General features: G+C 33.7%; 6 protein-coding genes and 1 long non-coding RNA gene across 20 annotated transcripts; 2 read left to right on the forward strand and 5 right to left on the reverse strand.

Moving 5' to 3' along the window:
• Window positions 1–579: 579 nt before the first annotated feature.
• Window positions 580–6,487, forward strand: LOC106421459 (putative FBD-associated F-box protein At1g61330). 2 transcript variants are annotated; one of them, XM_013862303.3, is made up of 6 exons: window positions 580–1,783; window positions 2,144–2,308; window positions 2,392–4,264; window positions 4,577–5,140; window positions 5,318–5,386; window positions 5,760–6,487. In XM_013862303.3, exons 1-3 carry the CDS (start codon window positions 878–880, stop codon window positions 2,677–2,679), a joined length of 1,359 nt encoding a protein of 452 aa, XP_013717757.2. In that variant the 5' UTR covers window positions 580–877; the 3' UTR covers window positions 2,680–4,264; window positions 4,577–5,140; window positions 5,318–5,386; window positions 5,760–6,487. The 2 variants fall into 2 exon arrangements, with proteins under 2 accessions (XP_013717757.2, XP_048601775.1); XM_048745818.1 differs by having other exon boundaries at window positions 5,767–6,487.
• Window positions 6,488–12,030: 5,543 nt separating this feature from the next.
• LOC106411082 lies at window positions 12,031–13,065 on the reverse strand. Its single transcript, XM_048743872.1, has 2 exons — window positions 12,863–13,065; window positions 12,031–12,751 (listed from the first exon to the last, which is right to left on the reverse strand). Exons 1-2 carry the CDS (start codon window positions 13,063–13,065, stop codon window positions 12,031–12,033), a joined length of 924 nt encoding a protein of 307 aa, XP_048599829.1.
• Window positions 13,066–21,389: 8,324 nt separating this feature from the next.
• On the forward strand, window positions 21,390–23,256 carry LOC106421443 (F-box protein At1g61340). Its single transcript, XM_013862288.3, has 4 exons — window positions 21,390–21,548; window positions 21,636–21,934; window positions 22,628–22,702; window positions 22,777–23,256. Exons 2-4 carry the CDS (start codon window positions 21,671–21,673, stop codon window positions 22,978–22,980), a joined length of 543 nt encoding a protein of 180 aa, XP_013717742.1. The 5' UTR covers window positions 21,390–21,548; window positions 21,636–21,670; the 3' UTR covers window positions 22,981–23,256.
• Window positions 23,257–24,177: 921 nt separating this feature from the next.
• On the reverse strand, window positions 24,178–24,588 carry LOC125579953. The gene has a single exon (XM_048743873.1). The coding sequence runs from the start codon at window positions 24,586–24,588 to the stop codon at window positions 24,178–24,180; it is 411 nt and encodes a 136-aa protein (XP_048599830.1).
• A 5,121-nt stretch (window positions 24,589–29,709) lies between these two features.
• On the reverse strand, window positions 29,710–33,297 carry LOC125580755. Its single transcript, XR_007318496.1, has 2 exons — window positions 33,163–33,297; window positions 29,710–31,291 (listed from the first exon to the last, which is right to left on the reverse strand). It is a non-coding gene; the product is annotated as an uncharacterized LOC125580755 (long non-coding RNA).
• Window positions 33,298–55,900: 22,603 nt separating this feature from the next.
• On the reverse strand, window positions 55,901–59,548 carry LOC106395594 (G-type lectin S-receptor-like serine/threonine-protein kinase SD1-29). Of its 3 annotated transcripts, none has more exons than XM_048745819.1 (8): window positions 59,362–59,548; window positions 57,703–58,893; window positions 57,488–57,598; window positions 57,268–57,404; window positions 56,987–57,197; window positions 56,658–56,895; window positions 56,419–56,569; window positions 55,901–56,341 (listed from the first exon to the last, which is right to left on the reverse strand). In XM_048745819.1, the coding sequence occupies exons 2-8, from the start codon at window positions 58,511–58,513 to the stop codon at window positions 56,030–56,032; spliced, it is 1,971 nt and encodes a 656-aa protein (XP_048601776.1). In that variant the 5' UTR covers window positions 58,514–58,893; window positions 59,362–59,548; the 3' UTR covers window positions 55,901–56,029. The 3 variants fall into 3 exon arrangements, with proteins under 3 accessions (XP_048601776.1, XP_048601777.1, XP_013691459.2); XM_048745820.1 differs by lacking the exon at window positions 59,362–59,548 and adding an exon at window positions 59,099–59,117; XM_013836005.3 differs by lacking the exon at window positions 59,362–59,548 and having other exon boundaries at window positions 57,703–59,031.
• A 4,483-nt stretch (window positions 59,549–64,031) lies between these two features.
• On the reverse strand, window positions 64,032–68,092 carry LOC106376766 (G-type lectin S-receptor-like serine/threonine-protein kinase At1g61490). Of its 11 annotated transcripts, none has more exons than XM_048745830.1 (10): window positions 67,763–68,091; window positions 67,626–67,664; window positions 67,430–67,504; window positions 65,881–67,080; window positions 65,692–65,802; window positions 65,422–65,588; window positions 65,132–65,342; window positions 64,805–65,042; window positions 64,570–64,720; window positions 64,032–64,480 (listed from the first exon to the last, which is right to left on the reverse strand). In XM_048745830.1, exons 4-10 carry the CDS (start codon window positions 66,542–66,544, stop codon window positions 64,187–64,189), a joined length of 1,836 nt encoding a protein of 611 aa, XP_048601787.1. In that variant the 5' UTR covers window positions 66,545–67,080; window positions 67,430–67,504; window positions 67,626–67,664; window positions 67,763–68,091; the 3' UTR covers window positions 64,032–64,186. The 11 variants fall into 11 exon arrangements, with proteins under 11 accessions (XP_048601787.1, XP_048601782.1, XP_048601786.1 ...); XM_048745825.1 differs by having other exon boundaries at window positions 67,264–67,504; XM_048745829.1 differs by having other exon boundaries at window positions 67,430–67,509.
• Window positions 68,093–71,541: the final 3,449 nt, after the last annotated feature.

Consider the following 71,541-nt stretch of genomic DNA (forward strand, 5'->3'; position numbering starts at 1 on the left):
ATACATATTAAAAAAAAGATAAAACACATATATAACGATAGAGTATAAATTCTAATGTGTTTAGAACATATCATACATGTAAGGAGTAGTTGTTTTATCTATAATATATGATAGAGTAAGAGACAGAACATAAACGAACGTTATCTATATTTTTCAACAATGAAGTAAAAAGCCTACAATATATGTTGTACTTTATAATAATAAAGAGGCTTGGTTAGAACTGAGGTATACATATTCTATATTTAGATATATCATAGAGAATATTTTAAAATATGAATTATAATATTTTTAAGACGTAGAAGCTAGATCAATTAGAACGTTTATTTAATCTTTGTAAAAAAGTTATAATATGCAATCTAGCAAATCTAGATCAAAATATCCAAATTGTTTTTGAATTCAATTTTTGTATTCCAAAACTTGTAAAATATTATAATGATCATATTGATTTCCATATTTTTTTTATTTATATATAGTTATAATAATGTTTTGGTATTATGAGGATAATTATTTTAAAACTGACTAGTTAATACAAAAGTATAAAGAGACAAAAACATTCTCATTATGGCCTATTTTGTGGATTTCTCATTTATAAAAAGGTTAAAAAGCAGACTAAGAACTTGTTCTTCACTAAAAAAACTTAAATTCTCAATAATGGTAACTTTATATTTTATACAAAAAGACAAACAGAAAAGAGACTACAATTCAGTGTATCCTAATTTGTGAATATATATTGCCTAAGTGATTCATTGACTATATTACTTCCATTTACAAAAGCAAAACACAAAAACATATCCAAAGCTTCCTTTTACCATGAAATCATATATAAAGATCATTACTACTGAAGAAATAATTTATCATTCCAAGAAAAATATTAAAAATGTCAGAGTCCCCAAATAAGAAGATCAAACGTACTGTCGAGCTGCCTGACAATCTCACTCTAGAGCTGCCTGAACATCTGGTGGAGTACATCATATCAACGTATTTCCCCATCCAATATGTTCTACAAAACCGTGTAGTGTCCAAAACATTCAGGGAAGCAGCGATTCGATCCCGAGACCTTGTTTTCGGCAGGATATACTCCAGGAGACGTAGTCAATCAGCGGTTGTACGTATCATTGAAGAGATTTTTAATCAACACAAAGGATCAGAAATCAACCGATTTGTTCTGATTCTCAATCATCTTGGCGTAGAGGATAAGGTACTCTCGTGGGTAAAAACATGCCTAAGTAAAAACATTCAAGAGCTGACGTCAGACTTCTCCAAATCCAAGAAAGTTATGAATCTGTCTGTTGATTTCTCGGCCATCAAGACTCTAACTGTCTTGAAGCTAAGGTGGTGTAAATTCGAAATACCGAATAATACCCCAAAGGGTTTAAGACTCTTGAGGACCCTTGCGCTCATGAAGTCCAAGGTAACACCAGAGATGATAGATGCAATCTTCAGCAACTGCTTTCACCTCGAGACTCTTGAACTAACCAGATGCATAACGCATGGGGTATTGAGCATCAATGCTCACAATCATAAGAAGTTCAAGGAACTGGTCCTGTATTGTATGCCGAATCGCTTGCAAATCATTGTAGATGCACCTACTCTTGAATGCTACAAGTATGAAGGATTTGTTAGGATTCTTGACTTTTCAAGAGTGGACGCACTTAAGGAGGCGAAACTCCATTATATCCAGAATTACAATTGGCGTTATTACGATTCGTCTAACATGGTGCTTGCTAACATGGTGGCCTATACAGGAGTTCATGTCCTCTCAACGACAAATATCTTTCTTGAGGTAAACTTTTTTCGAATTTACTTTTCTTATATTTATAAAAGTGTTTCCTGTTTTTATTGCAATATCTGAGGAAAACTTATATAAGATATTCATTTTTCCACAAAATGAAATATAGGATAACTTTACGGATAAAGACACTCTTGAATGAATTTTTAGAGTTCCTTTTGCAATTTTGCACAAACTCTTTAGGTGATCAGCTGATCATGATAGAGGATGTTCATCTTAGATAGACTATGCAACATTCACATGCGTTTGTTTCCTCTGTTTATATAACTCACTTCCTTTTGTTTATAACTTTGGGTGTCTTGGTTTATGTACATGAATTTTTATGTTTCCTATGACATGTATATATATATAAAGGCATTCAAGGAAAGATACATAGAGGGAGAAATGAGAAGCCCGATTTTCAAATTTTTGAACTTGAAAGAATTCTGTATTCTTTTTAAAGCTCCAAACTTGTGTACTCTTTATCACATTTCTGAATTCCTCAAAAGATCCCCTAAGGTCGAAAAGGTTTTGATTGACGTACGTATCTCTCTATCTATCTCAAAATCAATAATTCTCTAACTCTTATTAAGTTCATTAAAATTCTCGTTTGGTAAGCGCAGATTAAGAAGTTCACATTTGAACCTGGTATGCTTTGGATAATTCATCAAAAGTCATATATGGAGAGCAGCAACTACAAGTTTAACTCTATCAAGGAAGTCACGATTGATGGCTACAAAAACCATTGGCATGAGCTTGATATAGTGGAGTTCTTTTGCGGGCACGCAAAATCGCTAAAGAGGTTGAAGTTGATCATGCCAAAAAACGTTAAGAAAAGAGCTCGCGGACTCGATTATGCTAGGTTGGATTACATAAGAAGCAGATTTCCATGTGTTAAAGTGGAAGTTTAAATTCAGGATATGACCAAGCATGGCAAACTATAATAGCTCTTTTGATATGTTTTTAAAAAAAAAAAATTAATGTTATTCTCTGAGATTTGAACTCTTTTGTTTTTAGTTTTGGTATTGTTTAAGTTATAAACTATGTCATGATCAGCGTAACCTCGCAGATTTATTTTCTAGCTAATGGAATAAAACATATAAATAAATAAATAATATGATGTGTGGTGTTATATAATTTTGTTCTATAATATTTATTTTATCTAAATTAATTAACATTATTATAATTTATGCAATTTAATAGTGAATCAGTTATTTTATAAATCTGTCGAAATATTAGGAAAGTAAAACTAATGAATTTGTTAGGTTATAAACATACAAAATAAGATGTATCAAATTTAAAAACATACAAAACAATAATTAAGTTCAAATGAATGTTTCTGTTTAAATAGTATAAGATTTATTGGGATCATTGATATCAAAGTGGTTTTGGTCTAATTTGCTCATAAAATTTGAAAAACAATAGTAGATGCTAAATTTTATTATAATCAATAATTATTGTTAATTGTGAAATTAGCATAAATTATTGTTAGTAATTTGTTTAGCATCCATTAAGTAAGAAATCAACCTTGATCAGTATTACTTCATTCATGCTTCAGTTGGTCACAATCTATCTATACTATTATTTAGGAAGTGATTTAGCTTACTTGTCATGTTCTCCATGATTTTACGATGTTTTACTTATTTGTCATGTTTTCAACAATTTTAGTTAATAATTTTCTTATTTGTCATATTTTAATTAATTTAATTGAATCATTTGTTTAAATAATCGATCTATATTACTATTTAAAACTTAAAAATCATCATCTATATAAGTATTTGATATTATTTTATTTATTGTAAACTAAATGCATAATGTTTGACTTTGCCATTATATAATATTTGACGTTAAGTTTATATGGGAAATCTTCTTTAAACTATTACAAAAGTTTAACCATGCAAGGGACATAATGAAACCCTTAATTTTGTCTTGGTGGATGTTAGCGTCAGTAGATACATGTATATACATATTTCTGTTCATTGGTGGACATAATGAAACCTTTGATTTTGCAATACGTATTGATGTTCATTGACTATTTTGAAACCCTTGATTTTGCAATACGAATTGACATGTTCATTGACTCTTGAGGTTTAATAGTTATTTATACTATCTTTATATATAAAATAGACTTTGTTTCTCTTTCAGGGGGTCCACCTCAGCTGCCAGCGTATAAATTTGAACTCCCTGGAGTCAACACCTGTCTTCATTAATCAAAACGCTGCGCACCTTTTGTTTCCGTACGGTTTTTTTTTTTGTGTCGGTAGAGTTGGGCTTCGATCCGATCCTTGCTTCTAACCCTAATACATCTGGAATCGAGAAACGAAGAAGGTCGTCTCTCCTCTTCCTGCGACGGCTTGCCATCTGCGATTCTTCTCACCATTTTGAACGGCCTGCGTAAAGGCTTCGTGATTAATCACATTGATTCGCTCGCCCACTACGTCGTCATCAATGCTTTGTTTTGATCTGATAAACGGTGATTTCTGTATAAATATATGTGTAAGTAGTCCTCTCCTTGATCTCATCTTCTCTAAGTAACGCTTATATCTCATACATTTTGCTCTTTATACACGTCAGAACGAGGATTTTGTGTCTCTGAGTCAATAATCTCTTTCGATTTTCTGTGTTTGATCCTTGAAAATTTTCTACGCTTCTCAGATCTTCAGCTTTCTTTGTTATGGTCACTTATTCATCGAAGATGTACATTTCCTTAAGCTTAATTTTCCACTGTGTGTAGATTTATAAGATAATATAAACAAGTTATTGTGTTATTATTTATCTGTAATGCCTTCTGAATTGTTGTTTACACAGATTGCATCACTACAAAAGAGCTGGGAACAGTTATGCGTTCTCTAGGACAAAACCCAACAGAGGCTGAGCTCCAGGACATCCTAAGAGATGCAACCGATTCTCTTATACAGAGGCTGATGCGGGGCTGATTCTCCTCCTTCTCCTTTACCGCAAAGTCCATCTCTTTCAATCGCCGTGTCACTATCTCCCATGTTTTCTCCGCCTCGATCGACAACGGCGGCTCTGACAACAACAACAATAACAACAGAGGAAGCGGTGGTGGTGGCGGCTACGACGGAGGTAAGAACAACGGAGATGGTGGAGAGGATAGGGATAGGAACATGAGCGAGGCGATGATGTTATTGGCTGAGTTGGGGACAGAGTTGGAGAGTCTTCCAAATGATCTAGCAGCTGCCATTGAGTCTGGTCGGATTACTTGATAGTTTATCACCCGGTTCCTTGAGCTTCAGAAATCAGTTGTGATGAGGTGGCTGGCAGTTCGCTGGGTTTAGGGAAAGGCTTTTGGCTGATGATCTCTTCTTGGCTAAACTCGCCATGGAATGTGGTGTTGGTTTCTTCACTCAGGTGTCTGCCTTTTCTTTCTTATCCACTTCATTAGAAAGTTTGGAACATTTTGGCGATTTCTTAGCGTTTCTAGAGAAGTTCATTGAGAAAGTATTTGAATGGTTCATGCCAATGTAATCAGTTAGAATTGTTGTCTTATTTTAGCTAATATGTATTGTTTTTTTTTTGTGTTTACAGACTGCTGCTGAGTATGAACGGCGTAGAGAAAAATTCTTCAATGAACTTGAAGTTGTCTTTGCCGATGTGGTAATCATTCTTCTCTGCCTCTTTTTTTACTGGTGTTGCTTCAGCTGGTCCATGTCTGATCGCAGGAATGATCTAAATCTTACTATATATTAGGAATTGTGCTATTGTTAGAAGGCAGAGAAGGTTGAAAAAAATTGATCTTTTATATGACCCATTCAGATAGACGAGGTTGGGTAGTTTGTGGTTGTGACTTGTGTGTGATGGGGTCTTCAATTTTTCACCGTTACTTTTTTGCATGAATAGTCTATGGCCAAGTAGTTGGTTGTTCTTTAAATTATTGAAGTTTTGCTTCGAACATGAGGTCACTGAATTTTTTGTTATTTTCTCTTATTGTAATAGATAATTGTAGTTATAACGTCTATTTTTTTTAAAGGATGCAGTCCACGCTGATGAGGTAAAAAGTATGGAGAACAGAACACGACCAGGATGTCCTGAGGATATGATCAACGGGTATTTGTGTCATTCACACTATTCTGAGCTCTAGAACATGATCAACAAGGTTGACGCTGATGGAAACGGAACCATCGACTTTCCCGAGTTCCTGATCCTTATGGCTAAGAAGATGAAGGACACTGACTCAGAGGAAGAGCTAAAAGAAGCATTCAGGGTTTTCGAGAAAGACCAGAACGGTTTCATCTCCGCTGCTGAGCTACGCCATGTGATGACCAATCTCAGTGAGAAGCTGACTGATGAGGAAGTCGAAGAGATGGTCCGTGAGGCTGATGTTGATGGAGATGGTCAGAAAAACTATGAAGAGTTTGTCAAGATTATGATGGCTAAGTGATGGATGATGATGATGACCTTTTTCTGATGCCTCTTAAGACATTTGCATGATTTGTTTAGATATTGGCTAAATAGACAGAGATTTGAGGAAGGTAGCGTAAGCAAGTGTTTTTCTACCGTCCGTTCCATTATTCTATTCATGTACGATTACTTCCAAGCCACTTATGAAAACACGTCCAATCAAGATATTAGTTTTCATACGACAAGGTGGCCATGGAATTTTTTTGTTTTATTTTTGGGTACAAAGTGCTTTTGACAATTGACAAAAGAAAAAAATAAGATTCGTATAAATTGGAGTTTTATACTCTGGCCATGGAATTTTTTTTGTTTTATTTTTGGGTACAAAGTGCTTTTGACAATTGACAAAAGAAAAAAAAATAAGATTCGTATAAATTGGAGTTTTATACTCTATATTGGCACTGTGGCATCTGAGGATGAGATAGAAAATGAAAAAAATTAACTTCATCTCATGAAAAGTTTTCATTAGGATTAAGGGTTGGTCCACACTTCTTGAAATTTTTTATGTATTTAATTTAACATTTGTTTTTGTTTAAAATGATTTAGTTATGTATTTAGTGTGAACCTTTATTTTCGTTTTATTTTCTTTTCTTTTGGTTAAAATTATTTGATGTTAAAATATTCTACTTCACTCTCATTGTGATAAATAAATTTCATTATTCGATGGTTTAGATTATTTCAATGGAGATTTGTCACATTTATCTTTTATTATATATATTTAGTAATTTTCGTTTCTTTCCTTAATGTCGAATGCTTCTAATGTTATAATCATTTAAGTCCATTAAGATTTTAATTTAATAAATATTTTAGTGTTAAAAAATTATTTTTAAATGCTTATTTATTTTAAATGTCATAATACATAATTTAATCAATACGCATTTTAGAAAAGAATATTTTAAACACTTTAAAATAATAAAAATGAAAACAATATAAATCAAACACTAAGAGATTAAAACAACAACAACACTAAGAATTCAGTTTTAATATTTATACAATTTAAATTTTATGTAAATAACACAAACATATTTAAACCCAACTTAACAAAATTAAAATTATTACATATATAATCATGTTTTCTTCTCTCCTATGAGGATACGTCATCGCCATGTCAATAAGTCGAGTGCTCTGGTCGTGACACGTATCCCGTCATGCCAAAACTTTACGTTTCATTAACTAAATTCTGCAAGAAATGTGGGTTTCATATTGTGTTATTTGGGCTTTGTATTATCCTCAAGGAGCTCAGCCCATTTTCGTGAAACACTAAGACGCTTGATCCACATCATTTTAGAATTTAGGGTTCATTACAATCTTGATATCAGCAATTAGAGAGACTGATATACAAAGCTCAGCATGACGATTCCATTCGTTGGGGTTTTGCTCACGTCCTTTCAACTTCTTTCCATCCATCGAAACTAGACAGTTTTCAAATCCATTGCATTAAACATGTTCTTAACAACTATTTTCGAAATAACATCCCGTCTGCAGGGCGGGCCTACCCTAATTTTATTATAAAGTTTTAAAATATTGATTGTTTTCTAATATTACACGGCGAGAAGATAGATCAGACATTAAAAAAGAATATTGCTGATGGCATTAAAAAGGAATTTGCTGATGTTTTAATATATCCAGTGAATTGAATGAAAGTGATTGGATGACCATCAAAAAATTTCATATTGACATGTAGGACAAAGTTATAGGGTAACGGTTCATGATTTTAAAATAATGTGGAAATCCAATACTGTTGTGAATGAAGAGGGGAACTTGTGTGTATTATTAGGTCGACCAACTGGTCTTTATATACATATGGTAATGACGGTCTAAGTACTGGATCGACATGAGATCGTAATTATCCTTAACTAGATAATGACTAGCAATACGTAAGATAAACACCAACTATAATGTAGATAAACACAAGAGTAGATAGGCGCCAGTATGATCCTGCAGATGGGCTTGACCCGTCTTGCTACACGGGCTGATAAATGGGTCGATCACTAAATGGTTTATAACACTCCCCCTTGATCGACACATCCGGTCAAGGTTCATTCATGCTTTGGATGTTGCCTCATTAAAACCTCTCTTGACAAACCCAAAACCCAATGTGGTAAAAGGGAAAACAAGACAAGAAAAAGAGTACAACACATGAACTCCCCCTGATGAATGCATCACCGAAGATCCTTCAGTCGACGCATGCCTATCTTCCATATGAGCTTCTTGAACGTTGAGGTTGGTAGTGACTTGGTGAAGAGGTCGGCTGAATTCTCACTCGAACGGACTTGCAATACTTGGACCTCTCCTGCCTTCTGAAGCTCGTGTGTAAAGAAGAACTTAGGAAGAATATGTTTCGTCCTATCTCCTTTAATGTATCCATCCTTAAGATGTGCGATGCATGCTGTGTTATCCTCGTATAGGATGGTCGGTGGATCCTTTCCTTTGATCATACCACAAGTGGTACGAATATGCTGTGTCATGGATCTCATCCATACACTCTCACGGCTGGCTTCATGCATGGCTAATATTTCTGCGTGGTTAGAGGATGTGGCTGCCATGGTCTGCTTCATGGACCACCAGGATATAGCTGTCCCACTGTGTGTAAAAACATAACCAGTCTGAGATCTAGCATAATGTGGATCAGAGAGATAACCTGCATCAGCAAAACCAACTAAATCTTCCTTAGATTTGTTAGTAAACATAAGACCCAAGTCTTTCGTTCCTTGTAGGTAACGAAGTATATGTTTAATCCCGTTCCAGTGCCTTTGGGTCGGACAGGAGCTGAACCTAGAAAGTAAGTTCACAGCAAAGCTGATGTCTGGTCGTGTGTGGCCAGCTAAATACATCAGAGCTCCTATGGCACTGAGATAAGGCACTTCGGGACCAAGGACTTCCTCATTTTTCTTCTTCGGACCAAATGGGTCAGTGTCCGGACCAAGACTTCTCACGACCATGGGGCTAGTCAATGGGTGAGACTGGTCCATATTAAATCTTTTGAGTACTTTTTCTGTATATGCCTTTTGATGCACAAGAATTCCATCTTTCATATACTCAAGTTGCAATCCCAAACAAAACTTTGTTTTTCCAAGATCTTTCATCTCGAATTCTTTCTTGAGATATTCAACAGTTTGGGAAATTTCTCCAGCGGTTTCTAGGATATTTAAACCATCTACATATACTGCAATGATTACAAAACCCTTATTGAACTTCTTTATGAATATGCATGGGCAGATCTGGTCGTTTTTGTATCCTTCTTTCAGGAGATATTCGGACAGTCTATTGTACCACATTCGACCTGATTGCTTTAATCCATAAAGAGACTTGTTCAATCTGATACAATGTTGTTCTCGAGAACTCTCTTTGTTTTTCAATTCAATACCATCTGGAATTTTCATGTATATCTCATTATCCAGTGGACCATATAAGTAGGCAGTTACAACATCCATTAACCGCATATCAAGACCTTCTCTTACAGCCAGACTTATTAGAAATCTTAAGGTCGTAGCATCCACCACAGGGGAATAAGTTTCCTCATAATCTATTCCTGGTCTTTGTGAGAATCCTTGTGCAACAAGTCGTGCTTTATATCTCACAACTTCTCCTTTCTCATTTCTTTTTCTCACAAAAACCCATTTGTATCCCACTGGTTTTATGTTGTGAGGTGTCCGGATGATCTGTCCAAACACTCCTCTCTTTTTCAGTGATTCTAACTCCACATTAATGGCTTCTTTCCATTTCAACCAATCTGGTCGTTGCATACATTCTAGTATAGATGTGGGTTCTAGATCCTTATTATCCATCAATTCGACTGCTACATTATAAGCAAATATATCACTCATGTCGACATGTTTTCTGTTCCATTTCCTTCCAGACATGACATAATTTATTGAGATCTCATTATTGTCAGGAACTTCATTACCTTGATTCTTAGCGTCCCAAGTATCTTTTGGTGGTACATGAGTTTTCTTTTCCATGTCTAGAGTTTCCACTTTGTCGGATTTCTTTGCACTCTTTCTTTTCCGAACTTCTTTGTCTTTGGAACCTACTGGTCTACCACATTTCAATTGTGGTTTAGACGTAGTAGCAGCCTGATTATGTCCATCACGGACATCAAGTCTTATTGGTGCATTTGCAGCTGGTATGTATGACTTGGTTACTCTATTTGGGTCAGCAAAGGAATCTGGCAATCTGTTAGCTAGCTCTTGAAGATGTATAATCTTCCGGACTTCTAGATCACAATCTCTAGTCCGAGGATCCTGCCATGTTAAGGATTTTTTATTCCATTTTATATCCTGTACCAGCATACCATAATCTCCCCCTAATGCTGGATACTGGGATTCATCAAAATGACAATCCGCGAACCTGGCCTTAAACAAATCACCTGTTGTTGGCTTTAGGTACTTAATAATAGAAGGGGAATCATATCCAACATATACTCCCATCCTCCTCTGAGGTCCCATCTTTTTTCTCTGTGGTGGTGCTATAGGCACTTGGATGGCACATCCAAAAACGTTTAGATGGGATATATCTGGCTCATGACCCGTTAGTAGTTGGGATGGCGAGTATTTGTGCTCACTAGGTGGCCTGATGCGAATTAGCTCAGCTGCATGTAGTACTGCATGTCCCCAAGCTGATACTGGGAGTTTGGTATTCATTAAGAGTGGCCGGGCAATCAGCTGGATCCGTTTTATAAAGGATTCAGCCAGGCCATTCTGAGTATGGACATGTGCTACAGAATGCTCCACACTTACCCCCATGGACATACAATAGTCATTAAAAGCTTGGGAAGTGAATTCACTTGCATTGTCTAGACGTATAGTCTTTAATGGAAAATATGGAAAATGTGCTCTCAGTCTTATTATCTGAGCCAGCAATCTTGCAAGTGCTAGATTACGAGTTGATAGGAGACAAACATGTGACCATCTTGTGGATGCATCAATCAGGACCATAAAATATCTAAATGTCCCACAGGGTGGGTGTATTGGTCCACAAATATCAACTTGTATTCTTTCTAGGAAATTTGTCACTTCCTTATTCACTTTGGTACGTGATGGCTTAGTAATTAGTTTCCCTTGTGAGCATGCTTCACATGTGATATTCTTAGGGATAACTCTTTTTGTTTTCAAACTGTGACCATTTGAATTTGATATGAGTTTTCGCATCATGTTCGAACCGGGGTGTCCCAGCCGATTGTGCCAAAGAGTGAACTCTTCTTTGAATTCTTTATTCAAGACGGCATTAGCCTCAACAAGACTGGTCTGGGCATAATAAAGACCAGTCCCACACGCAGGTATAGTCTCAAAGACTTTCTTATTGCCTTGGGTGATTTTATAAATCTGTAGGAATTCTTTACTTCCTTCACCCATTGTTTCGATGTGGAAACCATTCAGTCTTATGTCTTTAAAGCTCAATAGACTTCTGTTTGAGCTAGGTGAGTACAAAGCATCTTCAATCTCAAGATGTGTACCTTTTGGCAATAAGATATTGGCGTGGCCATAGCCTTCAATTAAGCTAGCCGTGCCAGCTATAGTGGTGATGTTAGCTACCTTATGTGTGAGATGTATGAAAAATCGTTTGTCTCTCAAAATGGTGTGGCTGGTGCCACTGTCCACCACGATTGTATCCATTCCACTTTTCATTCTTCAAAAACAATAATCATAAAGTTAATGAACAATAATAAAATTTTCAGAGATGGTATCTTTAATGATCTAATTCTTAGGCATATGAGAAATGAAAATTTTTTTATTCATTCATAAGGATAAAGTTAAATCCAAAGCCAAACACTGATAAACAATCTTAAAGAACACCAAATCCAGGGGAAAACAATAAAAAAAACGATATGGAATTTTAATTCCTTATTTCAGTATGTCTGAAGTTTCAAACTCCATGTGATCAACTTTGTCTGACTCGTGCTGGTGATCCTGGACGTCTTCCAAGTCATCATCATCATCACCATCATATCCCGGGTCTCGAACCATGTTAGCTTCCGGGTTTCTTTTTAAGCTCTCCATGTAAAGCTCACACAAATGCTTAGGAGTTCGGCAATTCTTTGCCCAATGATTACCCATACCACATCTGTGGCATCGATCAGCTTTGATCTGTGGTTTAAAAGACACACTACGGCCTCGGCCACGACCACGGCTAAAGCCGGGTGTGGTACCGCGACCACGTCCTCGCCCGTGTGCTTTAAAAGAACCACGACCTCGTCCTTGACTTCTTCCACGGTTTGGACCGGGATGGTCATTGTGTTGGACAAGGTTACTCTCTTTCTTTGGCTCTATAGCCAGCTTAGAGATGTCGGGTAATGGAGCTGTACCAGGAGGTCTCATCTCACTGTTTTTCAATAACAGTTCGTTGTTAGCTTCAGCCAACAAGAGACATTCTATCAACTCAGTATATGTGGCGAAATTCCTCTCTCTGTACTGCTGTTGCAATACCATGTTGGTTTGAGGAAACGTGGAGAGAGTTTTATTAAGCATCTCTTCCTCGGTTACTTTTTCACCACATAACCTTAACAAGGACACAATTCTGAACAGGACTGAGTTGTACTCGTCTACTGATTTGTAGTCCAAGAACCTTATGTGTTTTCAATCATATTGAGCCTTTGGAAGCAACACCGTTTTCTGGTGGTCATATCTTCGCTGTAAAGCGATCCAAAGGTCATATGGATTTCCCATGGTCATTTACTGAGTTTTCAAGTTCTCTTGGAGATGGTGGCGTATCATGTAGATAGCTCTATACTTTTCTTTGTCACTGGAATTGTTGTCTTTGGTGATTGTGTCACCAAGATCTTTTGATCGCAGCATGATCTTTGCATCAAGCGCCCATTCCAGGTAGTTGTCACCATTGCTTTTCAAAGCACTGAAATCAAGATTCGCAATCTTTGACATCTGAAAAATATTTGTAGTTTATCCCCATTAGTAAGAAAATAATCGGATCATTCACATACTCTTTCAGTCGGATACAAGCAATGCAAGTAAATAACAATATTTTTTTTTCAATGATCCAAACGATTTCATGTATATGCAGGAAGGTAAAGTTAAACCTATACATCTAGGATAAAGTTAAATCTATTGCATGAAATCTGATCAGTTTTATCAATTTTCGACATGAAAGTAAACTAATCAGTATGAATGATCTATCCTAATCAGATGATTTCATGTGATATGCAGGAAGGTAAAGTTAAACCTATACAAAATCGAGATAAAGTTAAATCCATGCATGAAATCAGATTAGTATACATTTTCAAAGAAAATGCAATCATTTCTTATTTTCATTTGTTTTCGATATTTATCAGATTAAATATAATGATTTGATAATGCTAGTATATCAGTAATAATCCGAAATTTATTTATTTTATAAATACTAGCAATTCCTATTCCTAGTAGGATTAGGAAAAAAAATAAATCGATATTTTTCTGATAAATGCTGAAAATCCTATTTTTTTTAAAGATAAAGATATAAGGTTTTTAAAAAAATAGGAAAATCGAATTAAAATATATAATATATTGTTTTCAGTCGGATTTATAAAAAAAATCAGATTTATCTTTAAAATTGCAGATTTATCTATAAGAAAAATCAGATTTATCTTAAAAATATTTAAAAAAATTCTTTCAAATTTGAGACAGGTTCTAGTTGATTTCAACATATCAGAGAAAGACTTTAAACATTTAAGAACAAGTTTCTAATCCAAGCAAACAATCAGATTAAGTTGATGCAGCAGTCGGATATGTAAAAACAAAATTGGTGTAATTGTCAACCTAAAAGGTTCTAGCAATTAACTCACATCAGGAAGATTAAAAAAAAAAATCAAACAAGCTTCAACAGGGTGAAAGAAGACGAGATTTAAGCTTTGAAAATAGATTAGGGTTTTAGATTTTATTCTGCAAAGACATACGGTTAGATGTAGCTGTATGTATGCGGCTGAGGGTTTAAATCCTTTTTGGTTTTGTTTTGAGTTTTCTGAAGATACCTGAACCTTTTGTGATGAGTTGAACGGTCTGTGAGGAGAGAGAGCTGCTGCTGGTTGCTGACAGAGAGAAAAGGAGGCGACTGGAAGAGCTTTAGGAGTCGCCGGAAAATAGCAAGAGATCGTTTGGTTTCTGATTTATGGGTGGTGGATTTTTGGAAGGGTTTAGAGACAAGGTCGTGCTGATAACGTGTTGTGAGTGAAGAGGGGAACTTGTGTGTATTATTAGGTCGACCAACTGGTCTTTATATACATATGGTAATGACGGTCTAAGTAGTGGATCGACATGAGATCGTACTTATCCTTAACTAGATAATGACTAGCAATACGTAAGATAAATACCAACTATAATGTAGATAAACACAAGAGTAGATAGGCGCCAGTATGATCCTGCGGATGGGCTTGGCCCGTCTTGCTACACGGGCTGATAAATGGGTCGATCACTAAATGGTTTGTAACTTAAAACCAATACTTCTTTAAAACATATTTAGTGAATCATGATTCTACTTAAGTTGCTTGAAAGCATATTTCTCATTCGCTAGATATGAGGATATACACATTGGATTAGGTTTAGTTATATTTTATGCTCAATTATTAATTTTAATAAATTGTTTTAGTAATTTAGCTGATAATTTATCATCATCTTCAAAATAATTAAAAAAATTGTAACAATAATATCATAGTTAAATTTATATTATATTTACTTTAATAATATTAAAATATTATATATATGTTTACATTATATTTAGTTTAGTAATGTTAAATATGTTCTAATTTTAGTATATATATATTATATAAGATAGAATGAATCATCTCTCTTTTAAGATAAATTTATTAGGACAATAAAAAACACTCATTTTGATATTTTTTGACAAAAGTTGGCAAAGATTCGAAAATATTTATTTATTTTTTACGAAGTGATTTTTTTGCTCTCACGTTGAAAGTTAAAGCGTTTAAAATCTTCATTATCCTTAATAAATAATAATATTAGATTAATTTATTAATATATAACTACCATAAATTTAAAAAATTCTATATTATGTTATCCAAAAATACTTTACATCATAATATTTTAAAAATAAATATAAATCCATGTATATAGTATTATATATATATATGAATGTTTGCAAATTTATTTTACGTAATAAAATATACTTTATTAAAATAAAATAAAACTTTATCCTATATAAAAACTTGATAATATATCTGTTTACAAATAGTTTTAATATTATTAAGCCCGCAAGTGCGGGCAAATCACCTAGTTAGAAGAATAAAAAATAACAGGAAACATAATGTTCCTTAAAAATTTACGCCATTAGGAGAAAAATAATATTAATATCCAAACTTGTTTTTTCTTCTTGTTCCTCCAAAAAATTTATCGAAAATCAGTATAGGCAATTTTGTTTCAAAAAAATATATTTACCAAACAGGAAGAAAAACACACGTCTCGTACTATTATACCTTCCAATCTTCTACACCCATTTTTGTCCAAATAGTATTTAGATTAATGATAATCTTATTTTACCCTTATTTATAAACCAAATTAATAATGATTAATATTAAAAAGCAAAATAATAATGAAAAATAAAAACAGAATAAAGGTCAAAGCTAGCGGGTGATCGAACAAGTTTCTATCAACAGCAGAAAAGATAGTCATGCTCCAAATCTCTCCCATCCCGTCATATGTGATGACATGCTTCAAGCTCCTGGTCTTGCTATGCAAAAGAATTCAATCGGCAATCACTAGATCTTGATGGGATGGAAGAAACAAAAAGATGGCTTGGATCTCATGGACGACGACAATGACAAAACCGAAGGTGCATGGAGGACTTGGATTTCAAGATTTTCAAAGTCTCAACGATGCTTACCTAGCTAAGTTTAGCTTGAGACTTATCAACAATCTGTCATGTCTGCTCAGCAAGGTCTTCAAAAGAAAATACACCCATGATTCATTGTCCTCGAAGCAACCCACAAGTCCGTGGAACCTCATGGATGGACAGGCCTGCTAATCGGACGTGACCTCATTCTCAGCAAAACCGGATGGGCTGTGGGGAACGGAGAAACAATCAGGTTATGGTATGATCCACGGCTAAGCTGCAATGAGCAGATTCGACGTATGGGTCCGGCTCAAGCAAATCAACAATCATTGACAGTTGTAATTCAACTCAAACTGGACTGATCAGACTAGGACAGAGAGGCGATCCAGTGTTTTCTCCCTCATGAAGAGGAGAGGATTTTGATATTAAAACCGAGAAGATCTGGGGTTCCGGGTATAACCTAGTTTGGTTGGGTACCGAGTCAAGGGAGTACAACACAAAATCTGGGTATCGAACAACTTTGGCCAACACAGAACCAACCGAGAATAGAAGACCTAGTGGACTCTTCTAATTGGAATGACGACATTTGGGAACTGCATACAGCCCTGGAAATTAAGCTTTTCCTATGGAAAGTGTTAAGTGGAGCCCTCCCGGTGGGAGATTGCAGCAAGAAACATCACCTCATTTACTACCTGCAAAAGTTGCAATAACACTGAATCTATCAATCATCTATTCCTCTATTTCGATCTAGCACAAAAGGTATGGAAGCTTGCTCCCTTTGCTATTGATGTTGATGCTAGAATATTTCTAGATTTATCTACTTGTTGGAGTATGCTCTGTGATATAGTATGTCTCGCCTTCGGATATTGTCACAGGCCAGGTGGCTCCGCGGATCCTATGGTGATGCAATCCTGATCGAACCGGTGGAAGCATACTCGTGGATGCAACCTCGTGGATGTGATTCTGTTGTTGAACCCGAGTGGATGAAAACCCGTGGATGCGATTCTGTCGATGAACCCGAGTGGATGAAAACCCGTGGATGCGATTATGTGGATGAACCCAATGTTCAGAAAGAAGACCCATTTGCAATCTCTGATGGGCCTATTACGAAATCTAAGTCCAATAAGCTAATTGAGAAGATTGTTGGCCTTATTCAGAATCTGGAAAATGAAGAAGAGCTTCTTGACCAAGCCACTACCTCCTCAACCACCTTTATTTACTCATTTGTCTCCTACAACAACTAGTTTAGTTATGTCTTTGTCTGAGTTTATGTTTTCTATTCTTCTCATGCAACACTTCTACTTATTTTCTTGTCTTTCCTTGTTTTCTATTTAGAGTTTGTGAAACTCATTCTGAATTTTCAATCATCATTTTGATAAAAACTATTTCTTCTCTTATTTGATGATTCATTGTTCTTATGAACAACCTGATTGTGGAGGTGTGTAATCCCAAAGCAAATCAGCAACCTCTCCTGTTGGCCGGTGTGTCATATCCAGAACAAGAGAGTGGTGAATCTGAGGCCATTTCGTAACCTTAGTGTAACCTGTCGATCCTTTTATCTATCCAGAAACTGCCATTCATATCTATCCATCCCAAAATAAACCATTTATCATATGTCCTTGTTCGATCCAACCAAAATCAGACTGGAGTATCCTAGGGATTCATCATATGGTCCTTATGGTTAGCAAGAAACAACCTCGTCTTCAAAAACATGTCTTCAAAAACAGAGAAGCTACCTCCAGTGGCGGATGTAGAACTATTATTAATCAGAGGCACAAAATTCTAATCAACTCATTTAAAATAAAAAAAAGTTTCATTACAAAAAAATTCCTTACAAATTTATCTTAGGAAATTTCATAATCCATTTATTTTTTTCCTATTTCCAGAATCACTAGATAAATTCTTTAAATCATCTCTAGGGTCTTTCTTTTTTTTTTGGAGAAGACAAATCATCTTCGGAGTTTGCATACGTAAATGCAAATTTTTTTCTAGGTTTGAAATATTTTTCCACTAAAAATTTTTATGAAAAAAAATTAGTACATTACTATAATAAATCACACAAATCAAAATTTCATTTAGTTTTACGGTAAAATTTTTACCTTTTAGTTTCTCTCTTGAATTTGTTAGCCACAATCTTTTTGTCTGCGGAGTTTAGATTTTTGTGATTAGGGAGAAGACAATGAAAAACGTGGGTGTAGTGTAATTAGGTAAATTTCAACTTCCATTATTATTTCCTTTGGCTTTTGTTTGGGCTTTTTAAAACTGAACTTATATTTATTTTGGGCTATAATAGATTTATGTCATATAATAATGTGTTACGGATTGTTTAAGTTGAAAATATAAAGCTTTGTTTCTCGACCAATTACATAATTATATTTAATTAATACACATATAAATTTTCTTTTAAAGTAGTAGGGGGCACGTGCCCCCGTAGTCACCTATGTACATCCGCCCCTACCTCTGCGGGATGAATCTATTGTAATGACTCCTATGAATAATGGAGTCTAAAGTTATGTTTTAATGAAAGTTTGTGTTAAAAAAAAAAAATAAGCAGAAAATATAGAAAACACCTGATACCTACCTTTTCTCCAATAGTTTTCTCTATGTAGCGGTCATCTCTTCTCTCTCATTCCTTGTTTTCGGTAAGTAAATTCTCATCGAAGTTTCCTCATCCTTGTCTCTTTCTTTGTCTATCCTCATTGCATATCTAAAACAATAGTCATTTTTTTCGATTTTGAGGCCAACACAAAAAGATCAAGAATTGTATGTGTAGAATCAGCATTAGGTTTTTCAAAAATCTAGGTTAATTTGTATCATTTTCTTTCTCCCCACTATCACATGTTAAAAGAGTGCTGAATAATTTGTAGGTCTCATTGTCGAAAACCTTAAGTATTGAAACTGAATTAGCTTCTGGCTCTTCTTGATCATGTGACTGGAGGTTGAGATTAACTGAATGATAGACGGCGGAAGCGGAGTGGGAGGAATGCTGAAGAACTGCCGAAGAATGTTGGAATACAAATATCTGAACTCAATGTCTTCATCCATTAAAGGTGCCGAGTTTGTAAAGAGAAATCCAACTGGTTGAAAGAGTAAGAAACAAATATATGGTGGTAGAAGATGAAGTTGAGTTGGCAAAAAGAGAAAAAAAAAATCAGAATTTGGGATATAAAGAATGCATGTTCCGATCTGGGATGGAAGAAAAAAACAAAAAAACACATAAAGCAAAGAAAGAAGAAATGTGGATAGAGTTTTATAGAAGACTATATAAAACTTTATTGAAAACCAAAATGTCTCGAAATTGAAAGTGTGTTAGATTAATATCACTGAGTCTGAAAACGTGTTACCAAAATAATATTTTTTTCTTTTTAGCATAAATAATAAATTATATATTTCATTTCCTTTAAAATACTTTGACCAAAATATAATTTTTATATAAACAAAAATCAGGAAAATGTGTAATTATCTATGTTTCAATTTTGAATTTCATTGTAATAGAAGAGGAAAAATATCATATGAAAGCAATACAAAGTTTTTATTACAAAATAGTTCATAAGGATCAAAATGACCTAAATATATTTTACTAAAATGATAAAAACACTTATATTTCCACGGTTAACTAATCTAAATTAAAGATTTAGATTTGATGGTGGAGTTTGAGAAATATGGTTTAAGATTTAAAATTTAAGATTTCAAATTATATTTACCTAAAATTTTTTTTGGTCTTGCTCTTTTAGTCAAAATAACATCTCTTAGATATTTTTCGAAGATTTTCCCATAAAAAAATATTTCAATTAATTAAAGAGATAGACTTAAAAGTAGTTGATTTTTTAGTAAGATTCTTAACTAATGTATGTTTCCAATAAATTAGGGGGGGGGGGGAAAGAGAGAGTATGATAGAATGATGTTAATACAGTAGAACCTCGATAAATTAATAATTTTTATAAATTAATAAATTTTGCCAGTCCCAATTTGGACCGGTTCAAAATTTGAAACAAATCCATAAAATAATAAGATAATAATATTTTAGAAAATTATATGTAAATATATGGTCCCATTAAAATTACAAATTAATAATTTATATTAATATATATTTTATATAAGTAAGAAACTATTATTATATTATTTGTTTTATATTCACAATGGAATTATCTTTATATTTTCTTAACACTTAATATATTTTTGATGAGATTTAGTAATATTATATCTTAAACTACATTTAAGTTCTATGAAATATATATTATATACACCAAATAATATAATAAAATTAATATAAATGCAAATTTTTTTATAAAAATAGCAATTATTGTCTATGCACTAAAATCAAATATTTTTCTTCTCTTAGAATAAATATATCTTAAAATAGTAAATCTAAGTAAATAAAATTTTGTAAATTAATATCTCTATAAATTAATAAAATTTTAAAGTCCCAACGTTATTATTTTATAGAGGTTCTACTGTATATGCATATCTTTGGATATTGATTATCAATAAGTGGCACAAAAATCATACTTATTTTTGTTATAGGAGTATTTTATATTATTTATTAATAGTTAATGTCTTATTCAGGAAAAAAACATTGCCCAATCTGTTTTAGCAAATCCTTAAACTGTTCATTAGTTATATGCCACTTAAACTTCCAATAGTAAAAACAAACTTTTCCTTGGATCGAAGAGATGCAACAAAAGATAGTTAACATGTTAGTGAAATTCTCAATTAATGGCATGCATATTTGTTACTCAAGAAGATGATTGTTAAATAAAAAAGGAAGAGATACATAATAATGATGTATGCATATATTTTTTTCTCTTTTATCTTTGTGAACTTCATAATGTTATAAATGACATAATAAAATCAGGTTCCATATAATACTTTTTTTAGAACTTAAGTTCCAATAAATTGCACAAAAAATTCAATAATAAACATTATTTGGATGAAAGAGAGGAGTAATCAACAAAAAAAATTGTTGACAAAAAAAAGATCAACAAAAAAAATTGAAGGAAAAAAACTTAATCCTATGAATCATTTGGTCGGTGATAACTGATAAATGTTTAGATTAGGCATTAAAGAAAGGGGACTGTGTCAGAGACGCTAAAGATTTCCTCTGGTGCTGGTGGAATCCTAAGAACCAAGCCGTGTGAGACCAAACCGACAAACGAACAGCTTGTCGCCACCTCAGCACGTTGATTCCTATTCTGACTCAGGGTACACCACGTGTTTTCCCAACGGCTAGTTTTTGGGCCGTCTTTTGCTTACCAGAAGAAAGGAGGAGGGAGAACGAAGGGTAAATAAATTTAAAATTAAAAATGAAAGATATTTTGGCCAAGGAAGTTTCGGGCGTTTTCTCGTTCTAGAAAATAAATTAATTTGACTTAAAAAGTAAAAAACAAAAAAAAAAAGATAATATCTTTACCATATAAGTAGAGACAGGTGAGGTAATCTCTTGTCACAACTCACAACTCGAAAAAGAAAAATCACTCATTTTTCTCAGCTCTTTCTTCATCAAACATACTTGGAGACATTTAGAGTATATACTTATTAACAGATCTTTGAATTTTCGGTTTTCTCTGAATAATCTCTCTGTCTATAGGTTCGCTTCTTTTCTTTAAATACCCTGTTTTTGGAGTCTCTTAAATTAAAAAAATATCTGAGTTTTTTCAATTGTTTTCTGGTGCAGATACTGTGAAGTAAGAATCGATTTAGCAAAAAAAAATGGCATTGGGGAAGAAGAGAATAGTTACCCAGAAGTCGAACTTGAAGCAACGTCGTGGTGTGGAAGAAGGAGGATTAGGAATAGAGTTAGAGTTGGTTCAGTACAAGAGAGGTTTCGGGAGGAAGAGGGTTCTCATTTCAGAGACTAGAGATTCGGTTTTCACTTCACCTGTTGGAACAATCTCATCGAAGAAGCTCTGTGATAAAACTTTGGGTACAGGTGGTCAAAGCCGAGAGCTTGAAGATCTTCCTCTAGATATTCTGGTTAGTTTCATCTCTAAATCTCTCTTTTAGTCTTTCGCTGATTTCTGGGTTGGTTTAATTAGTTTAACTGAGCTTAAATATTAACCCTTTTTGTTGTTCTGAGATTCAAAATCGTATTGAAAATGAGAAAGTTTTGTTAATTTGATCACATTTTATTTCATGGGTTTTATTAGTTAGTTGAGATTTCGTCTAGATTTACTGAGTATTTATTTGATTGAGCTGAAAGTTAAAACCTTTTTATTGTTTTAAGATTCAAAATCGTAGTTCACCAAAAAAAAAAAGGATCCAAAATCGTATTGGCCATGATTCTGTTTAATCTCATCAATTTGTTTTGGGTGATTTTTTGTTTCTGTTAGTTTGTTGAGATTTCATGTTATTTCACCTCATTTAATTTGATTGAGCTAAAAATCAAACTATTGTTTGTGGATGAAGTGTTTAATTTCATTAATAACTGGTTGTTATCCCTTTATGATATGTGGGTTCTATTAATTTTTTTGGTTAGTTGGTTGGGATTTATGTTAAATGAAAGTTATAGATTAAGCTGAAAGTCAAAAGCTATCTCGTTCTCTGAGGGTTAAATTTATACTTTCCATATTCGGAAAACTTTTATTACTATGTATATTTGGTTTGAAAACAAACTTTGACCATTTCATGGTATAAGACTTACCGACAGATTTTTGGATACTATTACAGGTGAAGATTATCTGTGGGGTCGAGCATGAAGACTTGAAACAACTGTTTCATGTGTCAAAGACTATAAGAGAAGCAGTAAGTAAAATTGGGACCATTAGTAGAATCCATGATATTCCATTCTGTTGATCTGACTGGTTTTGTTATTACAGACATTAATAGCGAAGCAGTCACATTTCGCGTATAGTACACCTCGGAAAACTTTGGTTTTCCAACTTGGCAGATACGGTTTAGACAAACCGTTTGATTTTGGCGAGGACAAGATCGAAGCTCCAGCAGCCCCATTGCAGAAAAGGTATAGGCGGATAAACCGCAACGAGGACAACTCTGGAGTCTCAGTGGCTCTATTCAACTGAATCAAACAACTTGGTTAGAGGCTATCGACTTTGTTTCTTCATGATCCTTGATTGAAGAAAAAGGAGTTTTAAGTTATGTTCTTATGTTTTGGTTTGGATAAGTCTCTGTAAATTCTTGTTAGATAAAAAGAGCGATAGAGTCTTGGAAAGGCAAGCTTGTTTAGAAGGTGGTAGATAATGGGATTAAAACTTTTGTGTGTTATGTAATGTAAATATAGTTTATTTGGATTTATTTATTAAATGAACTAATAAGATATGAAATATTTTATTTCATCATTGTTTTGTGTTCTTTAATTTCATTTTATAAGTGATTATCCGTTTTTGTTCATCTCGATTTTCTTTTGGAATCGATGACTGTAATTTGAGTGACATATAATTACCATTGGCTTATATATAACCACTGACTGTAATTTGAGTGACATTTAATAACCATTGGCTTATATATGACCTGATCTAAGCTATCGTCTTTCATCAAACATGGCTTCAACTAAACGATGGTATCGAAAAATGAAAAGTTAATTAACGAGGAATGTTCACAAGGAATGAAAATGCTTATTTGTTTTGAAACGATAGAGACTCTGAAACTTGTCGGAACTCGGGTATTTACATAACTACCAATGTTCGTATAATTTATGAGATATTTGTGTCAAGGATTACATCTGTGGTCACTTGTTTGCTGACAAAAAAAAGTAGCCACTTCTTATTTTTGTTATGTAAATGGGCTGCGGTCTTTCTGAGCCTTAAAAGGTGTCCAGTTTCAATTTTTCATCAAGCTTCATCTCTTGTTATCGATCCTTTATTTTCCATCGTGAGGAAACGTATCAGTTTATCCATTTCTTCAGATTCTTTTTCTGAAATATTTACACTCACATTTTCCTTTTGAATTTACAACATAAAAATACACTTTTAACATGTAACATCTTTCTCAAGAAAAAAAGAATAAAAACTCCTTAAATGAACTATCATCAGGCCAGGGGCGGTCCTAAGAGAAGCTGGATGAAACGACCGCCTAGAGCCCCTATTTTTTAAAAAAAAAAAATCAGCAAAAAAATCATTAATAAATTACTCCCAATTTCTTAATTTATATTTTTTTTTTGATGAATTGTTAAATTTATTGATCATTAGGAAAAAGAATGTTTATGTATAGCAATAACTAAAGGATTCTATCATAACTCAAACTATGAAACCTAGTTATTCCTATGGCTGTCTTGCACTAAACCAACACTGCATTAGTCCTTTGAGTTTCTGCTTCTCATAGTACTTTGTAGACATGATCCTTTGTCTTATAGTCTTTTCAATGAACTTCGCCAACTGAGCAACAGGCTTTGCAGGCTGTCCATGTCGTCTCTCATTCCGTTCTTTCCATAGATAATAGATAGAGACCTGAAATGCTAGCCGCAAGAGTATGGACTGCAAACTCCCCACAGACCTTGCCATGATTTGCGCTACAATCTCATTCCAGTCCGGCGATGGAGGAGGCCGCAAGAGTGTGCCAATCACTTGTAGCCAAAGCGTGTACGAGTAAGGACAAGCAAAGAACAAGTGATTTCTAGTTTCATCAGGCTCCCCACAGAACACACAGCATTGAACCTGCCCCCAAGCTCGCATTTTGCTACCTGTTGAAAGTCTATCTTTAACTGCCAATCAAGCGATAAATGCATACCTTGGAACTCCTTGCGCAAACCAAATAAGCTTACTCCAGACTACCACCGGCCTTTTGCATCTAATCTGTTCTCATGTCGCTGCAGCAGAGAATTCCCTTCCATACTCATCGTCCTTCCTTTTCCAAAGTACCTCATCTTGTACATTTGTTTCCAGCACAACTCCTAACTCTTGGACATTGACGATCATGTTTTGAACAGTCGTATCTCGAGTACGTCTGAACCTCCACTCATTCTCCACAAGGACATCCGCAATACAAGCGCTAGTAGCTATGCCGAGTTTCAGCCTCCCACGGTCCCCCACGATCTCGATCAGTCGGCCAATTGGGTGCCAAATATCTGTCCAAAATTTCACCAACTTCCCATCATGCATATCCATCTTGAGAAACCTTTGCGCGACAGGTCGGAGTTGGAGAAGCTTTTTCCATACCCAGGATCCTGTGGAGCCTTCCTTAACGTCCCAAAAGGAGACTCCCCGCAGTAATGTTTGCTTCACCTACTTACCCCACAACGACTCTGAATCTGTGAAGAGACGCCATATCAATTTGAGTGCGAAAACCAGCGACACTTCTTTAATTTTCCGTACGCCTAAGCCTCCTTCCTTCTTGAGGCAGCAGACCTCTTCCCACGCAACCTTCGCTCTAGTGGTGATATTAGGGGAACCACTCCAGAGGAAAGCTGAGCACATACTATCAATTTCATCAATACAAGCTTGTGGTAGACAAAAAGCTGAGCACCAGAAGTTGGTAATGCTAGCAATGACCGACTTAATCAACTGGAGACGACCAGCGAAGGAGAGAGATTTACTAGTCCAACTTAGTAACCTGTTCCGAATCTTCACTAGCAGGGGATCGTAGTCATTGCGCGTCATTGTCTTTGTAGTGAGGGGCAGACCAAGGTACTTTATTGGGAGAGCTGAGACGGTAAGACCAGCTTCCCCTGCAGCCACTTCCAGCTCCTGTTCACCTCTACCCGCTGCAAATACAGTTGATTTTGCCACATTGATTCGCAGCCCATACATACGTGCAAACTCTTGAAACACTGCGAGAGTACCATTGAGTGAAGCCGGTGAGCCATCAGTGAACACAACAATATCATCAGCGAAGCTCAAGTGCGTGAGGTTAACTGCACAACACATAGGATGATAACCTATACTGTGGTTCTCCACAGCTCTGTTTAGCAGTTTAGATAACACATTACTAACAATCACATAAAGATACGGAGATAGCGAACAACCTTGCCTTATGCCCCGTGAGCTCGGAAAGAACCCCTCCAGCTCGCCGTTTATGGAGACTGAAAAAGTAGCAGTATCTATGCAACGCATGATCCAGGTAATGAAGAGGTCTGGGATGTGCATTGCCCTGAGCGTAGATTCAACGAATGACCACTTCACCGTATCAAAAGCTTTTGAGATATCGAGCTTTACTACAGATCTTGACGAGACAGCAGGCTTATGGTAATCTTTCACCAGCTCAGTGGCTAATAACACATTCTCAAGGAGGAGACGACCCTGTACAAATGCACATTGGTTCAGTTCAATAGCTTGGGGAAGAACAGCTTTGAGTCTGTGAGCCATAATCCTCGAAATTATCTTGTAGACTACATTGCAGCAAGCGATCGGTCAAAAATCGATCAACTTCTCAGCACCCGTGGTTTTAGGGACCAGAGACAACAAGGTAGCATTGATAGTGCGAGGAAGCAACCCGTATAAGAAAAAGGATTGCACAGCAGTGATTAAATCTTTCCCCACTACTGTCCATGCCGCTTTATAGAACTCCATTGGGAAACCATCTGGCCCAGAGGCCTTGTTTGCAGGCATAGAGAAGAGAGCTGCTTTGACTTCTTCACCCTGCACCGGAGCAACCAAGGATGCAGCATCATTCCAAGTGCAACGATAGTCCAAAATCTCCTCAAGTTCAGCTTGTGACACTTCCTTTTCTACTATATCTTGGCCTTGGAGAAAATTCTCATAATAAGACACCGCTTCCTCCTTAATGTCTACCGACTCCGTGATAATTCTACCATCTGACGTGATCAATCTCCGTATCGCGTTCCTGGAGTATCTGCTCTTACAGGACTTATGGTAGAAATTTGTATTCCTGTCCCCAAGGTCCAACCATTGCACCCTAGACTTCTGATAAAACAGCTGTTCTTCAATTTCTGATATGTGATGCCAATGTTCCCAGGCGTCGGAGGCTGCCTCAAAAGTCTCATAGTTAGGACTTTGCATCGCAGTGTTCTGTTTGGCACAGAGATCATCGAAGGCTGACTTCACCCTAGATGGGAGGTCTCCAAAAGCTTCTCTATTCAGTTTCCTCAGATCATGCTTCAGCGCCTTTAATTTATCATGAAACCTTCTTAAAGCCGAACGCGAGTGGAAAAGCGGGGCTGTCGAGTTCCAGACGCGTTGAACTATCTCCAAAAATTGAGGATGTTGAGTTACATGAATAAAGAACTTAAACGGTTTAGGTTTCACCAGCCCCCTATCATGTAACTGAGTGACCATTCTCACATGATCTGAGACTCCGCCTGCTTCAAAAACAACATTAGATTGCTCAAAAGTAGACACCCAACAGCTATTTCCCATAACTCTATCCAATTTCTTGCTGATAGGATTGCTGTCTTGACTATTGGTCCAAGTAAATTGCGGTCCTGAATGTGCAAGATCAACTAAATCACAGTCTGCGACCATATTTTGAAACTCTCTAATGGCTGCTGATTCACCTGCCATATCCGAGAACCTAGAGTGCTCCATTGCTGAAAGCGTGACATTGGTCCAATTTCTTAATTTATTATAATTAGGCCTCCGATTTTTTATCTCTTTACAAATAAGTTTTTTTCGCCTAGGGCCCCCGGAGTATAAGGACCACCCATGCATTAGGCCCAGCTCAAGTCATAGTTGGGCCATGTACTGATTTTAATTTTTTTTCATTTATTTTAAAGTTTGGCAACATAGATAGTAGTTAAAAAAAATAGTGATGTTTGGAAACATGGATGTAAGTTAGGAAAAAAAGTAATTGGCTTATGCTATTAAAAAAATTGGAAGTCCATTATATTATATTAAAAAGTAATAAGTTTATGTTATTTGATATATATATATTCAAATCAAAATAATAATTTAAAATTAATTTATATCAAAAATTCATTCAAAAATATACATATATTCAAAATTTGATTTTTACTAACATATTTTCTAATAACCATTATAAAAATGTTTTCAATATATATAAGAAAAATACAATACAAAGCCAAATTTCAAACACCAACTTAAATTATGGTTTTTATATTTCACATTGAAATTTAAAAATATAATATATGTGATTATTTATATGATTGTACGTATAAAATATTATTAATCATAAGAAAACTTCTTTGATGGTACGTATAAAATACGATTAATTATATGTTAACTTATGTTTTTGTAACCTATGATGACACATATATGATATATAATAGTGATTAGGGGTGAGAGTTCAAGTTCGTTTTCGGGTCTGTTTGGGATTTCGTATTTGGTTCAGATCTTTGAGGATTCGGTTCGGATTTGGATAACCAATTTAAATTAGTTTGGTTTAAATATTTGGATATAGAATTAATAATTATTTAAGTATTTTTGAAGTTTAGAGTATATTTTAACTATTTTAGATATTTACGTTTGATTATTTGTATATATTTTCAAGTATTTAAACAAACGTAAAAGTATCATATATTTTCTGGATATTTTTATATATATTAAATCTAAAAATAATTAATATATATAAGTACATAAATCTATTTTGGATACCCAAAATACTTCGGTTCGGACCAGAGGTTTCAGTTCTTCAAATACCAAAATTCTGAATAATTTGGATATTTAATCAAATTCGGTTCGGATTGGGTACTACTTATTCGGATTGGGATCGGTTTGATTCTTTGAATTTGAGTTTTTTGCCCAACCCTAAATAGTGACATAAAAATAAATAGCATCATATTTTTTAAAAAATACATCCGCGCGGGCGCGCATATCAAAATCTAGTTCATATTAAATCGGTAAACTATGATCATAATTATTTGTATCTTCACAGTCAGTGCAAATGCACTCTCAGCACTGGATCAAAGCCGACTCTCAGCACTGGATCAAAGCCGACACTGACTATTTTATATATTTATTTTAACTCAACAAAATTATCAACATATTATTCTCTTTTTTTCTTACGCACATATTCTATATTTTTCATTTCCACTTTTGTTTATATTATTTTTTTATTTTTTTCAAGTCATTCAATCTAATGAACTTTTATGTTCAGTATTTGCTCTAAATTTTCTACAACAAAAATAACTATGAATTCCTAACTTATCACTATAATCAACTTTCTAATTTCATATTCCCTTCAGTCTCCTTTCGTCTATCTCTTACTGACTTGTGACCTTGCAATTTCACATTACTTTAAGTCTCCTTTCCTCAATTATTGTAATCGACTTTCAGTTTTCTTTCGTATTTTATATTTTTAACGCCATCAGTGAAGTGAGAGACTTATGCTATTAGTCTAAAAGCACCCCTAATTATCGACTATGTTTTTGGATTCTAGTTGAGTATGCTTTGGATTAGGCTGTTGTTAAGAGTGTGCTTTGGATTAGGGTGTTTTAGATAGTCATTTATCCATGCCACATACATCCACGATCCTTCATCAAATGTTTGGCATTTCGTTGACGACTTCCAAACAAATATGCCTCGAACATCTACAAAAACATCGAACCCACATAGTCCTCTTATTATCTGCTTCATTATCTATGTTTTTAGTATATTATCTCCAAATTCTTCTTGTGAATGTATAACTTTCAAATGAAAGAGAGCTCAATTCTTTTATAATATCATGTGCTTTTCTTTACTAACATTCTTGCTTTGTACAATGTTATCCTCTTCTTTTTTTCACATATGATGGTTTTAACCAAATTGCATATGCCCATGCAAATGTAACTATGAAAATACACACATATTTGGATCAATATTCATGCGTCCACGCCCCTTCATCCACGCACCTCAATCAACACACTTGCATCTACGAACTTTTGTCCAGGCTGTTTGTGGATGAAAATGTCCTTGTGGTAGAAGAATGCTTAGTTAGGAATTAGTTAGATGTTTGACTATATTGTTTTAGTTAAGTTTCGGGAATTAATATGTTAGGTGTATAAGAAGGTAGGATTTTAGTGGATGTTGGATTTGTAAAGAGAAAGAAGATCTAATGGTGTGAATTAAGTGTACAATTTTCTCATTTGAGGTTCACTTCATTAGATATTGGTTAGTGGAGAAAGTTTTGTTAGTCCCTTTACATATTATATTATATTTTTATTTTAATACAATAAATTATAAACAATGTTTGCCTCAAATTATTCATTATTTTTTTTCTATAATTTGATATCTATTTTTATATATTTTACTTAGAATTATTTTTTTTTCTGTGAAAAAGTTATGAGTGGCTATGATATTGGGTGGACATATTTTAGTTATACATATTATTTGTGGATATGGTTAAAGAAATATTTTCTGATGGAAATGTTTTCATCGACTGAAAAATTATGGATGAGAGAATTATGGTTGAGACAATGTGTACGATTTTGAATATTAGATTCGATTTAAATGATGACATGTGACACATATTTAAATAAGATCTTACAAGGGATATAAAATTATTTAAATTTTGTTTAAAGAAAAGAGCAACAAAAGTATATTAGGAGAAATAAAATTTTAAAAAACTAAGTAGGTAAGAAATGTGTGGATGGAAGAATATTATCTATAAGATTATGGACGATAAAATTGTGGATGGTAAATTTTGGATGAAAGGAGGTTTTCGTTTGCTAAAATTTGGAGACGAGAGAAGGTTGATTTGAACAATAGTGATACTGACATATTAGTCTGGAAAAATTCAGTATGTATAAGGATTTCTGACATACATGTAAACAAGGTATATGTAGACAGATACATGTAGAAATGTAGTCAAAAGGTTCATGTGGACAACGACATAGATATAGGTTAATGTATAATTTTTTAAATGTTATTTTCTTCTAAGTTGTAAATCGTGTTTAAGTGTTTAAGGTTTGTGATATGAAATTTTAACTAGAAGAAGAAAGGAAAAACAAAATCAAGCATGAAACACGAGCTCTAGATACTAGTTCATCATCAACAACATCTAGACAAGCGAGAGAGATACTACTGAAAATCAGAGAAAACATCTATTTTTGACCCTCACTTAATTAATGTGAATGATACTTAGAAGAATCACAAACTTCATGTCCCAATAACTATCTAAAGGTCCTTCCAAATATTTTCATACACAACAAGTGAAAAACAAAATAATAACAACTTAAAATATTCATCATCCATGGACATTGACACATTAATAATAACAACTTAAAATATTCATCATCCATGGATATTGACACATTAATAATAATTAAAAAAAAACTTTGTCACACTTAGATTAACTCTTCCTCCCTTAGCCACTAGGGTACAAATTAAAAATTTCAGTCAAGAAAAAATCTCTATTATAACGTTGAAACCAGAATCACCACCATCATCATCATCATCATCATCACCATCATCATTATCATCATCATCACCATCTTACATGAATATGACCACTTCATCATGCGTTCTTTTTCTATTTGGTCATAACCTGAGAATAACAAGATGCTCCTCGTCACCCATCATCATTTCTTTTCCAACAACAATTCTAATCTTGCTTTCATTGAAATAACACCCTTAGCCTTTTGGAAGGGTTGGATTTGTGGTTAGATCATACCCGTCTTCACCGTAAGAGTTGGATCAATGTTTACATCTCTCCAAATCTAAACCGTCCAATCGGGAAGGTGAAATTGAGCAATGATAGTGGTGATAAGTGAGGGATACATGGTTCACTTTAATATGAAAGAATAAGTTTGTAGTATTTAACTAAATTGTACAAGTGAAAAAATAGAAACAAGAAGAACGAAAATGAAAACTTGAAATAGCATCATAAAAAATATAGAAGAGGAGTAAAATAGTTTTCTTAGGTTATAAGGTAAATGTGTTAGATAATTTAGTTAACGGGTTTTGGTCTTTTATTCTTATCAAAGTGTGCTTCAATATAGAAATGACTTTGTAATTATATCTCAAAAAGTGTTCCAGAATGTAATTGTTTCGCTGGTTATTGACTTGTGATACCATACTACACCATGAGAATAAGCATTCAATTTTTTAATATTTGAGGGCTTTCAAGTTAATTACAATTAATGCACCCCTGTAACTTTTTTTGCCACTTATTTTTTCTTCTAATTTTTTACATACTTGATGCTTTCAAGCACATTCTTAATTAACTCGACAATCTATATAAATATTAGAAAATGTTTTTTGTATCGAACATGCTTTTATCAGATTTAAACTTCGCTTCTTTGGTGTTTCAAGAAATTTAAAAGATAACTTTAAATTTTGATTCTCTTAAAAAGAAATTGCATCATCCATAACTTTACATGGTGTAATAAAATTTATAAATGGTGTACCCAAAATAACATTTTGATATATATCGTCTGTAAGGACAAATGCAATTTCAATAAAAATATTTTCTTTTAAAATTGATCCTCCACTTTAAATGTTATACGAAGTTTAAAGTTACTTGCGTTATATAATTTTTCTCGAGTTTCAAGATGAAAACATTTTGGAATGAGCTCAAACTTAATGCAATTTAGGTCTGGACCAGTGCCGAATAATGAAATTGTATCACTTTTTTAATTTTCATAAAAAATAATGGTGACCCTAATATTATATTTTTGAGAGGTTATTTCTCTCAAAACAAAAATTAAATCATTAGGGGCCATATCTAGGAACTGAATTTTTTCTTTAAGATTTTCATTTTTGGTATCTAAGCAATCATTTTTTTGTACTTCAGAATGATAACCTTTGATAGAAGATTTAATGGAGTGAAAATACTCAGAATCTTGTTTTGTTTTTATTTGAGAACGATTTTCAGATCATTTTTACTTCTTTGATTTCAATCCTAAGATCTTGTATCGTTGTTCTCAAAATGTATTTCTTTGTTTTTTAAGAATAGTGGTAAGATCATATGAGGATTTGGAGGATGTTGGACTATGAGATTTTGGAGAACTATCAGTGTTTTTTACATCTTTTTCATTTATGGAAGAAATGATTTTTTCCAAGAAATTTTTGTTTTAGGTTAGTATCTGAAATGGAATGTAAGATTTCAAGTTGTAATTCTTGATCTTTTCTAAGGACATGAATATATTTTTATTTGACTCTGAACTAGATGATGAACTATTTAGTTCATCAACTTGACGGAACTTTTCAAAAGACATTGATGAATCAGATTCATAAGATGAAGAAGAATCATCCAGCAAAAGATTAGAAATTTTACATGAAATTTTATTCTGAGGTTGAGTTCTTGGGGTTTACGATTGAAACGATAAAATTTTAAAGTTTGGCCTTTTTTATTGAATTTGTAGCAAGTATATAACTATATACAATCTAATAAAATAAAAGTCAAGATAATATAACCTTATGTTGAGAGAAGTAATGAGGCAAATGCAACATCAGTACATCACAACCGAAAACTACGATACTTTGTTTTTTCTAACTGCCACACTACACAGCATGAGAGTATTATATTTGTTGTCTAATACTTTTTTGAACGACTGAATATTGAACCAGTAACCGATTATTTATAGATGATGAATTAATGTTTTTAAAATTAATTTATTTCACTGATAATTATCTATTGGCTAAGAAAATTGTGGAATGGTCAAATAGCTCAAAAGCTATGGTGGTAAAAACACTTGCAGAAGGCAGAAAAAAAGACAAAAAGATGCCACATTGTGCATGTCTTCTGCTTTTATTTCTAGAAACATAAAAAATGTGAATGGCTAGCACATGGCAGAAAAGCCAATATGCAGTACAACTGTCATTATAATGCCTCTACATTCACACACTAAATGACTTTTGTTTTCGTATATTGTTTTCCACTTCTGGTCTTGTTCAGTTGTTTGTCTTCTTCCATTAAATTTCTCAGTATAAAATAATTTTAGAGTAAACGCGAATGGGTAGAGAATCTTTAATGATGGCTGGATCTCACAGTTTGGTAACCAATCAGGTGAAAAAATAATAAAAAAGAAATATCATAAAAATTGTGACTTAGCAAAGTAAAACAGTAAAAATAAAAAAAATAAAATAGAAATAGGGTGATTGGTAATTTTAGTAGTAAATTAAAGAAATGACAAATAGAAATGAGAGAAAATGAAAAGTGAAAAAGGTGAAAAAATATTACTTAAACAAAACTGAGCGCAACCATGAGTTAATGTTTTTTATTGTTTGGATCATAAAAAAAGTAAACATGCAATAACGATGATTTACTTGATTGACAACTGCTAGCATAACGTGGGGTAAAATATATTCCACATTTATTTGTTGTGTTAAATATACAATACGATCTAAGCTGAAGAGAAAAATCACAAATCCAGTGTAACATTTTTTTATGTGTATTGTAAAGTAATTGATAAGACTATTTTTATTCATTTTAAGAGTAAATAGACAAAAAAATAGAGTCAACTTAATTGGATGAAAATAGAGTAACTGAGCAAATACTAGTATGCTAAAGTTGCTTTCAATCACACTTAGAGAGTGTGACTGATAAACATTAGAATAAAGGAGAGTAATTAAATGGAAGTAAGTTAGAGTAAAAGTTATATAATAAATGAAATATATAATAAATAACAAAAGTAAAAAGTTAGTTGTAGTGACATTTTCACTTCAAAAACAAAAAGAGAAAAATAAGATGGCCTACCTTCTTGTTTCAAAAAAAAGAAAAAAGATGGTCTACCTTCATTTAAATAGTAAATAGTAAAATAACAAAGAAAATATTAATTTTTTTCCACTTAATTGGTAGTTTTTTAGCTGAATGTAGAGTAAATTATAAAATAGAGTAAGCTTTTACTCTAAAAGTACAGTACAGTCACACCAGTTTTTTCTTATTATCGCTCAACATGGCGTAAATTTGTTATCCTCTTTATCCAAGTACAATCACAAGTGGACCACTTACTTTACTTTTATAATATTTTAAAATGGTAGTTTTCTCCTTATAACGAATATTATATGATTCTCTCATCTGAGAATAATACACTCATATCAATACACATATTTAAATCTCTTCATCTCCCTTTCACTTTGTTTTGATAAAGAAAATACGACAACATTAATAATATTCATGCCCGGTAGAACAAGAACTCCTCTCCTTTCGAGTAGTCAATCTCTCCCTTTCAATCTATTTCTTTCTTTGTTTCAATGTTTCTTATTGTTGCATTTTCATTGGTCACAATTATTATATATATAGAAACCATAAATTACAATGGTTAACCACAAAAGATTGCAATGGTTAATCGACTTGCAAAGGTTAAACACCATAACTTACAATGGTTAACCATCAAATATTCAATGGTTCATTTAAACCGTTGCAAATATTCATCCAGACAGTTACAATAATTCATTTAAATGGTTACAATTATTTATTTAAATCTCAACCAGAAATTTATATATATAAAGTTAAAATGAATTATTTTTTAAAAAAAAATATGGAATTGAAAAGACATAAGTGAAAAAGATGCAATTTTCCAAATAAAAAATGGTAATTAACAGAAAATATAATATATGGTTACGAAACACACAAAACATAATAAAAAATAGAAATGACATAAATTAAAAAGAAATATATATATATATATATATATATATATATATATATATTTTAATGAAAACTGTTATAAACGAAAAAGTAAAATAAACGGTTATGAACAAAATGTACAATAAATAGACATGATTAAATTATAATGAAAAGGCATATATGTTGAAATTAATTAGGATTGGTATTATTAATAGATAATTATTAATTATATATATATATATATATTATTAATTTAAATTAAATATATCATATTTTTATATTTAAAAAGATAGTATTTAGATATGCATTAATGATTGATATAAATATAATATGAACAATTTTATATAATATATACTGTATTTAATGTAATTATGCGAAAATTAAATATGTTTAAAGAGATAAGTAATACATATATTTTGATTTTAATTACTAAAAACTAAAACTGAATTATTCATAAAAAAAAATTACAGTGTTTGCTTTAAAAAAAATTATCCATTTTTTCAAAAATAAATATGCCACAATAATATGCAATATACATATAGTTGTTTGTTTATTTTTAATGAAAATTAAAATTTACAAAATGGATAATAGTTTTCAACGATTAATATATTATATATTTTAACAAATATAATTAAATTTTAATAACATTATTTTCTTTATTTACTATTACATATGAAACGCACGTTAAATTAGTGGTAGAGATCATGCTCGTGATGAATCATTAAGTCGTGATAATGGTTCGTGAAGTAGGTATGGAAAATCATCAAATCATGGAGAGAAGAAACAAGTGGTGGTGTTTCAACAAATAATGTACGTATATTTTTAAAAACTAAATTTATTTTTTAAATTAAGTAATATTTAATAATAATTTTATTTTTAAAATAATTTAGCATAGACGTCTAGAACTACGATAATTCTTCTTGAATTTATAATCTCTTAAGTAGTTGCAGAAGACTATACAATTAGATTACCATCAGGTCCTGGAAAAAAATAAAATAGAATAAATTTTATGAACTAACTGGAGAGTCAGTTAAATGGAAGTCGAAGATGAATGTTAGAGGTGATTAGTTAAGACGGTTGTGGTAGTACAACAACATACTAAGCTGGCGTACAAGAGTAGATATTGATCAGAAAACATGGAATATAAATATGTTAACATCATGGTGGGAGGACAGATGCACAGTAATTTTACAATTTTAAAATTTTGTATATTCATATAAAAATAGCTTATCATTAATAACTATATATAGTAAAAATACATAAGTATTAATTATATGACCTATTTTGTCAAATTTTCAGAAATTTACTCCATGCAATCGCAAATATATAATTGTCTTGCAAAAAAAATCCTCTTCCATTCAAAGATTTAGTTGACCAAATATATGGTGAACATGATGTGGAACAAGATAATCATTATTCACCATACATGCTCGCCGTTCATTTCCAGCACACAAAAAATGACAAGAAAACCAATGATGATTTTCATCTGGGTGGAACAGATAAATATGGTTGAACCTGATACCTTTATGTTAATCTAAGTGCATCTGATGAAGAGGCAGAAATATTGTCACGATCACCTTTTCATTCTGCAAGAGAAGTAAGTCGACATTCTCTATACACGACTAGAAGATCATCTTCAGGTGTTCATAGTACATCATCAACACAGCGTTCTCATACAAGAAGATCCAATTTTGAAGCTCAGATTGATGGAAGATTTCGACGGATGAAGGAATCTTGTGGAAAATTTCAAGATGTTGTGCGCTCGCGTCATAACACAAAACCGACATATGGTGATGCACTTGTTGTACTCTAATCTTTGCCTATCGAGCAAATGAAAGCAAACAAGTTGTTGATGAACGACAAAGGTCTTCGTGATGAGTTTGTGAGCTTTTTAATCAACGAGTGGCGAACAACACAAGTGGAAGTGGTTATGTAAGATCAGTTGGTTCTGCGTATGGTTCTCGTGGATCTTTGGGTGGTGAATCAGGTGGTGGAGGGTCCGTGGGAGCAGGTTCTAAAGGTGGAGGATCTGTTGGAGATCATAGATTTTTCTTAGGTGACATCAATGAAAATGACTGTGATGGCATAGGAAACATTGTTCGTAGTCAAGCAGCAGGAGGATTTAACTCTCAAACTTCTCATAACTTTGGTAGCTTCGAGGTGTCACTTGATATGTTTCCATGATCAAGTTCTGGAAATGCTCCTGAAATGTTTAATTTTTTTAATAAGAGTAAGGGCAATTATGGACAAAAATATTTTTGTTGGTCAATTAATAAAATTCCTCCTTTTATTGGTGAATAGATATTTTTTCTTCAGTTTCTAACTCTATTTTCTACATGAATTATTAGGAATTTCGAATTACTGAATTACAGTCAAAAAGGAGTAAAAAAACTTTAATGATGAAGAGATTGCGAGTTGATCTTATTAGAAGAAGAGGAGGACATGAACGCTTGCATTTCTCCTATGTTGCAATAGTATTCAAGATATTTTGGTAATGACCTACGAGTTCGAATCAGGAAAAAAGATGGCTTATTATACGAGATTAAATTTACGGTAATAATATTTCATGTCAGACACTTATTAAGATGAGTCCGGAGGCTTTCACACGGTTATGTGGAATACCGCATGAGCATTATCGGTTAGAATCCTCATGACGCATAAGTTTTGATGAGAGTGTTGCAATATTTCTAATATTTTGTTCACAAAATGATACTTATTGTGATATTGCACTAAGGTTTGGACATTCCCAAGAGACTATTTGGCGAAAGTTTCATGATGGTCTTAAAGCAATGGATGGAATGGTTGTAGATTATGTACGGCCACAAACTACCCGGGAACTTATAGCCATCTCCAACCATTTTCAGAGGGATGAAAACTATGAAACTTATTTTCATGGATTTGTTGGTGCTCTTGATGGAACGCAAGTACCAGTTATGGTCCCATCAGGTCGAGAAGGTCTCTGATTTATAAATAGAAACTGAATTTCTACCCTTATGTTTTGGCCATATGTGATTATAAATGCTTTTCACATATTGTTTTGTTAGAATAGAGGGATCTTCCCATGTTGAGATCCTATGATGCCCGAGTGCTGGCGACTGTAATTCGAGAAGATCCAATGTTTCATATACCTCCGGAAAATAAATGCTATATTATTAATTTTGGATATGCTAATGGGTACTGATATTTAGCTCGATATCGAAATAATTTGGAGAGAGCACAAAATATCATCTATAAGAATTCAATAATGGTTAACCACCTAAAACAAGCAAAGAAATGTATAATAGGTGTCATGCGTCCCTACGTTCTGTTATGGAAAAGGAATTTGGAAGAGAAAATGGAGGGTTCTGAATGAATTTCCTATGTATGATATTTCCACACAGAGAAGTGTAACATTTTATACGATGGACTTGCATAATTTTATTTTCAGCATAATTTTAAAGATTATGACTTTGACAACATTGATATCGAGAATAATGGTGAAGAAGTAAAACATATTGAGAATGATGAGCATGATGAAAATAATTTCAGAAGCGAAAAAGAATCATAAGCTTGAACGTATATGCAAATAGCTCGTGGTCAGATTGAAGAACAAATATGGGCAGCAAATTAACGTAGATCTCGGCGGCGGCGGCATTAAAGTATATTGTAATTTTAATATCTATTAATTTATTGTGAAAATAGCTTTCATTTATATATGTATTGTAATATGCTTAAAAATATTTTATATATTATATATTATAGTTTAATGTAATATGTATTTTGTCATAGTTTTCACCAATCGAAGCCATAGACCAGATTTGACTCTAAAAGTTGAAATCTTTCCATCCACACCAAATAACAATTTTTTTAAAAAAATATTTTCCTTATTTTGTATCCCATGCTGCATCAGCAGATAACTTTGTGTTTGAATGGAGATAAGTTTTTATACGGTTCCCTCACAAGGTAGTTATTCTTTCATTCATCATATTTATTTTGTTAATTGCAGTTCAGCAAATTATAATAATAAAAAAATGTTGAACTGCCAGTTGTTCTTGATTTGTAAAGAAATTTGAATAACCATGAGTGGAGAATGGTATACTTCTCCAAGTGGGAAACGCAGATCAAGCGGATCGAGCATAACAAAAATTGATCAAGCGGATCTAACGTTATAATATAGTATGGATTTTACCACCTTTAGACCATGGTATATGACATAAATTTATTGAGTCTATTATATGTGTTTGAAATCTGTTATGGAGTATTTTCAGGTTCATGTACGTTTTGGAGAATTTTAGTGATTTTGGAGTTTTTTTAAGTACATAACTGAACAGATACGTCAGCAGTTTAGCTATGGATGGAGAACTTACCACGGTGATATTGAGCCCATCCTTGGAATAAGATAAAACTTTGAGTTATCTTTCCAATGCCACCGGTTTGAAGTCAATTAGCATCTTATAGCAGAAGTTATGGTCGTTCTACTGAAGAGTGGTATGTCTGCCTCGCGAGAGGAATCTATCGAAGATATGAAGGAGTGTCGATCGACGAAAGGCTCCTAATTTCGATCGACACTGACGCCAGAAGACGTGCCGAGCTTATTTAATGACCGACTTGGGCCCATAAGTCACTAGGTATTACCAGAATGCACTTGGCCGACTTTAAACTCTATTTATGTGTTTCTAAGCTGTTGTTTAGGCTATGCTCTCTTTTACGCTTTCTATGATTTCTACTCTATTGCTTTAGGTTTTCTATTAGATTAGGAGAGAAGAGAGGAACTCCTTCAGAGTCCTCTTGAAACTCCTTTAGAGTTCTAGGGTTTTAATGTTCTTCTGAGATATATAATTGATAGGGCGATTAATTAGATCCTTCACTGAATTGGACTTATTGTTTGTGTTCTAGAGTAGCTAATTAGAACCCTGATCATAGGATAGTTAGGCACACACGACAGCATGGTCTACTACCTGAAATGAATTCTGCAGAGCTAGGATTTCTAGAAACATGCGACGGCTAATCTAGTGAAACTAGTGAACCAATCTATCAGTTTGATAACGCTTGCTTAAGGTAGCGTCGATCGACGCTAACTTAATAGCATCGATCGACGCTCGATCTGTGTTGCCATGCGACAGCTGAAACATTGGACCTAGTCAATAAATTAGACTCGCGTCGACAGACGGTCTGTCTTTTGCATTAGAAATCGAGTTCTAGGATCAAACCTTACATATTTGTATGAAGTTATAAGGTCAGTAGAGGGGTATCTCAGGCAGAATCAGCTGAGCAGTGGGCTGGATGGTTTGGTTTTTAAGCTAATGTCTAGTACATGGAAGTGCCTCTAAAGTTAGCACTGATCTGATGTGGCTTGCAACATTGCAAAGGTGAAGGTAATAGTTTAAAAAGTTGTGTGAATCCCTGCTGTTTCAAACCTCTTTCACAAACTATTTTATGTTTTGCTTGAGGACAAGCAAAATGGTAAGTTGGGGGGAGTTTATATACCATAGATTTTACAGCATTTTGACCATGGTATATGACATTTATTGAGTCTATTATATGTTTTTGGAGTCTGTTTTAGGGTATTTTTAGGTTCAGGTACGTTTTGGAGAATTTTAGTGATTCTGGAGCTTTTTTAGGTGCAAAACTGCACAGATGAGTCAGCAGTTTAACTATGGATGGAGACCTTTCCATTGTCCGATTGAGCCCATATTTTAACACAAGATAGAAATTTGAGTTAGATTTCCAATTCCACCGGTTTGAGGTCTATCTAACATCCTATAGTAGAATTATGCTTGTTCTACTGAAGAATAGTATGTCTGCCTCGCGAGAGGAAGCTGTCGAAGATATAAAGAAGTTTCGATCGACGACAGGCCCTTGATTTTGATAGACCCTGATGCTATAAGACGGCCGGGACTATATCATACTATATCATGACCGACTTGGGCCCAGAAGCACCACATAGTACCAGAATGCCATTGGCCGACTCTAAACTCTATTTATGTGTTTTCTAAGTTATTGGTTAGCCTATGCTCTCTTTTACGCTTTCTATGCTTTCTATTCTATTATTTTAGATTTTTTCTTAGCTTAGGATAGAAGAGAAAAACTCCTTCATATTCCTCTTGAAACTCTTTTGGTTTTAGTTTTATCATTAATTCTATGCATCTATTCTTTTTATGATTTTTTGTGATAATTATCACGTCTGAGTAAATCCACCTTCTAGGTTTAGGGTATTTTCTAGGGTTTTAATGTTCTTCTGAGATAGAGAATTTCTAGGGCAATTAATTAGATCCTTCACTGAATTGGACTTATTTTTTGTGTTTTAGAGTAGTTAATTAGAACACTGATCATAGGACAATTAGGAGCATGCGATAACATGGTCTACTACCTGAAATGAATTCTACTGAGCTAGGATTGCTAGATATATGCGACAGCTGATCTAGTGAATCTAGTGAACCAATCTATCAGTTTGATAACGTTTTCCTAAGGTAGTGTCGATCGGCGCTAATTCGATAGCATCGATCGACGCTAATTCGATAGCATCGATCGACGCTCAATCCGTGTTGACACACGACAGCTGAAACACTGGACTTAGTCAATAGATTAGACTCGCGGCGATAGCCGGTCGTCTTTTGCATTAGAAATCGAGTTCTATGATCAACCCTTAGCATCTATAGATTGAGTTATAGATTGAGTTCTTATAACCTGAATGAAACCCTTAGTCTAGCAACCCCTCCTCCTCCATCAACAAACAAACTCATCTATTTACTTTCCTGTTATTTATTGCTTTTTATATTACCTAACCTAGCTTTATCTGAAACTCATGTCTATTGTGTGAGATATCACGCTGCTCGGTAGAATTTTATTTCTTATTTGATAGAGTTGCTCTTGGGGTAATTTGAGCACATCACGCTCGAAAAATGAATCAAAAGGATCAAACGGTCCAAAAAATATATTTGAATTGTGAAAATGAATAAAAAGCAGTTCAAAGTACTGTTCAAATTTAAAATAGTTTATCTAAATTTTTTTTATTAGTTTTCAATTTTCGTAGTTAAATTAAAATTGTTATTTCAAAAAATAAATTATAAATTCAATAAATATAAATATATTTTTTTTGATTTTTATATATAATTATATATATAGTTTATAAATACATTAAATAAAATGCAGTTTTTCTTACAACGTTGTATAACAAAGCTTATACAAAATTCATTGGTATATTTAAAGATGTAAACAAAAGAGTAATATCCTTACTAATGTCTTTCATAATTAATTTAGTTATATAATTGATTTAGTTTTTTAATCATTTTCTATAATGTTACAAGATCCACGATAAAAATGTATGAACTCTTCCTCTAATAGTGAAATTCGGATCTTTCATTTTTTCATGTTTGTTCCACTAATTTTGACCACTTGTGTATGATTTATTATATTTTTTATTTTTTCTTCCAAAATTTGTCAATGGGGATAAAAGATAGATGGTCCACTTTGAGTGTATGACACATCTTTTGTTTCATCTCTCATTCATAGCTTTCATGTTTGGAGTGTTTTAAATGCATTTGATTCTTTTTTATCTTATTGTATTTAAATTTTTAAAAACTAGTACTATATAAATTTATTTATTAATACAGTTATTAGAATTTATATTAGTATTTCAAAATTTGTTTTGGAATGTATTATATTAAATATATACATTAGATTTTGTTAATACTTGATACCAAAAATATTAAATAATATCACTATAATAATAAATTTAATAAATTTATAAACATGGATTTAAATTATAATATCTTGTTAATGTTTGTTAAAATTATAAACATGGCTTCAAATTAAAATATATTGTTATTATAATTTGTTAAAATTAAAATTTTGTTAATGCTTCATACAAAATATATCTTATTATTTGACATCATACTTTAAATTAATTTTATATTATATGTTTTGAAAAAAAAAATTATATTTATGGCTTTAAATTTTTTTTAAATAACTAATTTTACATTGGTACAATGTTTTGACCGTTTTATCCACTTTCACCATTTTTTTAAACACCCTTCACTTTCACCATTCAAACATATATTTTTAACCGCTAGACCCGTTTGATCTACATTTATACCACTAGATCCGATTGATGCACTTTTTCCGTTCAATTCGCTTGATCCGCTAGACTAGCATCACTTGATCCTTATTTTCCATTTGGCCGTTGAATATTATTCATGTGAAAATATTTCCATTTAACCATTCACATCACAAACAAGCCTTTCACCTTCCATATTTTCTAGGAATGTAACCAAAAGACGAAAAGAAGAGCTAGATTTATGCGACATCCTACTTGCAATATCTATCTATTTATAATATAATTTAAGAAGTGATTTTGTTTACTCGTCAACTTCTCTATAATTTTAGAAAATTTTGCTTATTTTTCAATTAAAATTTATCATATTAATTAAACGTAATTAAATAAGCAGTATTAAGAATTAGGATGAAAATATAATTTGAACCTATTTAAATAAGTAGAAATCTATATTATTGAAAGAGAAGTACCCTTTTGAAAATGTTCTTACTTCATTAATTACACTCACTATTTTTTTTGCTTGTCTTTTTCAGTTGCATTTATGAAATATCTTAAAACGAATAAAACTGTCTAATTTATTACTTGTCTTGTCAGTTACATTAATGAAATATGATTAAATGAATTTAAACTTCCTATTTTATTGTTTGTCTTTTTCAGTTATCTTAATAAAATATCTTTAAATAAATTTGGACATAATGTCATTTAATCAACCAAAAAAACTCATGAGTTATCCTTACGTGCATAATTTTAATAATGAAGATTTTTAAAAACATGCATCATTAAAATGTTACCTAAAACATGCAGCACTAATATATAACATGCATCAATAAAACTAGAATTTGACTCACACAATTGTACGGATATTATTTTCAGTTGATTAAATTTAAAAATAAATATTTATTCAAAAAATATTTAAGGATGGCTATTTTTTAAAAAATTATATTGTATTATTTGCTCATAACTCATTTGTCATTTGATAAATTGTTAGAAAAAAAATTTTAGCATAATATAACTCAGTTATCATTTGCTAAATTTACGGTTTTTATTTATATTTTTTATTATTTAATTATAATATTTTCATTTTATATTTAAAAGATAAATGAATTTAATTTCAAACAATATTTTTGTAAATGTATTTTTAAAAAATAGTCAATTAAAATTGTTATTATCATTGAATATCATTATTTTTGACATAATTTGAGTTTTCGTTTACATCAAAACTTATCATATTTTAGGATAATTTTAATTTAAAATGTAATTTTCATATTTTTCAAACAAATTCTAAAAATATGTTTTAAATATTTTGTTATAATTGTTAAAAAAAAAATTGAGTTGCATTTCAAATAAAAAAGTAAAGATATTAAAAATATTCTAATTAAAATATGTAAAATTTAATATAGTTATAAGGAAATGATCAAAAAAAAAATTACGCATAAAATAATCATGATTTTTGTTAAAATTATCGCACACGAAAGAAAAATTTCTGTTTTTAAAATTATCTAATTAACTCTATACTCATTTTTTTATATATTTTTTATAACACATTCGTAAAAAAAATAGATAGTTTAAGATGCAAAAAAAATATTTACTTAATGAATATAATATGAACGAATATTACAAATACATCATTTAATAAAATAAATAATTAAAAACTGAAAATTCATATCCGCGCTGGCGCACGGATCAGGGTCTAGTAAGAATTATGATAGAAATCTAAATATTTTATCATATTAGTTGAACTTAATTAAATAAGAAGAAATAAGAATTAAGATATAAATCTAAATATTTTGCTCGACTCAATCTTTAAAATGATATACATCAATCAATTTGTAAGATGTTTAGTTAGTGGAAACTCTATCATATGTAAATACTATGTAGTGTTCGTAATTTAATTATTTTGCTTCAGTCATTATCAAAAAAAAAACTACATATACATAATGAATTGAAAATCACTGTATTGATCAAAACTGTAAGATATTCATAATTCTCAAAAAATATATATCAAAAGTATAACAAGTATTATATCCTTAGTACATATATAAAAATAAAATAAGTAAAAGTAAGATTAGAACATAATTCTAAGAATATATCTTCAAAACGAATATGTTTTATCTTATATTAAATATTTTGCTTGAAACAATCTTTAAAATAATATTTTATAGAATATGTGGCTTAAAGTTTTAATATGTATTATTTTATTTAAATAGCTAATTTACAGTTTATTATAATGAAATAATATTGTATTCTTCTTTATCAGAATTTGAATATGTAGCTATAAGACAAACAAAATTATGAGGAATTGCCAAAAATAGCACTTTGAAGATACCACTTTTCATTTCTACATTAATCAACTTTATCATTAAAATTTTAATTGGTAAAGTACCATTATACCCCTAACTAATTAAACATAAGACTAACTCTTCTCTCCTACATCTCACGATAATTTAAATCTCATCATCTCAGAGTTGTCCGGCGAGATCCGACGAAGCTACGGCGAGATCCGACGAAGCTATGGCGAAATCCGACGAAGCTACGGCGAAATCCGACGACGACGAGGAGTTAAAACGTACAAGTCGACAAAAGCTTAAAAGGTACCGGATAATCGATGGTGATCGTCGTCCTTTTGTTTAGTTTTAGCGTCATTTCTCAAAAATCAGTTTCTGCAAAGGGAGATGAAGATTTTGACATGAATTTTTTAAATCTCAAGTTTATAAAACCTTATAAATATTTATCAATGAAGAACATATTTCTTAAGTATTTATCGATATATCTTGTTGATCCTTCCCGCTTTGAGTATTTTTCTCATATTCTTATAATCAGGTTATGATGATCGAAATATGTTCCATATGTGGAGAATGGAGACTAATAAATGGAATTCACTGGGATTTCATAGTGGATGATGAACGAGGATCCTCTTTTAATATATGATTCATGAAGATATCAGCTAGAATGCTTTGATTGTGGTTGTTTTAGAAGATTTTGGAATTGATGACAACATAAACAATGTAAATCTTAGCTATGTCTCACCTTCAAAATTAAACTTTGGTACAAAAGAGCTTCCTTGGTACATCCACAAGAGTTAAGGTAAGTAGTAGTATTTATAAAATTAAACCTTGAAATGAGTTTGTTTGATTCTGATCACAAGCATGGTCTCTGTACAGTATACAAAGAGGGTTGAGGCAATATATCCCTTGTTGAAGGATGTGGCTCTCAGATATGCCAGGAGGAAGCAACGCGATGAAACATATGTTCACGTTTGCCTTGAGATCAGCTAGAAACGGTACACTACAAGAAAACAGCGGCATACTGAGAAAAAAAATCGTCGGTATTTCGTCGGAATAAGGCTATTCCGACGACATACCGACGAAAAAAGTCATCGGAAATAACTCCTCGGAAATTCATTTTTCCTCGGAAATTCCTCGGAAATTTCCGACGGAATTCCGAGGAACTGAATTTCCGAGGAAACTCCGAGGACCACTAGATCGTCGGAAAGTTCCTCGGAATATACCGAGGGAGGACTTCCTCGGTATATTCCGAGGAAATTTCCGATGGTCCAATCCTAGGAAGTTCCGACGAAATCTTCCTCGGAATTTGCATCGGGAATTTCCGAGGAACGTGGCCCTCGGAAATTTCCGAGGAACGTAGTCCCTTGGAAAATTCCGAGGAACATTCCTTCGGATTTTTTTTTTAAAATTCCGACGACTTATTCCGAGGAAAAGGTCGTCGGAAATTTCCGAGGGTGCTTTTCCTCCGAATTTCGAAAAAAATAATTTTTTTAAAAAAATTATTTTTAAAAAAAAATTAAAATTTGTGAAATTTAAATTCGAAAATATAAAATTAAAATTAAAACTGAAAACATATTAGATAATTCAATTAGTAGAATTAGTAGAAAATTTATATTGAAGATTAAAAATATAAGTAAAAAAATTAGAATACTTACCGCAAACTGACGAAACCACAGATGCTGCTTGTCGGTAGGGAATTGAGTGAAAGTCGGATGTCCCCTGTCGAGGGCCGAGTACATCATACGGTTGATCCATGCGCTGATCCCGTTCCCGGATCGGTTGAACCTAATAAAAAGAACAAACGGTTAATAATGAATCCAAATTTAAAGAAAACAAAAATATGTTTAATTACCATGTTTGACCCCGTCCATGTGGATACGGAGTGAGATAGGGAAGATGATCACGACCGGGCTGTTGAACCAACTCCGCAACACTCATCACTCCCGGAGGAGCAGGAGCGGATGCAGCAGTGGGAGCGAGAGGAGCAGGAGCTGGTGCAGCAGAGGGAGATGTATGGTAGGAGCTGTGGGGCGAAGGGGAATCCTGAAAATGGCTGAAATCCCGAGAGTGGCTCCCCGTACAACCACGACCACGACGCTATCGAGGCCGGGTCTGATCATCATGAGACCTGTAAATTTAAAAAAATATATTTAATAAATATAGAAATATATAAATTAATTTTTCTTAAAAAAAATCTCAAATAATAGTTTTTAATCATAAAAAAAGATTTATAGATATTAAAAATGTTTAATAAATATATAAAAATAGTTCTAATAAACAAAAAATAGTTTAAATAAATAAAAAATAGTTTAATAATTACAAAAAATAGTTTTAATAATATTAAAAATGTTTAATAAATATAGAAATTTATAATATATATATATATATATATATATTTTTTTTTTTTTAAATCCCAAATAATAGTTTTTAATCACAAAAAAGTTTTATAGATATTAAAAATGTTTAATAAATATATTAAAATAGTTCTAATAAACAAAAAATAGTTTTAATAAATAAAAAATAGTTTTATAATTACAAAAAATAGTTTTAATAATATATATATATATATATTTTTTTTAAATCCCAAATAATAGTTTTTAATCACAAAAAAAGTTTTATAGATATTAAAAATATTTTGTAAAATCCAAAAAATCGAATTTATATACAAAAAACATTTTGTAAAATTGAAAAAAATCGAATTTATATAGAAAAATCGTTTTGTAAAATACAAAAATTGATTTTATATACAAAAATCAATTTTATAAATACAAAAAAAATAAAAAAATTATAAAAAAATTCTAAATCAATTCAACAAAACAAATTATTCAACCAAATCAGAATTCTAAACCTATTATACACCCAAATCACAATCCTAACCAATCACCCTAACAAAAATCTATCAAAACTACACAAAAACCTAACAAATAGAACCTAAGAGAGTGGGATAGGGTCCGTACATGATTTGTGTAAGAGAAGGGGGAGATCGCCGGAGATATCGTCGGATTTCAATGGGAAATCGCCGGAGGAGTCGCGCAGAGGAAGAAGAGAGAAATGGGGAAGAAGAAGCGGCTCGTGGTTATAAAACCTAGGGTCCGACGGATACTAACCTAGGGTCCGACGGATACTATCCGTCGGAACTCCGTCAGAATTCTAATTTCAATTTTCGCGAAATATTTGCCCGGTTAAATGAAAATATTCCGAGGAAATTCCGACGGATAGTAAAATATCCGTCGGAATTCCATCGGAATATTCCGAGGAAAAACCGAGGAACTAGTGTTTGGGGTTTCAAAACATCAATTTTTTTGCCGTATTTCATTTCTTATACAATTGTAATGCATACCATTGAGGATTCTTTGTATAGATGAGCATAAACCATGAAATAACAAATTTCAAAACGAATTGAAAGTATTCCCTTTACCGTTCATTAAAGTGTATAAGTGTTTCTCTTATGTTGTGGGGATTTCATTCATACAATCGGAAAAGTGTTTATTATAGGGTAAGGAACAAATTTTTGACTTCATAATCAGTCTAAGACACTTAATAAGGGTTATATAAGTGTTATTCAAACCGCAAAACGTTGTTTTCGGTTTAAAACCCTTATTTCCTCGGAATATTCCGAGGGAATTCCGAGAAAACCCTTATCTTCCTCGGAATTCCGTCGGAATATTCCGAGGAACTAGTGTTTGGGGTTTCAAAACATCAATTTTTTTTGCCGTATTTTATTTCTTATACAATTGTAATGCATACCATTGAGGATTCTTTGTATAGATGAGCATAAACCATGAAATAACAAATTTTAAAACGAATTGAAAATATTCCCTTTACCGTTCATTAAAGTGTATAAGTGTTTCTCTTATGTTGTGGGGATTTCGTTCATACAATCGGAAAAGTGTTTATTATAGGGTAAGGAACAAATTTTTGACTTCATAATCAGTCTAAGACACTTAATAAGGGTTATATAAGTGTTATTCAAACCGCAAAACGTTGTTTTCGGTTTAAAACCCCTATTTCCTCTGAATTTCCTCGGAATATTCCGAGGGAATTCCGAGGAAACCCTTATCTTCCTCGGAATTCCGTCGGAATATTCCGAGGAAATACCGAGGAACTAGTGTTTGGGGTTTCAAAACATCAATTTTTTTTGCCGTATTTCATTTCTTATACAATTGTAATGCATACCATTGAGGATTCTTTGTATAGATGAGCATAAACCATGAAATAACAAATTTCAAAACGAATTGAAAGTATTTCCTTTACCGTTCATTAAAGTGTATAAGTGTTTCTCTTATGTTGTGGGGATTTCCTTCATACAATCGGAAAAGTGTTTATTATAGGGTAAGGAACAAATTTTTGACTTCATAATCAGTCTAAGACACTTAATAAGGGTTATATAAGTGTTATTCAAACCGCAAAACGTTGTTTTCGGTTTAAAACCCCTATTTCCTCGGAATATTCCGAGAGAATTCCGAGGAAACCCTTATCTTCCTCGGAATTCCGTCGGAATATTCCGAAGAAATACCGAGGAACTAGTGTTTGGGGTTTCAAAACATCAATTTTTTTTTGCCGTATTTCATTTCTTATACAATTGTAATGCATACCATTGAGGATTCTTTGTATAGATGAGCATAAACCATGAAATAACAAATTTCAAAACGAATTGAAAGTATTCCCTTTACCGTTCATTAAAGTGTATAAGTGTTTCTCTTATGTTGTGGGGATTTCGTTCATACAATCGGAAAAGTGTTTATTATAGGGTAAGGAACAAATTTTTGACTTCATAATCAGTCTAAGACACTTAATAAGGGTTATATAAGTGTTATTCAAACCGAAAAATGTTGTTTCCGATTTAAAAACCTTGTTTCCTCGGAAAAGCCTCGGAATATTCCGAGGAAATTCTGAGGAAAAACAAATTCCTCGGTATTTCTTTAAAAAAAAAAAAAATCAATGGTAGTCTGTTTCCGAGTCGTCATCACCAGATGAATCTGAATCTGGATCTTGGTGAAACTCTCCAATCACTGGTTCATCCTCTACGTGAACGACGGCTTCCTCTCTGAAGTCGGTTAAATCGACTACAAGGCCAACTCCAGCTAAATCTTCTGCTGCACTTAAGTTGCCGGATGTGCTTGGTTGTAGTGGGTCTTCCAGCTCAGAACTTCCCTGAACTCGGCCTCTCGGGTTGAGTCTTGTAACAGTAACCCATGGATCATCTCTGTTCCTTACCCGGGGGTACTTGATATAACAAACCTGTAACATTTAGAAAATTATTAGTAAAATTATAAATTAATACACATGATGATGAATCATTCTGAATAATTAACATTTAATTACCTGATCGGCCTGAGAAGTAAGAATGAAAGGATCATAATATTGCAGCTTTCGCCTCGAATTTAATGATGTAACGCCAAATGCATCTGTTCTCACACCTCGATCTGGAGTGTTGTCGTGCCAATCACAATAGAAAACAATACAGCGCAATCCAACCATGCCCAAATACTTGATTTCCAAAATCTCATGTATGTGTCCGTAGTATACATCATCTCCTGATGCAGTACAAACGCCAGCATCATAAGTCGTACTCGAACGTCTCCTCTTCTGAGTTGTGAATGCATATCCTCGAGTACAAAATCTCGGATATGACTTCACAACAAAGTTTGGTCCAACGACCATCTCACGTATCCAATCGTCAAATGTTTCACCTCTTGCCAAACCAGCAGACACCTATTAATAGCACATATATATATATTATATCAATAAATGTGAATTAGTATAAATATGTGATAAAATATATTTTAATTTGTTTAAAGCACTCACATAAGTAAACATCCATCCAGTAAATTCTCTCTGCTTCATTTCTTCTAGTTCGTCCTCTGTGGCGTATCTATACTCGAACCGCTTTTCTGCCATGAAAATCTTGTATATGATGACAATAATTTAATTAATTAAGATTTAAATTTCAACTTGTTAAAATAAAAATTTGTAAGCTAATTTATTTACCTCTCATATTGAAGAACGTCTTCGCAGTTGGTGAGCAAATATGTTTGCAAATGACTGCGCTCCTGCTCAGTAAGTCGACGGTCCTTTGGTTTTCCGCTAAGTCGTCCAACGTCTGTGAAAATGTCTGGAACCGTAACATGATATGTTGCCCGTTCGCCTCTATCATCATGCCGAGCAGGTTTTATATTTTTGGTCTGAACTTCTGTTGGAAAGTAGTACTCAGCAAATTTTGAAGTTTCTTGATTGATCATCTGTGCGACTATAGAACCTTCCACCCTACTTAAATTTTTCACCATCTTCTTCAAATGGAACATATACCACTCATACAGATACATCCATCTATACTGCACAGGACCACCAAGTTCCAATTCTCTTGCCAGGTGAATAACAAGATGCTCCATAACATCAAAAAATGAGGGAGAAAATATCTTCTCAAGGTTGCACTGAATCACAGCTATGTTAGTCTTCAAATTTTCAATACCTTCAAGAGTCACAGATCTCGTGCATAAATCGCGGAAGAAACCACTTATCCCTGCAATTGCTTCATGAACATTTTGTGGTAATAGTTCCTTGAAGGCGAACGGAAGGAGGCACTGCATCATTACATGGCAATCGTGGCTTTTCAAGCCAGTAAACTTTCCTTCCTTTCTGTCGATACAGTTACACAAATTTGATGCGTAACCGTCTGGAAATTCCACATCGTTTGAAATCCAATCAAAGAACGCATATTTTCCCTCTGCATCAAGTCGGTATATGGGAAAAGGAGTCCTACCATTCTCATCAACATGAAGTTCTGAACGAGCACATATATCGACTAAATCCAACCTTGACTTCAAATTATCTTTTGTTTTACCTTGAACATTAAGGATCGTGTTCATGAGATTGTCAAAAAAGTTCTTCTCAATATGCATGACATCTAAATCATGGCTTAGCAGATGATCCTCCCAGTATGGCAGATCCCAGAAAATATTTTTTTTGTGCCAGTTATGTAGTTCTCCAACAGCATCTACCGGAAAACGCTCATGTCCACCGACGTCTGGCGTCCTTTCTGCACCAAAATCTCTTAGTTGTATCTTCAAATCTTTCCCACAAATTTCCGGAGGTGGACTGTCAAACACCCTCTTGTTCTTCGTAAACAAATTCCTACTCCTACGATATGGATGATCAGGTGGTAGGAATCTCCTGTGACAGTCAAACCAACACGTTTTCCTTCCGTGTTTTAGTTGGAAAGCATCAGTGTTATCTTGACAATATGGACATGATAGCCTTACATGCGTTGTCCATCCAGACAACATACCATATGCTGGAAAATCACTTATTGTCCACATTAGTACTGCCCGCATTTGAAAGTTTTCTTTACACGAAACATCGTATGTTTCAGCACCTTGAGCCCATAGTTGTTGTAACTCATATATTAGTGGCTGAAGAAACACATCAAGTGATCTCTTATGATGCTCTGGTCCGGGAACGAGAATCGAGAGAAACAAAAACTCTCGTCGCAAGCACAAGTTTTGGGTAGGTTGTATGGGGTAAGAATGACGGGCCATAGAGAATACTGTCTTCCACTCTTGCCAAACGGACTGAAACCATCAGTACATAATCCAAGGTAGACATTTCTTCTCTCATATGCAAAGTCGGGATACTTTGATTGGAAATGCTTCCACGCTTTTGCATCTGAAGGATGTCTGATCTCACCATCTGTTGAGTGCTCCGCATGCCATCTCATTGGTTGCGCTGTGCGTTCAGACAGATACAACCTCTGCAACCTTTCCGTCAAAGGCAAATACCACATCCTTTTATATGGCACTGGAACTCTTCCACTCGTATCTTTATAACGAGGCTTTCCACAAAATTTGCATGTAACCCGCTGTTCATCCGCCCTCCAATAAATCATGCAGTTGTCGCTGCATACATCTATTACATGATACGATAAACCAAGACCAGCTACGAGTTTCTGAACCTCGTAGTATGAACCAGGAGCTACATTATCCTCGGGTAGAATACCTTTTACAAAATCAGCAATCGCATCCACACAGTCTTCAGCCAAATTATAATCTGTTTTAATGCCCATCAATCTTGTAGCAGATGATAAAGCTGAATGACCATCTCTGCAACCTTCGTACAATGGTTGCTTTCCAGCATCCAACATATCATAAAATCTCCTAGCTTGTGCATTGGGTAAATCTTCCCCTCTAAAATGATCATTTACCATCTGCTCAGTACCTACACCATAATCTACATCCGTTCTAATTGGTTCTTCTAATCTAACCGCTGGCTGAGGTTCGCTAGTACTACCATGTTCATAATCAGTTTCCCCATGATGATACCAAATTTTGTAACTTCATGTAAACCCACTCAAATATAGATGAGTCTAAACATCCCACTCTTTAATAACCTTTCTATTTTTACAATTAGAGCAAGGACATCTTAACATACCTGTTTTTGCTTCCGGTTGTCGGTGAACTAACCCCATGAATTCGGTTATACCTCGTAGGTATTCTTCCGTAAGCAATCTCGTGTTCGGATCCAAATGAGGTCGATCGATCCAAGAACGAAAATAATTTGAGGAAGACATGTTTTTTATGAATCAAATTCGTGTGTAAAGAGAGTAAGAGGCAGGATGAAGATATGGAGTGAATGAAGAGGAAGAGGGGTGCTTGTATTTATAGTTGAAATCCTGCCGACAGACCGAGGAAATTCCGACGGAATTCCGACGGAAACGGCTAGTTCGTCGGAATTTCCTCAAAATTTTTAAAATCCCCCAACGGCTCTCTAACGGCTATAATATATCCTCGGAATTCATCGGTTTTTTCCGAGGAATACGTTTTTCCTCGGTATTCCATAAGAATATTCCGACGGATTTGTATTTCCTCGGAATTCCGTCGGTATATTCCGAGGAAATTCCGAGGAAACACAAATTTTGTGTTTCCTCGGAATTCCTCGGGATATTCCGAGGATTTCATTTTCCGTCGGAATATCCGTCAGAATACCGCTATTTTCTTGTAGTGGTATTGTTACATGAAATCCTGTTTTAGCCGAGTAAGCTACATCAATAGCTATCTGGCGTGTGCTACAATTTATAAATACTTGATATCTATTCAATCATTTCATGGAACACATTCAGCGCATAACCCGAAAGTTCCAGCGTATAACGCAAAGGCGTTTACAGAAAGAGTCAGCCCTTACCCAGAAGCATGGCGGTTCAATCCAACTCCGACAATATGGGAACAACAGTACAAATATCCATTATATCACTGTGATGCACAATTAATAACATTACTAGATTTTGACCCACGGTTAGAAAGCACGAGTTTTTTATTTATTTATTGATCGAAAACTGATTTACAAACTACCATTATTTTTGTTTCGAACCATAACATTTGAGGTTTTTTATCATTTTCTTTTTTTTTCTTCAAAATAGGGTAGTTGTTCTATAATAATGTTTTGAGTTTTAAGAATTGTTTTCATATCCGACCTAGATTCGTGGTTAAACCTATACATCTGATACATTGTACATAATCCGGTTCAAATTTAATGAAAAAATAATTAATTAAAAATTTGATAGAACCCGGTAAAAACCCAAAAACTCACGATTAACCCGCGATCTGACATCATTGATTCAATAAAAACACAAAATATCTGATAGTATTTAAAAAAAAAAAATTGATTAAACTACTCATATATTTTTTAATATAATATAAATTTGTGATTCTTTAGAATATTATGAAATTTTATTAAGTTATCCAAATAAAAAATAATAATATAAAAAATCTTATTGATATGACACTATTAGTATATTTTCGTTATTAATAACCTATTATAAGTTTGTATTTTTATTTTAGATTTAAAAATTGATTTTAATATAATTTTTAAAATATTCTTAAACACCGTAATTTCCATGTCAATATTATGTACAAAATGACATTATATACGGAAAATTGATATTCAAATATGCATATGATATATGGTGTAGGATATAGGGTTTTGGTTTGTATTGAAAATCTGCATAATATTCGAATTATCTATTTTGAATATTGATACATAGATTTATGAAAATAATAGTGTTTGTTAATTTATTTATTGTTCATAATATATTTATACTTAGAATATTTATATTAAATTTAAAGTTAGCATATCGTTTAAATATATGCCCATTCTTTATAAATCCATTTAGGTGTATCTGTATGCCCAAAATCAAAAAACTTAAATGCCATTAATAAATTTTATTAATTCTTTGCAAAAATAAGTGTATTTTTGAGAAAACCGCAATTTTCATTAATGAGAATGAACTCTTTTAATGGTATTGATTTACAGCCAAACATTGTGTTTAACAATAACAAAACGTGAGATCTCAAAAATATTAAGGCTCATGAATCTATAGACTGAAGTATATATAATAAGAGCTTATCGCCCTTGGATCACAGAGTGCGTCAAGTCATTGACAGAGAAAAGATCTTTAGACATTGTTGAAACATCGTTAGAAGTTTCCACATTTTGAGTTTGCACCGCAAATATTGGCTGCTTCGGGATTGGAAGATCCGTTGTTGAAGTAATCATAGACATTACTTGAAGAGTGTTTGGTCTGTCTGCAGCTTCGTGTTGGACACAGAGAAGACCAACCTGAACACATCTGGAAACTTCATATGCTTTGCACGAATGATTAAGATCTCTATCCAGAAGATTAAATCCCCCGGACTCGCACCAAGATTCCCAAGCCTGAATACACGAAGAAGAAATTTGTAATGGTGACTAGAATTGTCTGCACTTGAAGAGAGTCAAAATCATTCACTTACATATGCAACAAGACCTTTGCGCTCATCACCAAAGGTGAATCTTGAAATCTTCTCTCCGCTGATGATTTCCAACATCAGAACTCCAAAGCTATAGATGTCAGACTTCTCAGAGAATAGCCCTGCCCATGCATACTCAGGAGACATGTATCCTCTGTTCAAATATCAAAACAGTTTTCACCAGATTGTTAATAATAGGATGATAAAAGAATGAATCATTTCGTTGAAGAAAATGTTCTTACAAAGTTCCTGCAACCCTTTGAGTGCTGTACTGAAATTGGGTTCCCTGAAACATCCGAGCCAATCCAAAATCCGATATTTTCGGGTTCATCTCCTCATCCAGAAGAATATTGCTAACCTTCAGATCTCGGTGAATGACTCTAAGGCGTGAGTCACGGTGGAGATAGAGAAGTCCACGCGCAATACCTTGAATGATGTTGAATCTCTTTGGCCAGTCGATCTCAAGCTTCAGAGTTGGATCTAGCAAATAACATAGAATATGTTAATGACAAGCACACCAACTAGTATTCATATGATAGAAGGAAAACTGTAAATGGAATAAAGGACAGACCAAATAGAAAGATATCGAGGCTTTTGTTCACCATAAACTCATAAATCAATAGCTTCTCTTCTCTTTCTATGCAATATCCCAAAAGGCGAACCAAGTTTCTATGTTGTAGTTTTGAGATTAATGTTATTTCATTCATAAACTCCTCTGTACCCTGACCAGAGCTACTAGAAAGGCGTTTAACGGCTATCTCCTTCCCATCTAGCAGGATTCCCTGGAAGCATAGTTTCAGATTAAATCTGGAGAACAAGAAGGAGAAGCAAATAGAAGAGAATGTCACAAACCTTGTACACTGGACCAAATCCACCTTGACCAAGCTTGTTTGAGGAACTGAAGTTATTGGTGGCGGTTCGTATGGTATGCATCTGAAAGAAATTTACTCCTGATATATCTTGTGGCTCAAACTCATCCTTCCATGCATCTTGCACCAGTTAGTGTAAAACTCATTAAGAACAAAATATTCGGACAAGGAAAACAAAAATGCTAAGCTTTTCAGTGTCTCACCATTTTGTTTCCCTCTGTATCTCCAGAACATAAATGCGGTAAAGATCAATATTGCGACAATGGAAAGGCTGGTGATAGCACCTACTATAATCTTGGTTCGACTGCTTCCAGCTGAGACATTCACCAGAAAACAGAACATTATAATTATATTATGCGGGGTTACTAATCCAAACTGTTGTAGTCCCGGCTCTAAAGATCAATAAAACAATACTTACCCAATTCCGAACGTGCAAGACGGAGGGAGAGAGTTTCTCCATTAGACAAAAACTGAACGGTGTCTACTAGCTTCCCATTCCATACTAAGCATCCAATTCCACTTATATAAGCAAAGGCTGTGCAAGAACAGTTGCCTAGACAACCTTGGTAGCACATTTCCGCATCGAGAAAGCTTACAAATTGGTGCATATCCGGAGTCTTTACATTGTTCATATGATAGAAGACGTCTGTATCTTTGCCTTGAGAGTTCGCCAGGCAAGATAGCTCTTGACGTCTCACACACCCACTTGTCCAGTTCCTTTTTCTCCACTCTTCATCTGACTTTGGTACAAACCCTTTCACGCATATACACTTGGGGGTACTGGATCTCACACACAGACCAAAAGGCCCACAAGCACCGTATAAATCACATGAGTGTTCTGGCTCAGTAACGTGATGCATCCATCTTTTGCCTTGATCCCAGTAAATCTTCATTTCCCCCTCTGGTGTTAGGGTAATATACGATAGATTGAAGTTTCTTAACGTGGAGTAAGAGAAAGATCCTGCACCAGCTGCTAAATCCTGGACAACGGAGAATGGACTCACATATGATTCATCAAACTGTGGAAAGCCAGTGAATCTTGTTTTCGCCCATGGACCAGTTCTCCAGTAAGGCGCTGAGCCTCTTCTTATAAGGCCTTGCAAGGGGACTTGTGGTGTGATCTCCAGTGAGAAGCCCCCAGGAGATGGATCGCTGTTACTTTTCCATGAGGTCAATACACGCTTCTTGCCGAGGGAGAGATCATACATCAACGATGACTGAGGCACCATAGTATCACCAAGATTCTCGAAGCTTTGCCACAGAGTTTTTCTTGAAACATCATCGATAACAACAAGGTTTCCGGTGTCTTGAAGCTCGGCATGACACTTGTTGGATGTGAAAGCCTCTCCTGTTGACCAAATAACATCTTGTTTCCCATCAAACAAGATCAGGCTACCGTTGCTGCTGCTGATGGTGAGATTTGCCGCAGAGTTTGTAACTGGTTTGTCTCTGTTAGCCACCCACACAACCACCCGAGGAACGATTTCCTTGAACCAGATCCCAACATACAGATTCCGGGTATTGTTAGGACTGAAGAAGCCTAACTCATAAAACCCACCAGGGGAGCTCAGAGTTTGTCCTATTGACAAAGGGCTTGATGTGTTTATAGCTGCGTAACCACAGAAAGGGAAGATGATTAGTAAGAGAGAGCAAGCAAATAAAACCATAGTCATCTTTCTCATATGTTATTCCTATTTCTGTACATTCTATATGAGCAAATGAAAAACCATGTTGACGGTTAAGTCAATGAAAATTAATATTCAACCAAAATGAAACAAAAAAAAATCGAAAAAAAAAAGTTGCTCTCATCTTACTGTCCACAAAGAATAGCGTGTAGTAGTCAACTTTCTACATTCTACAAAGAAAACAAATTTGGAGCTTTTAAAATCTCCAAGAAGGACAATGCAGAGCTTAAAATTAATTCAATTTTGATGCAAGTTGCAAAGCTAAGTTCCAAAGAACTTACAAAAAGCTCAGTAAAACCATTTTTTTACATTAACTCCTCTGTTCAGACATTTCATCAAACACTTTCAGTGCAGACTTTAGAAAACATGGCTATTAAAATTAATCACCACACCTAATGTCCCAATCAAGACAGAGATTTCAAGGGAAGTGTGGACGATTTAGACAAGTCCCACCATAGGTGTTTCTGGCCGACATCGGCCGATTTAAACGATAATCCAGTAACTACAACGTGGCGAGGACTTTGGTAAAGACAGGAAGCGACTTATCAATAGTAATGCGTTCAGAAAGATATGGGCTTGTAGCCAAAAGTTGAAGACTTTGTACATGCCAAGAACGCAAGAGAAAACGACACCATTGACTCACAAGTCACTACGCGTCAACATTTTTTTATCTTTTTTTTTCATTATATATTAAGTAGGCCTCTGCTTCGGGTATGAATACCATCTCTTTGGATATTGTTTTTTTTTCTGAAAAAATGATCTCATTCAGGTATTACAAAAAAAAAACTAGGTCGAGTTTGAGTTGATCTTCTCGAATTCAGGTGGTTTCAAGTTTTAACCGGAATAACCAAACTACTTGATTCAGATATTTTATATTTAAACTACTTAAACTTATCAAAAAATAATTCAAAACAAGAAAATATTCAATATATAGTTCAAATTGGTTGTTTTTTTGTTTGAAAATATTTTATTTTATCTATTTTCTTATTAAATTTGTAACAAATATTATTATTTATAATTTTAATACAATCATATTAAAATTTATGCATTTAAGAGCTACTAATCGATAATTTACAAAACTGAAAAATAAATTTTTTTTTACAAAATTGTAATTCATGAGTCCGCAAGTCAATTTTTGATCTATGAGCCTCATTCTCATTCGAAGTCCATTGTGTTATCGGAAAGACCCGATAGACTTGACATACTGATCATGCAAACACGACATAGCCATGCAAACACGACGTAGCCGTTCCCTGTGCTTTATCCTCATTCACATAGTACATGGATTGACCAACTTGCACTAGATTCTCGATAGGTCATATATCCTTTGATTGCTCCAGCTTAAGCACGTTTAATTCTTGAGTTATCTCCGGTTAATCGAAAAAGTAAGTGCACTTTGTGTCATAGTTAGCCAAATCAATTCTTATAAGCTATTTCAACCTAATTAACTACCACTAACAGAGTGCAACATTCTCCACATCTGTATTGTCACCCTCCGATGGTGAAAGTCCACTCGACTACACACTTTCATTAGGTTTTGGCTCTCATACTAATTGTAACGCCTCGGCCCGTCAATGTTTGTGAACATCTACATCCACTCTTGGCCCATGAACCTCACCCTACTGATTATGCAAACACGACGTGACTATTCTTCGTGCTTTGTTTTCATTCACACAGTGCCGGGATTGACCAGCTTACACCAGTTTTCCAATAAGTCACATATCTATTGATTGTTCCAGTTTGGTTAATTCTAGAATTCTTTCCAGATGGTTAATCGTTCCAGATGGTTAATCGAAAAAGTAAGCGCACTTAGGATATTTATTTATTTGCCACTGAGAATTTCAACTTTTACTCTATCAAAGGCTGAAACACGCAACATTTTAGTTCACATATCAGCACCGTCATTTTCGTATCAACGAATCAAACACTGGAACACAAAACATTGTTTTATCCTGAGAAAAATAGACATGAACCAAAAGATGAGAATTGTCAGTCTGACCTAGTTAAAGAAATCCAGCATGTAACCTAATTAATTGACTTCAGCATGTAAACTGATTAATACTCTTACAGATTATGGTAATTAGAGCACAGTCTTGAAACCTTGCATTTAAGCTAACAATTACGACGCATATTCAACATTTGTGTCACCAGTGAGAGCATAAACTGCCAGACGCTTGGGAAGAAAATACACCAGGAACCGTTTCAGTCTTCTGCGGCATTCACACAACAAGAAATGTGTGGAGCTCTTGGAATATTGGTTTGGCACAAGGTTGTAAAGGAATCTATAACTAAAATTACATTCAGCTTTTAGTTGCATTTGATGTACAAACTGTTTTTTTGATAAATATAATTTAACATTCTTTATATATTTTTTTTGAAATATAATTTAACATTCATTCAAAAAAAATACACCAATAAAGTTCTTTTAGTCTTTTAGGCTTAAAACAGAGACAAATCTATAGGGCAATAAAGTTCTTTTAGGCTTAAAACAGAGACAAATCACTAGGGGTGGGCATTTCGGTTATCTTTTCGGTTCGGTTCGGGTTCGGGTTCGATTCGGTTTGGTTAGTTCGGTTCTAGTATTTTTTAACTGAAGTAAACCATAGTTAGTTTGGTTCGGTTTGTGTTCGGTTCGGTTTGTATTCGGTTCGGTTTTTTTTTTGGATCCGTTTAATTAGGTTCTTCTTAGTTTAATTTTTCTAAGAGAAATTAAAATTATGTGAACTAAATCCCCTTATTATAAAAGGAAGAACATTTTTAATAAAATAACCTTTGAACTGTAATGTATTCACAAGAATGCCATTATGCCGAGGTGTCAACACAAGAGAGCTTCTCAACCTCTCTATTCAAAAACCCATATTTTACTAGAATATTTACATGTTTATGCCATTGGACATACCTTACCATTATTAACGTTATTAGATAGATATACTTATGTGATAATTAATTAATTACTGTGGAAAAATACCTCTTACAACAGTTATGTTACATGTGAAAATAAAAGGTTCTCATGCGAAACATTTGTATAACGTTCTTTTGATATTATCTAACTTGGAGGTCTAGCACATGAGAAATGTCTTAACATGTTTTTTCTCATAAGAAACGTCTGGTCAAAAAACGTCCTAAGATTTTTTTTTTTTTTTTTGGGATCAAATGTCCTAAGACTTCCAAGTTGTTATTCCTCATGAGAAACACCTGATCAAGAAATAGGTGTCAAAAAGTCAGTAAAATGTTTGAATGGTTTCAAATCAGTAACTCAATAACTTCAGTCTTTTGTATATTGGTCCATTACTGCCTCGCATCATTCTAAACATCAGTTAAATGTTTGCCGGGCAACTTAAATTGGTAATTATCAACTTTGTTCATATATATCATGTGAAATAATGAACACACATTCTTGATGTGCACTCAAAGATCTGCCTAAGGAAAACCGTAGATATTAATTTATTGATAGGATCACAATCTTGCATTCAAATATTGAATAACGCTTTTAATCATTGAATGCACAACGATACATATATATATGGCAGTATAGAAATTATGTAGTCAAAAACAATTACTATTGGAAAAATTAGTATAGAAAATATTTAGTCAAAACCAATTATGTACCAAAATTATAGCAGTTTTCGTATCAAAGATTTTTACATTTAATATAGTATATATGGAATTTCTTTATATTTATTATTGCAGTTAGCGATTTGTTCTTCCATACAAAGAGTAACCTATACTGTAATAAATTTCTTCCAAAGCATAGACTCTTACCTCTCTATACCATTTAGTTGTTCTTAACTATAAAATGGCTGCAGGTTTTGATTTAGTTAGAGATTTGAAAGGCTTCAAATCTATATTGAAGATAAGGGTAATTGTTTGAACATGGCTTAAGAATGAAGTAACACCATCTATCAATTGATTTTTAAAGTACATGTGTATGTATGTTTACTGAGACAAATACAAAAAAAAAATTAGTATGGGCTTCAGGGATTTAATTCATTACCCAATTTATAGAGCGGTTAGATAAAAAAAAAACAGTAAAATAACCAAACCCTGAGATGGCTTTAGACAATCTCTGTCAACCCACAATTTTTTGGTAAACTGTAATGCATGTAATTATTTTTTGAACTGAGGTAAGGCATGAAATTTATAGTATATTTTTCAATTTGTATATGATCATTAAAATAGAAAAATGTTTCTAATAAAAATTTCAGTTATTTTGATTATGTAATACTAAACTCACCCCGCGAAAAGCGCGGGTCTTAACCTAGTTCAATATAAAATTGAAACAAAAACCTTTAATTTCACAAAAAAAAAGATAAGAATTAAAACAAATGAAGTTAATTAAAGTAAGAAAAAATAACATCATTAGTAATATCTCTTATATCATTAAAAACCTGCAACGAATCATCTTTCATGTGATATCATAAAAAAAACATGCAACGAATCAATAACTAGTATATGTTATACACAAACTGTACGAGTATTTATTTATTAGTACTCTATTTTCTTTTTAAATCAAATATTTTGATGATTACATATTATGTTAGAAGAATATATGCTAATGAATGAAAAATGAAAAATACGTGGGTTTAGTATTAGTATTACTAATATTTTTAATTTAAATAATTACAAAAACACACCGGTTTCTCGGTTCGGTTTGGTTTTAAACCGAACCGAACTATTCGGTTTAGATATCTTCAACTGAATTGTTTGAAATAGATTTTGGTTTGGTTTGAATCAGTTTCGGTTTGGTTGGTTCGGATTGACTCGGTTTGGTTTTTTTTTTTTGCCCACCCCTACAAATCATAATAAAAATAAAGAAAAGTTCTCTCAAATGACTTTAAAATATTTACTTTCCATCAAAACAGCTCACAAGGAAGAAAATGATCAAATGCAGTTTTATTAAAGAGCCAAAAAACCCTTATACACTTACTTTATAAATATATAAATATAAATAATTATTTAAATAAAAAATAGATTTTTTATAATTTTCAAATAATGTGTGTTTTGAATTATAAGTGTCTATTGAACTATTTAATGAAACATTTTGGTCATCTTAACCTTGAGATCCTAGTGAATTTTTCAAAAATAAAATAAACACTAACTTAAGAACCATTTTGTTCCAAAATGTATCAAAATGAAAGAGCGTGATGTTGTTGAAGTTATCAACATTGAAAGAAAAAAAATCAATTTAACTCAACAACTTCCATTACACATCGTTTCTTAACGCCCAAGGATAGCAGATTGTGTTATCTCATTGACAGTGCTCAAACCCTTACACAAGTATCTGTCATCTCTCTTGTGCACTGAAAATGTGGGTTGTTCTGGTGATTGAAGGTCTGATGTAGTGGTGAGCAGAGACATCAACTCAAGTGTATTGGGTCTGTCTGCAGGTTGATGTTGAACACAGAGCAGACCAATCTGAACACATCTCTTAACTTCTAATGGCTGACATGAGTTAGCAACATCTTTATCCAAAAGATCGATTCCTCCATTTTCATACCAAGATTCCCATGCCTGTTTTTAAGTTTCAGTTCTTAAGAATATGAGATCACAAAACTTCTTTTTAAACCTTGGCAAGTGTGTGAAAGCTTAGACTTACTTACATATGCAAGAAGGGTTTTTCCTTCTTCGCCATAGCTAAATCTTGAGATTTTCTCTCCGCTGATGATTTCTAACAATAGAACTCCGAAGCTGTAAATGTCTGACTTCTCTGAGAACGTACCAGTCCACGCATACTCAGGAGCCATATATCCTCTGGTAAATATAAAAAAAGTTCATCCAAGTTTTAGTATATGGCTATGGATCTTGTTAAGCGTGTTTATGATGTCAGAGTCTTACAAAGTTCCTACAACCCTGCGAGTGTTGTCTTGATATTCGGTTCCTTGATACATCCGAGCCAATCCAAAATCTGATATTTTTGGGGTCATCTTCTCATCCAAAAGAATATTGCTCACCTTTAAATCTCGGTGAATGACCTTGAGGCGTGAGTCACGGTGGAGATAGAGAAGTCCACGCGCAATACCTTGGATGATACTGAATCTCTTAGGCCAGTCAATCTCAAGCCTTTTTTTTGAATCTAAGCAATAATAGAGTGTAAAAAGCATCAGTTCTATACATGGTGGAAAACTACTAATTGGGAAAGGAATGAGGCAAAAAGGAATCAACCAAAGAGAAAAGTGTCAAGGCTTTTGTTCAACATGAACTCATAAATCAATAGCCTCTCTTCTCCTTCAATGCAACATCCCAAAATCCGAACTAAGTTTTTGTGTTGTAGCTTTGAGATGAGTACTATTTCATTCATAAACTCCTCTTTTCCCTGCCCCGAGCTGCTAGAAAGCCGTTTGACAGCAATTTCTTTCCTATCCTGCAGCTTTCCCTGAAACAGATTGGATAAGGTCATCCTGAGAGCATAAACAAAGATAAGAAAATAGCAAAGAACACAGAAATTATCTTACCTTGTAAACTGAACCGAAACCACCTTGTCCGAGTTTATTTGACAGGCTGAAATTATTGGTAGCAGTTTCAATGGTATTCATCTCAAAGAAATTTAAACCCGGGACATCTTGTGGTTTCAGACCTTTCCTCCTCCATGAATCTTCTGAGGCATCCGTTGTTATAATAGCTGGATTAGAGTACAAGAATAGAAAGATACATGGTAAAGTCATCAGTGTGTTATCGTTAGCAAGCAAATGTATAGGCAAACAAGTAGAGTTTGAGAGAGTTACCATTATGTTTCACTTTGTATCTATAGAAACCATACGCAGCAGAACCCAATATCACAAAGAGAGAAATGCTAACAGCAAAGGCCAAAATAGTTTTCTTGTGCTTATTTCTACCTGAGAAATTGAAAAAAAAAACAAATAAATATTAAGCAATGCAAGAAGTAGCAATCACGTGTTACTTTTTATCCATACCTAGTTCAGAGCGTGCAAGACGAATGGAAAGAATCTCCCCTCCCGCAGAAAACTGCATTACGTCTATTAGCTCTTGATTCCATATCAAACACCCAATTCCACGAATATAAGCAAAGGCTAAGCAAGAACAGTTGTGGAGGCAACTTTGGTAGCAGTCTTCAGCATCCACAGAACTTACAAACGTGTAAAAGTCTGGAGGCTTTATGTTAGCAACAGGATGGAAGACGTTTGCAAGTTTGCCAGTAGAGTTCCCTTGGCAATCTAGTTCAGTACGCCTTATGCAACCACCAGTCCAGTTTCCTCTATTCCATTCCTCAGGGAATTTTGGTACAAACCCTTTGAAGCATTTACACTTTGGAGAATCTGACATTATGCACAGTCCAAAAGGTCCACATACACCGTAAACATCGCACGGATTGGCTGGAGCCTGATAGCTTACTTCCCATTCTGTCCCAATATGCCGGAACCTCATCAGAGTGCCCTCGGATGTTATAAGTAGACGTGAAAGCTTTGAGCTTCTGTCTACATAAGAGAAAGACCCTGACCTATTTGCATCCTGCTGAAAGCTAAATGGACTTGCTAATGTTTCATCCATTAGTGGTATCCCGGAGAACCTTGTTTTAGCCCATGGACCTGTTCTATAGTAAGGCGTCGAGCCTCTCATAGTAAACAGCTGCGATGGCACCTGCGGTGTAATATGAGCCACAAAGTCACCACGAGATGGGTCGGTGTAACTTTTCCAAGAGGTCAATACACGCTTCTCACCGGTGGCTAAATTATAGGTCAAGGGTGAGAAAGGTAGCAGAGTATCACCAAGATTCTCAAAGCTTTCCCATAGCCTTCTTCCTGAAACATTGTCTGTGACAATAAGATTTCCTTCGTCTGAAAGTTCTGCACGAGACCCGTTAGATGCAGAAGATTCTCTGGTGGACCACAGAACCCCATGTTTTCCATCCAATAATAGAAGGCTCCCATTTATGTTGATAGCTAGATGTGCTGTGGAGTCTGTAACAGGCTTTTCTCTATTGGCCACCCACACAACCACCCGGGGAATGATACCCTTGAACCAGATTCCGACATACTGATTTTGTGAGTTATCAGGAGGACTGAAGAATCCCAATTCATAAATCTCATTAGAGGAGCTGAGTGTTTGTCCTATTGACAAAGGACTCTCTGTCGTTATCCCTGCGAAGCTAATACCTGAAAACATGGTAAACAAGAGCAAAGAAGTAAATAACTTCTTCTCCATCTGCTTTCCAAAAACTAACTTCTTCGGATTAGTTGAAGAAGCGACCATATAACAAGAGCATATATATAAACAATGTTGACCATAAGTCTAAAACTTATTTTTAATAAATCAAAACCTAGTAGATCAATACTCACGTAATTGCCAAGAAGAAGTTCAGACTTTTACCAAACCAATCAAGCAATATTGGTCATGTTACTAGCTTGTTGGGACACGAACCAATGAAAGATAGGCACCCATACCCTTGCATCAATCGAAAGATGAGAATTTTCAGTTTGATATACAGAGAGTCCAATATTTGACCTTTTCAACCACGCATTGATTCAGATTGAAATATCATGTTTGCTGTGTTCCATGTTCACACTGAAAGATAAGCATCTACACTGCATCAATTGAAAACAGTTGAGAATATTAATCAATCAGACCTTTGTTATTGTTAGTGGTTTCACCCCTTATACTTCAAAATAACAAAGCAGAGTGTAAAAGGAAACGTGAAGACCTAAGTGTTGTTCTTATCTTCTTGCCTCGAATTGTACCCCTAGGAGAGAAACCTCCGTTAGACCAAAGATTCCTAAAACAATTTGGAGGAGGTAGTGAAGTTTGTGAGCTAATTCTCAGTTCTCACACGGGATGTACCAGTTAATTAATCTTGGTAAAAGTCTCTGTGTAGAGAGATTCGTGATTTCGAGATTCTTGGTCAAGACTGATTCAACAGAAACGATGCGGAAATTTAAAAAGCCAGTTTTATTTCGCAATGTATTAAAGAAATTAAGAATGAGTAAATGTGGAAGACGGATCCCTTCAGAAGACGAATCTAACACACTTCTCGTTGATAGCGATCAAAGCATTAGCCTGTGATCCGTCACCTCCCGTATGCTGTTCTGGTGATGGAAGATCTGATTTCGTGGTGAGTATAGACAGTAACTCAAGTGTGTTGGTGTTTGGCTTCAGCATTAGAAGTTTAACTCGAACATGAATAATATATAAAAGGTTAAGTCTAATCAGGGCCCGCTCAGATAGGGAGCCAGCGGTGCGATCGTACCGGGCCCAATCCGTTGTCTCCTTATTTTTTAATAGATAAGAGTCCGATTTTTTAAAAAATACATATATTTTTATATTAAAAATAAGAAAATAGATCCAAATTTTTTTTATATGAAAGTGTTTTTTTTTTTATTTCCATAGATTTATTTTTAAAAATATTTCTGGTATTTTGAAAAAACATATATCTATCAGATTTTTTTAAAAAAAATAATAGTTTAGAAATTAATTTTTTTTTGCCCTGAGTCTAATGGTGTCATGGGCCTGAGTCTAATCTACGTATCATCAAGTTGGAAAATCAAGGACTTGTGAGAACTATTTTAGCCACCTATGTTGATTGTTGACCCACAACATACTTTCCTTCCGTTTATATTCAACGTACTACTTCACATCACGATCAACTTAAACCTAATTTGTCAAAAAAAAAAGAAAAAAAAAAGGCTATGAATACTTGCATAATTCCCACGAAGAAGTCCAACTTTTCTATCAAATCAGTAACGCAACTTTTCACTAGTTGCGCCAGGAACCAATAGTGACAGAATAGGAACAAGGAGAAAGACCCACCATTAGAGCAAAACTTGTAAATCTTGGAGATAATGAATTGTGAGCTAAGTGGTTCGGAAATTAATCTGGAAACTCGTAAAACTTTTGTTAAGCTTGGTGATTACAAGATTATTTTCTTCACCATAAAGGAAGTTGAAACTTTCAATGTACTAAGTAAACTGTACCCTTTTTCTCTGTGCTTTGGCCAAATGCCAATGTTTTACTTCTTTATGTTCACAACATGTTCTGCTTTGGCTTCATTTCATAATATCCTGAATACATTTTGATAATACATATAGTCAAATCAATTTTCAAATTTTTCATCACACCAAAAATCAGGATATTACATATACAATATTTATTATAATAAACCCAATCCCATTTTCGGTTATATTGGGGATACGTAGCCTAGGTAAGGCGTAGTCTTGTTGGCACATGGTTTTGTGAACACGTTTCTAGGTAGTTAATAGGAGTCATCTGGTCTAGAGAGCACATGACCGGATCAGATGGTAGGCTAGTCGATATGCTTCATTAAGCATGGTGCGTTTCTGCTAACGGGCCGAAGATCATGGCCTGAGCCGTCATGATACAGTGAGGGGCTGTTCGTTTCACAATTTGTCATCTCCATTCACATGATTCATTTACATGATCTATTCAGATGATTCATTCAGATTTTTGTGGCTGTTTGTTTGTCCATCCAGATAGCTCATCTAGATGAATCATCTAAATGGATCATATGTTTGTTTCTTTATTTTCATTTCCATCCAAATTAGTTTAGTAAATAAACTACCAAAATACTCTTGTGTTGTTTTAGTCATATGTTTGATATTAATTTTAGCTGTATTATCTTTAATTATTTAGTTTTATATATTTACATTAAAATTGTTTCAAAATTAACAGATTTTTGCGATTTTTGGCGGGAAAACGAGTTTTTTTGGTTTTAGCGGGAAAACACGTTTTTGTTGTTTGGCGGAAAAATAAGATTTTTCGGTTCCAGCGGAAAAACGAGATTTTTCGGTTTTGGCGGGAAAATACAATTTTCGGTTTTGGCGAGAAAACGAGATTTTTTGGCTTTGGCGAGAAAACAAGATTTTTTGGTTTTAGCGAGAAAACGATATTTTTTCCGTTTTGTCGGGAAAACGAGATTTTTCGATTTTGGCAGGAAAACGAGATTTTTCAGTTTTGGCGGGAAAACGTGATTTTCGGTTTTGGAGGGAAAACATGATTTTTCGGTTTTGGCGAGAAAATGAGATTTTTTGGTTTTGGAGGGAAAACGTGATTTTTCGGTTTTGGCGGAAAAACAAATTTTTTCGGTTTTGGCGGGAAAATGAGAATTTTTCGGTTTTGGCGGGAAAATGAGAATTTTTCGGTTTTGGCGAGAAAATGAGATTTTTCGGTTTTGGCGAGAAAACGAGATTTTTCGGCTTTATCGAGAAAACGAGATTATTCGGTTTTAGCGGGAAAACGAGATTTTTCAGTTTTGGCGAGAAAATGAGATTTTTCGGTTTTGGTGAGAAAACGAAATTTCTCGGTTTTGGCGGAAAAATGCGGTTTTGCAGTTTTGGCTTGAAGAATTAGTTTTTAAGTTTTCGCAGGAGAACGCGTTTTTGTAGTTTTATCAGTTTTTGTGTGTGACAAAATGGATATATAGATTTATAATTTGTGAATTACATTAGGGGCATAATAGACATTATACCATTTTGAATGAACCATCTCCATTCAAATGGTCCAAATTGGTTCAGCGGAATGAACTTTAAAATTAAACCTAAATTTCTGAAAGTCATCCGAATGATCCATCTGGATGAGTTGCACTTTTAGTGCCTAAACGAACAAAACTCTCATTTCCATCGAGATGGAGAAACGAACATGCCCTGAGCATATATCTTGGTATGGATGATAATAATTGTAGGAATTCACCTATTATAAGCATGTCGACGAAGATAGTCTTCTAGATCAATTCCTGTCATGGCAGCTGTCAAATTGATACGTTCTGTAAATGGACGAATTCTCTCCCTTTTTAAGGATTAGGAACCCTATAATAGTAAAGATTGTTTATCTCTTACAATTAGAAAACATTCACTATATCATTAGATACTTCTATATTCAGGTAAATTTAGGAAGATTCACGCTATTTAAGATGTTTACCTTCACTACAAGAAAACAGCGATATTCTGACGGACATTCCGACGGAAAATGAAATCCTCGGAATATACCGAGGAATTTCCGAGGAAATTCCGAGGAAACACAAAATTGGGTTGCCACGGAATTTCCTCGGAATATACCGACGGAATTCCGAGGAAACTACAGTCCGTCGGAATATTCCGAGGAAATTCCGAGGAAAACTCTGTTCCTTGGAAAAAACCGATGAATTCCGAGGAGATATTATAGCCGTTGGAGAGCCGTTGGGGGATTTTACAAAATTCCGAGGAAATTCCGACGAACTAGTTTTGTCCGTCGGAATTCCGTCGGAATTTCCTCGGTATGTCGGCAGGATTTAAACTATAAATACAAGCACTCCTCTTCCTCTTCATTCACTTCATATCTTCATCCTCCCTCTTACTCTATTTACACACGAATTTGATTCATAAAAAATATGTCTTCTTCAAATTATTTTCGTTCTTGGATCGATCGACCTCATTTGGATCCGAACACGAGATTGCTTACGGAAGAATACCAACGAGGTATAACTGAATTCATGGGGTTAGTTCACCGACAACCGGAAGCAAAAACAGGTATGTTAAGATGTCCTTGCTCTAATTGTAAAAATAGAAAGGTTATTAAAGAGTGGGATGTTTGGACTCATCTATATTTGAGTGGGTTTACACGAAGTTACA

The sequence above is a fragment of the Brassica napus genome, chromosome C1 (assembly GCF_020379485.1).
Source record: "Brassica napus cultivar Da-Ae chromosome C1, Da-Ae, whole genome shotgun sequence".
NCBI classification, from domain to species: domain Eukaryota; kingdom Viridiplantae; phylum Streptophyta; class Magnoliopsida; order Brassicales; family Brassicaceae; genus Brassica; species Brassica napus.

What these genes read in the sequence shown, in the direction of transcription:
- LOC106421459 (XM_013862303.3), top strand. Translation starts at nt 878, where the DNA reads ATGTCAGAGTCCCCAAATAAGAAGATCAAACGTACTGTCGAGCTGCCT. An exon ending in CGACAAATATCTTTCTTGAG is followed by an intron (nt 1,784 to 2,143) that starts GTAAACTTTTTT and finishes ATATATATAAAG; the next exon opens with GCATTCAAGGAAAGATACAT. An exon ending in TCGAAAAGGTTTTGATTGAC is followed by an intron (nt 2,309 to 2,391) that starts GTACGTATCTCT and finishes TGGTAAGCGCAG; the next exon opens with ATTAAGAAGTTCACATTTGA.
- LOC106376766 (XM_048745830.1), bottom strand. Translation starts at nt 66,544, where the DNA reads ATGAGAGGCTCGACGCCTTACTATAGAACAGGTCCATGGGCTAAAACA. An exon ending in ATACAAAGTGAAACATAATG is followed by an intron (nt 65,589 to 65,691) that starts GTAACTCTCTCA and finishes ACTCTAATCCAG; the next exon opens with CTATTATAACAACGGATGCC. An exon ending in GTTTCGGTTCAGTTTACAAG is followed by an intron (nt 65,343 to 65,421) that starts GTAAGATAATTT and finishes AATCTGTTTCAG; the next exon opens with GGAAAGCTGCAGGATAGGAA.
- LOC125579953 (XM_048743873.1), bottom strand. Translation starts at nt 24,588, where the DNA reads ATGCGAGCTTGGGGGCAGGTTCAATGCTGTGTGTTCTGTGGGGAGCCT.
- LOC106395594 (XM_013836005.3), bottom strand. Translation starts at nt 58,966, where the DNA reads ATGAGAAAGATGACTATGGTTTTATTTGCTTGCTCTCTCTTACTAATC. An exon ending in GATTTGGTCCAGTGTACAAG is followed by an intron (nt 57,198 to 57,267) that starts GTTTGTGACATT and finishes CTATGCTTCCAG; the next exon opens with GGAATCCTGCTAGATGGGAA. An exon ending in CCTCGATATCTTTCTATTTG is followed by an intron (nt 56,896 to 56,986) that starts GTCTGTCCTTTA and finishes GTTATTTGCTAG; the next exon opens with ATCCAACTCTGAAGCTTGAG.
- LOC106411082 (XM_048743872.1), bottom strand. Translation starts at nt 13,065, where the DNA reads ATGTCAAAGATTGCGAATCTTGATTTCAGTGCTTTGAAAAGCAATGGT. An exon ending in CAAGAGAACTTGAAAACTCA is followed by an intron (nt 12,752 to 12,862) that starts GTAAATGACCAT and finishes AAAACACATAAG; the next exon opens with GTTCTTGGACTACAAATCAG.
- LOC106421443 (XM_013862288.3), top strand. Translation starts at nt 21,671, where the DNA reads ATGGCATTGGGGAAGAAGAGAATAGTTACCCAGAAGTCGAACTTGAAG. An exon ending in ATCTTCCTCTAGATATTCTG is followed by an intron (nt 21,935 to 22,627) that starts GTTAGTTTCATC and finishes ATACTATTACAG; the next exon opens with GTGAAGATTATCTGTGGGGT. An exon ending in CAAAGACTATAAGAGAAGCA is followed by an intron (nt 22,703 to 22,776) that starts GTAAGTAAAATT and finishes TTGTTATTACAG; the next exon opens with ACATTAATAGCGAAGCAGTC.